The sequence below is a fragment of the Sminthopsis crassicaudata genome, chromosome 2 (assembly GCF_048593235.1).
Source record: "Sminthopsis crassicaudata isolate SCR6 chromosome 2, ASM4859323v1, whole genome shotgun sequence".
Classification (NCBI taxonomy): domain Eukaryota; kingdom Metazoa; phylum Chordata; class Mammalia; order Dasyuromorphia; family Dasyuridae; genus Sminthopsis; species Sminthopsis crassicaudata.
In genome coordinates, this window is record NC_133618.1 from 17,481,802 (window position 1) to 17,553,890 (window position 72,089).

The window sequence follows — 72,089 nt, forward strand, 5'->3', positions numbered from 1 at the left end:
CCAAGCTAAGAACACAATTGTCAAAGAAGAGAAAGCAAGTTAAGTTTTCCTGGAAATAGAAAGAAATTGCTAAGGCTTGTAGGAGTAAGGTCAGGGAAGTCAAAGCAAAAAATAAAACAAAACAAAACAAAAAAAAAAAAAAAAAAAAAAAACTAGGATGTAATTTGCCAGAGACATAAAATGAAATAGAAAAACAGTCCTTAAATATATCAGAAACAAGAGGAGGATGCAGAAAGATAGTTGTCTTTTATTCCACAGGGAGGAGGAATTAGAAAAAGATGACAAGGACAATCATTTAGCAAATCAAGAAATATATAAATTGGGTGGTGTCTATAGGCAAGACCCTGGGAAAAAGACAGGGTATTTTTTTTTGCGTATGTTTTTATTTTTTTTTTTAACTTTGTCTTTGCAAAACTCAGTGATAAAGGAGGAGGAAATGTTGGCTAGGTTCAGTGGACATGGTGTGACCCAAACAGAAGACTGCATTTTTAAAAATTCAGTTCAAGCCATCCTAGATGCCTTTTGCCCAAAGCCCTATGTTGGCTATTAGGAATAAAGAAATTAAAAACAAAACAAAACAAAACAAAACAAAAACAAACAAACAAAAAAAATCATCAACAACAACAAAAAAAACAAAACAAAAGAAAAAAAACAAAACAAAAGAAAAAAAACACACTGAAATGTTTATTTGGAGGTATGTATAACTTCTCTGAGTCTTAGTTTCCTCATTTTAAATGTGTATTATTATATGTTCTTTCTAAAACAGAATCCTCAATACTAAATTCCTATGATCTCATAGAAGAACTAAAAAAAAAGTACCCAAATGTGTTCAAGATGGCAGCCTTGTAGAATATATGTGTTTCTTTAGAATCAGCTGAAGTAGCTCCCATCAATTGTTAAAATTAACTTTAGTTTGAAATAACTTTGAATTATTTTGGAAATACTTAATATTTAATTACTTCTATGAATTTTGTTTCACATCAGTAGTTGATGTAATTGATAGAGTGCTAGACTTTGTAACAGGAATTCTTGAGTTTTCCATTATGAATTCAAACATTTTCTAGCTGCATAATTAAAGGTAAGTCACTTATCCTCTGTATTTGTCAGTTTCTCCATTTGTAAAATCAGCTAAGGAAAGCACCTACTAACAGTGTCATGGCATAAAATGAGATATTTAGAACTAATTAGTAAACCTTAATGCATTATGAAAATGCTGGATATTAGGATCTGACTCCATAGAATGAAAGAGTGAGCTTGATTTTTAAGTCCTACTTCTGTCCTTTCATCATTACCTATTAAATGATAATGTGTACATCAACCTGATAATTTATATAAATTTTCCTAGAAAGCATACTGCCATTATCCATAATATTCAAATTTCTTAACTTACTGTGACCAATAGTTCCACATCTGGGGAAAAATAGAATTCAATTTAATCTATCCTAAATGCTTTTTGATCAAAGACCTGTGCTGGGTACTAGGTATGCAGAAAAAAAAAAAAAAAAAAAAAAAACCTTCCCTGGAGGTATTTATAACTTCTTTGAGCCTCAGTTTCTTCATTTTTAAATATGAGAAGTGTTATTATATTTCTCTCTAAAATTCTCTATATTCTCTCTAATATTCTCTAATATATATACATATATTCTAATATATTCTAATTCTATTATTCTAATATATTAGAATAACAAATTCTAATATCTTTAAATTAAAAAAAAAATAGAGTCCTATGATCTTATGGAAGGGCTAAAAGAAGTATCCAAATGTATTCAAGATGGCAACCTTGTGGAATATATTTCTTCCTTTAGAATCAATTGAGTTAGCTTTTTTTTTTTTTTTTTTTTTTTTTTTTTTAAAGTTAGATGTGGTGCTGGCTGGTGGAAGACCTTTGTTTCCTTTGGGTTGATTATCAGGTCAAAATCAGTACATATGGAATAGAATCTCTGGCCTCAGAGACTGTATTGAATGACAAATCATCAGCAGAGAAAATAATTAACATCAACTCCCCTTTCTCTTTGATCATGGCCTTTTCAGATTAAATCATTAACCATTAGTGTTGAGATAAATTATTATATATATATATATATATATATATATATATATATATATATATATATATATATGTGTGTGTGTGTGTGTGTGTGTGTATATATAATATATTAAATTGATAACCAACAATTTAATAGTTGGTTATTAAATTAGGATTAAAGTTTTTCCTTTCTATTTCCTCCTTAAGGATCCAACTAGTTGCAGACCAATCAACCAATCTGTGAAGGAAAAGGCTGAAAGATGAGATTGGCTTAATCCTCAGAATATATGCTCAGTAATCTTGCATGGACCCCAGCCAAGTAAGGACCTAACTTTTGGATGTAGTGTAAACAAATTCCAATTCCAACACAAAAGCATAGTATTCATGTCATTGTATTCATTTGTTAGAGGTCAGAGGAACCCAGTTTATGAAGGGGGAATCCACTGTAGTGATCTGGATAGAAATGGATTCCTTGGTCCAGATTGCTGGAGGCTGCTTGAATCTCTTGATAAAACCATATTCTCGAAAGATATTTAAATATTCATCATATCCTCGTGACTTTGACTTTGGTTACCAAGAGAGATAATTGACCATGAATTTATTGATTATTTTCTAGTCTAATTAAAAATTGATTATTATACATAAACTTTGGGTCTTTTTGTTCATCACAGTGTAGAAATTGATTTGAAGGCTGTTTTTGTCATCATTGGAGGTGTGCAACATAATTATGGAAAACATCTTTCTAAAGAAGATGGGAACAAACATACAATCCTGTTTTAATCAGCTGGTAACCAGGGATAACATGAGAGCATTGTTCTTCATCCAGAACCTGTGCAAGCATGCTGTCATGAAGCTGACATATAATGCTATTACATGTCTCTGATCAAATCATCTTGGTCTTCCAGATATACTCCCGAATGACAGTATCAAAAACCTTGATCAGGTCCACAAATGTTGGATCTAGATTTTTTTTATCCTGATATTTCCCCTGCAGTTGTCAGGCTGCCAATACCATCTAGATTTTTTAGAGGCATTTCTAAAGCCACATTGACCCTTGGACAGGTGATTATCTTTCAGAAAATTAATCAGTCAATTAATGAGGACTCTGGCAAGGATTCTCCCAGAGCTAGCTCAGCATTTGGGAGGCTCTAAAAGAAAGTATGGAAGGGAAAACGTATCAGGTTGGCTTCCAAATTGAAGGTCTGATGAGACACTGGGCTGACTTCATTGTCAGGCTTGTGCAATCCAACATATAGCAGCACCATGCCAGAATGTTGAACTGCTTTCACTTGAATTCCTGAAGATCTTGAAAAATCACCTTGCAAGATAAACTCCTGGACCCCGAGGTCCTCTCTAGAACTGATCTGCCAAACATTCAGACTCTATTACAGACAGCAAAACCACAATGAGCTAGTCTGAATGCTCAATACATAATAACATAAATACACAATAAGACTATTTTATGGAGAATTCAAAATAAATGCTTACATGATGGTCAGTAGAAGCAGTACATGGACACTCAAAACCTCTTGAAGAACTTTAATTTGTTTATTTTAAACATGGTAAAAATATATGCTCAATCTAATAGATGCATAAGTATTTATACGATTATCTTGCTGCAAAAGAAAAATCAAATCAAAAAGAAAAACAAATGCAAGCAAACAACAACAAAAAGAATGACGATGCTATGTTGTGTTACACTCTCTGTTCCCATGGTTCTCTCTCTCTGTTCTCTCCATCACAAGATCATTGGAACTAGTCTGAATCATCTTATTGTTGAAGAGAGCCATGTCCATTAGAATTGATCATCTTGTAGTTTTCTTGTTGCCATGTACAATGATCTCCTGGTTCTGCTCGCTTAATTCAGCATTAGTTCATGCCAATCTCTCCAGACCTCTCTGAAATCATCCTGCTGATTGTTTGAAGAATTTTAATATTAACTGTGAGACATGAGAGATGCTGACACAGGATCATCCAGCATGGTGTCCCCCCTTCAAAGAAGGTTGTATGCAGAAAGCAGAATAGTAGAAGCCCAAAGTAATTGTGTACTACACAAATTGAGAGCCTCTTCCATGCTACTTTTCTAATGGTCCATTTGTGCCTGATCTGTAGTGGTGCTTTCCAAACTTGTATTGCACTGGTCAGTTACAGTGAAACATACATAGTGATGTGATTGTTCTTTGAAAATGAAGGATATGGGGGATGTAGGGGAAGCAGTGGATAGAGCACCAGCCCTGAAGTCAGAAGGACCTGAGTTCAAATCTAGCCTCAGACACTTAACACTTCCTAGCTGTGTGATCCTGGGCAAATCACTTAACCCCAATTGGCTCAGCAAAACAAAACAAAGAAAATGAAGGACAAACAACAACCTGTTGCATGAAATACTGAGATACTTTTTGACTTATCTGCCCACTTTTAGTATCTTCCCTCTCCGATCTATTTTTAACAATAACAAGAACAACAATATTAATTGTAAAAATCAACACTTCAAAAGTGCTTTTTATATGTTATCTGATTTGACCTTCACAACAGCACTTATTTCTGATGGTATCACTACCTGTTTTTTTACACAGGAAGAACCTGAGCTTAAAAAACAACAATTTGCCCAGGTCAGACAAGTAGTGAGTGTCTGAGGCAAGATTTGAACTCAATTCTTCCTGACTCTAATTTCAAAACAACTCACTGTGCCACGTAATTGCTCACATATTTACCATACTGATATTCCCAAAGGACAGCTATGATCATGTCATTCCCTGACAGAGAATATTGAATGAGTCCTTATTTGTAGCGAGCTGTTGTCTCCAGAAGCTGCCAGATCGCTCTCTGGGAAGAGATCTGCTGTGTCTACTCAAATCTCTCAGACAGATTCTTCTTCCTGTAGTGAACCATTGTCTCCAGGTAGTTGCTGTTAACTCTTGTCCAGAGAAGTGACTTGCCTTCCTGCAGAGAGCCGCGTCAAGCCAGATGTAGTGCAGAGTCTTCTCTTCTTTAACTCTTGTCCTTCTCCAGTCCAATCTGCTCTCTGGGCCCAATGTTGTCTCTTTTATCCTCCCAGAGAATGGGCATGGGATGATGCAAGGGCTTCTGGGAAGAACCACTTCAGCCAATGAGCTTGCTCCTTCTATCAAGTCAACCTGAGTTCTCACCTTGTAATTGTCCAGACAACCTGAAATCTCACCTTGTCACTGTCCAGACAACCTGAGTTCTCACCTAGTAATCCTAACACTTATTCCTTATAGGAATAACTTCTATTTCCTCAGTATAGCACATAAAATCCCCCATAATGCAACTTTCTCTTAATTGAACCATCTTACTTCATATGTCTGCCCTTTCCAGCCCAAATAGACTATTGATGGTTCTATGTAAAAGGCTTTCTATATTCCTGTATTGACTATCCCTCAGACCTAGAAGGTATTCCCTCCTTGTCTCTCCCATGCTGAATACCTTGATACCATAAAAGAAACAATCATGTACCATCTTGGTGCTGCGCTCTATGATCAAAGCAGAATTAAATCAGCTCAGAAGAAACATGAGATGTGTAAAGTTAGAGAATCCACCCCAAATGCTCATTGTGTCAGACATGTGATTGTGAGCTCATATTGATCTGATCAGCCATAGGTGCATGCATTGTTACTCTACTCAACCATAATGATGTGGACAACAACTGATCTCGTTGAGTCTTTTGGGAACACTTTAATTCTTAGTATTCTCTTTCACATGACATTATATATTAAATATGTTTTTGAATTACATTCCACAAGTAAAACATACATTCTTTGAGATAAAGGATTGCCATTTTTAATCTTCACATTCCTAGTTCCCAACCTAGTTCTGGGCAAATAGTATGGCAACAAAGGTTTGTTGAATTCAGTAAAATGGGTAACATTAAATAAATTATTTAAACTCATAAGCCTCAGTTTACCCATATACAAATTATAGTTAATAATATGAACATTCTTTTTTTTTGCATTTAATCAGTATATATAAAGTGTTTTATAATATGTAAAGACATCATAGATTACTCCCGCTCGTGTAATTTTACTGTCAAATAGTGTGGGCTCTCTCATGAATTTTCTAAGATCACAAGCTTCCTTGATAATTGAAACCAGAGAGATATCTCTATTCAATGACACTCTGGTTATCAATGTCAATTGAGGCATAAAAGAGAAAGAATGAATTATTAAAGAGATTGTTGTCGACCACCTGGAAAAGGGAACAGTGATTGCAAAGAGCCAGCGTGCCTTCATCTAGAATAGGCCATGCCAGAGTAACTTTATTTCCTTTTTCTGACAGATTTGCTAAACTAGAAGATGAGGGGGAATGATGTAGGTTATGCTTCAATTGGATTTTAGCGACGCTTTTGCTGAAGTATCTCCTAGCATTCTTAAAGAGAAGATGAAAAAAATATCTATTGGATGAAAATCCAATCACATACACTCAGGTCTTGTTGGATGGGAGGAATCAAATCAATTAATCTTTATTAAGTACTCCCTATGTAACAGGCATTCTATATGTTTAAAAGAAACAGAAAGAATGGCTATCTCTGCCATCAAGGAGTTTATATTGGAATGATAATATATAATCAGCTTTTTAGTGGAAACAGCCAGCATAAACGGACAATGAATTGGAGCAATAATTTAATAGGAATAAGTGAAGGAGTGAAATTATTTTCAGGAAGCTACAAAAATGTCTTAAATATTTCAAGAACTCACCAATGCAAAGACTGACTTCTTGAAATTCAATGTTCTCCCCATTAGTGCTATGTGATTGTGAATATTATATCATTTGTTCTAAGGAAATAAAGTTGTAGGTGCTCAAAAGGTAATTGTAATCTATGTATATGTGGTGAGAGTAAATAAATAAATAAATAATAAATAAGTAAGGGGTATAAATAACACCCCTACTCAAGAGAAATATGTATTTTGTAGAACTCTGCAAGTTGAGCTTATAAACATTTGAAGATGGTTCATACATTTGAAGATGGAAGACTAGAACTTAGAGAGGAAGGTTGGATTTGAAGAATGCATTTCACATTTAATAGATGGATAGAGAAAGAGAGATAATTGCTGGAAAATGAGAAAAATGTAGATGAGAGAAAGAGAGAGAGACAAAGACACAGAAAAAGAGATAGAGAAGTGGGGAAGAGGGGGGAAAGGAGGGAGAAAGCAAAGGGAGAGGGAGAGCGAGAGAAATTGTTAAATTATAAAACACTATATGCCAAGAACTGTCATAAGCCTCAGGGGTTAAAGATATAAAAAAGAAAGGTAGTTCCTACTCTCCAAAGCTTGATATTGCAATAGAGAAAGACACCGCATAAAGGGAGTATTGGGAAGCAAGGAGAAAAAAATACTGACATGAGTTGGAATTGAGGAGGAGGCTACAGAAACTTGTGTGAAAACATAAGCATTGGTAAGAAAATATTTTTTAGATTCATTTATCAGAGAAAGAAAACCAAAAGACTAAAGTTTCATGTAATGATGTTTTTGTAGTTAGAGTCTTAAAATGACAACTTGATAAATGCCTTTATTTTGAGCTAATTGTAAAGCTGTGGATAGAGCACTCAGTCTAAAGTCAAGAAGGCCTGAGTTCAAAGTCGGCCTCCTACAGTCATGAGCTGTCCAACCCTGGCCAAAATGCTTCACCTCTGTCTGCCTCAGTTACTTAACTGTAAAAGGGAGCTCAGCAGCTGGATGGCACAATGAATTGTTCTGGGTCTGAAGTCAGGGATGGATACTCATCTTCCTGAATTCAAATTTGGCCTCAAATATTTACTAGTTGATGGACATTGAACAAGTTCCTCAAGTCTTTTTCCTGAGTTTCCTCATCTATAAAATAAGTTGGAAAAGGAAATCAGGCAAACTGCTTTAGTATCTTTGCCAAGAAATGCCAAATTAGCTCACAGAGAGTTGGATATATCTAAAAAACCATACCACTACTCATACCACTGTCATCACCTTGACCATCATCACAAAAAACAACAACTAAAGATAATAATAGCATTGGCCTTCCAGGTTTTTTTTTTTTTTCCCAAATTGAAGAAGAAAATATTTGTACAATTATTTTGAACAATGACTAGCATAGGTACTATATGAATGCTTTCCCCCCTTTTTCCCCACTTCTTTCCTTTTATTTGCATAACTATGTAAGTTAAATGCTCTAGAAGGGGAATATGAAGTTTATGGTGTGCAGACATATAGGGTAATTGAAGCTAGGGTTTAGTATCCCCACCATCCCATCTCTATGACATATTCTTCCAGGATAAATCAGGATTAGAAAGAAAAAAGAGTGCTACAAAATTAAATATCTATATCTAAATCTATGTATCTATGTATGTATGTATGTATGTATCTATCTATCTATCTATCTATCTATTTACCTTTACTGATACTTGGAATGAAACAATTGATTCAAATAACCTGTATATCATTATTATTATTTATATATAATTTATATATATATATACATTTTATATATTTATATAATTTTATATATAATAATGTATAATATTTTAATATTCAAATAACATGTATATTATTATTACTTATATATAATTTATATATATACTTTTTATATATTTTATATAATTTTGTATTTATAATATAATATGATATATAATTTTATATATAATAATGTATAATATTATTAATATTCAAATAAAATGTATATTCAAATAACATGTTTTATTAAGACAATGATATTCAGTTAGATAAATTATACAAACCATTTGGTATATATCCTGTGCAGGAGTTGGAAATGGGTGATCCAAATAGATTTTAAAATGAACAGAAATATAAGAAAGGGAACTGACTTGCTTTTGGGAAAATTCATCTCCTTCCCAAATAAATCAAATAGACAAACAACTCTTTGAAACAAATGTCTATTTCTCTTTGGACCTGATAAAAGTTCTCTACCAGCCAGCATCACATTATCCATATTTGAGACAATTAAAGATTTGTGTGTCTCAGCAAAGAGAAATTTGTTACAGTAAATAGAGATATTTTGAAAGTAGCAGATGAGTTCACTTACTTTGGCAATATAGTTTCCAGAGAAGAATACATTGATGTTAAGGCTGAAGCACACATTACCAGAGATTGCTCAGGGCTTAGGAGGCGCTGAAGAAAGTATGGGAGTGAAGAGGTATTAGGCTATGTACCAAACTGAAGATCTGCAAAGCTATTGTGCTGATCTCATTGTTATAGTTCTATGGAACCCGGGCATTCTACCAGCACCATGATAGCAAACTGAATCCTTTCCATTTGAATTGTCCTAAAAATTTTCTGATGATCACCTGGCAGGAGAAGGCACTTGAGTCTGAGGTTATTTTTTAGCTGAACTGCCATGCATTCAAATTCCACTCCAGATAGCACAGCTCTAGTGGGTTGGCCACATTGTTTGAATGCCAAACGTATTTTTGTTTAAAAGACTATGTTACAGAGAACTGGAACAAGGCAAATGATTGCATAGAAGTCAGAAGAAGAAATTACAAGGACACTTTGGGAATGATTGTGAGATATGAGGACTGCCCAGTATGGCTTGACTGCATCAAAGGAGTTTCTGTGCTCTATGAACAAATCAGAATAGCAGCAGCTCAAAAGACATGTGAAATTTGGAAATTCAGAGACGTTGTCCTTTATTATGTGTTGTTTGGATTATTTGTCCTGGAACTGTGGCAGAAGTTTGCAGAATCACATTTTTCTGATCAGCCATTGTTGGACACACTGTTCCTGCCAGGAATCTTTTCTTGGTCATCTTTAACTATAAAAAACAACAACCAGCTGTACCTAGATGTAGATATAGATATAGATAGATATGGATATATCCATATATAAAGAATTATATAGAGATTTAAGTATATTTATATCTATATTTCTATAGATAGTTAAAATGTGTAGGTGAGAGAGAGTGTCAGAAAGAGAGAGACTAAAAGACAAAGACAGAAGAGAGAAAGATGAACCAAGAGTGATAGACAAAGAGAGGAAGACAGAGACAGAGAGAGAGAGGAGAGAAAGAGAGAAGAAGAAGAAGAAGAAGAAGAAGAAGAAGAAGAAGAAGAAGAAGAAGAAGAAGAAGAAGAAGAAGAAGAAGAAGAAGAAGAAAAGAAGAAGCAGAAGCAGAAGAAGAAGAAGAAAAGAAGAAGAAGAAGAAGAAGAAGAAGAAGAAGAAGAAGAAGAAGAAGAAAAGAAGCAGAAGCAGAAGAAGAAGAAGAAGAAAAGAAGAAGAAGAAGAAGAAGAAAAGAAGAAGCAGAAGCAGAAGAAGAAGAGGAAGAGGAAGCAGAAGAAGAAGAAGAAGAAGAAGAAGAAGAAGAAGAAGAAGAAGAAGAAGAAGAAGAAGAAGAAAAGAAGAAGCAGAAGCAGAAGAAGAAGAAGAAAAGAAGAAGCAGAAGCAGAAGAAGAAGAGGAAGAGGAAGCAGAAGAAGAAGAAGAAGAAGAAGAAGAAGAAGAAGAAGAAGAAGAAGCAGAAGAAGCAGAAGAAGAAGAAGAAAAGAAGAAGCAGAAGCAGAAGAAGAAGAAGAAAAGAAGAAGAAGAAGAAAAGAAGCAGAAGAAGAAGAAAAGAAGAAGAAGAAGAAGAAGAAGAAGAAGAAGAAGAAGAAGAAGAAGAAGAAGAAGAAGAAGAAGAAGAAGAGGAGAAGAAGAAGAAGAAGAAGAAGAAGAAGAAGGAGGAGGAGGAGGAGGAGGAGGAGGAGGAGGAGGAGGAGGAGGAGGAGGAGGAGGAGGAGGAGGAGGAGGAGGAGGGGGAGGAGGAGGAGGAAGAGGGGGAGGAGGAGGAGGAAGAAAATGAAGGAGAAAGAGGAAGAGGAGGAGGAGGGAGGAGGAGGAGGAGAACTCATCTATGTAATACCAATAAAAAGAAGAAGGAAGAGGAAGAGGGAGACAGAGAGATTCTGTTGTTTCCATGGCAAGAGACAGGGTGACTTGATGGGCAGCATGTCTTTCCTTAATATGTGCTAGGCAAGATAGCAAAAGAATTCAAGAAGAACCTCAACATGTTACTTGTGCCCTCTATGGAGAATTTACAGAGAGACATGGGCAATATTACTTAAGAGAGACAGGTTTAGGTGGAATCCGACCTGCATCTAGATGGGATTCCCACAACAACAAGATCACAGACTCCCTGAAATATTTCATAGTATTAAGTACGTACTATGTTTAAGGCAATTTAAAGGATGTTAGGTGATATAAAAAGGTAGATAAACATTTTTTTGCTCATGTTGTCAGAGAGCTTATAACATCACAGTCTTTTCTAACAGGGGCTTCAGATTCTTCCTTTAATGTTTCTTGGAAGTAATACTGCTTATCCTATCTGAGGATTTTGAGGGGCTTCCTGCCAGAAGCTGTTGAAATAGATTAGATGACCCAGCCAATCCCCATTGCAACCTGTGCTCTTGTGATATTTGGTTTTACAGGGTCAAAACTTAAAATATTAAATCTGTCAGGTGGATTCAATTGGAAATAGCAAGGAGAAATGATGGATTGCTGGGATTATCCTAAGGTATGCACTTGCAAATTTAGAGTGATAATTATGGATGCTATGGAGTCCTCTGGCAGACAGAATTGCTGAATGGATGGTTTCCATCAATTTTATATCTCAATTGGTCACTGAGAAATTTGCATAAACACTTTTCTTGTTCATATCTGAAAAAAAATGGCCAATAAGAGCAGATTAGGGAGTAGCAGCCCAGGAGTGTTATCCGAGCTTTGTGGTTGTAAACACATCCATCACTAACAGGGGAAATACCACTTCTTTGCAGGCTGCTTCTTCCTTTGTAATAACAGCACTTTTAATTCAACCCAAATTAGGTTATTGTCTTCCTCATCTTAAAAACAACAAAGGAGGCTACAATGCTGGCTTACAACATTGCCATTTCATTCTCAAAGGGCCAGCCAAAATGTCTCTTCCAGATGGAAGAGAAATAGCATCATACTCTACTCAACTCAAAAATTAGATTTTCAGTTTTCTTCGTTTGACAATCTTTTTTTCAGATTTTGGTAGGTCTGAAGGCAGGAACACAAAATCTCAAAAGAAAATCAGGTTTGAAGTTAATAAAATAGTGGACTTTCAGGTAGAACACTACAGAGATGAAATTGTAGACTCATTGAATCCTGAAAAGGGACTAACTTCATGATGTAGTAACCAGGGCCAGACAAAATAATAATTTAGCAACATATAAATTTTAGAGGCAGGACTAGAATCCCAATCATTTCATTCCATGTGTAGTGTCCATTCTTTCACATCACTTCTGTCCTCCCACTATTCCTTTCACTTCAGTTAAATTCTCAGTCTCCATATGATTGTACTTCAAATATGCAGCAACTCATAGCAACAAATAAATGTGCACCTATTTTATGCCAGAGATAGAAATGGATTTGAAAATATTTTGAGTCAGTGGAAGTCATAATAACTAAAGTATCAGAAAAGGCATCATGTATTTAGTATGTGGCAATTAAAGTTGATCCCTGAAGAGAACTGGAGATTTGCAGTCCATGCTTATGGGATAGTTTCTGTAAAAAGCATGTAGAGTGGAGATAAGAAATAATTTAGTGGCAAATAGCAAGGAGGATAATAAGATCATAGGTTTAAAGTTAGAAGCAATCTTAGAGTCCATCTAATGTTCTCCTTAATTTACACTTAAAGAACTAAAGTCAAGATACAATATTTGAGTTGCCCAAATTTTCATGGATAGTAAGTGACACACCAGGTATGTGAATCTAGGTAACTGAATCTGAATGTATCTTTCTTTGATATATATATATATATATATATATATATATATATATATATATATATATATATATATATATATATATATATATATAATAAAAATATATGTGTGTAGTGTATGTGTATATATATGTGTGTATATATGTGTATATATACACACACATGTATATATGTATATACATATATGTGTATACATATATATGTATGTATGTATATGTATATATATAATATACACATATATGTTATATAAATATATACATATATATCTATATAAATACATACATATATAATATAATATATACATCCATGTATATGTGTATATACATATATACATATATTATATAAATATAAATATATATGCATATATATTGTATTATATATACAGATACATATATGTGTGTAAATATATACATATACATGTATGTATATATGTATATAAATATATGTATATATGTATATAAATATATACATATATGTGTATGTATATATATATATGTGTGTGTATATATATATATATATATATATATATATATATATATATATATATATATATATATATATATATATATATATATATACATATATATATATGTATACGTACTAGTGCTTTTCAAGTTGACCAATTTGTCTGAGAATTGAATTGAGCTGAAAATACATGAATGCTAGCAATATGAAATTAGTTTTGTAAATGTAGATAAAAGTCAGACTGAGAAGAGTTGTAAATGTTGGGGACAATAATTGATATTTAATGCTAAAATCCCTAAGGAGCCACTGTATTATGATCAAAGGAATAATATAGTCACAATTGTGCTTTAAGATATCTTTGTCATACTCATGCAAAGACTAGATTGACAGATGAGGAAATTGTTGTTTAGAATAGGAATGATATTAAGTGTCCATGGAATAATTACATCCCTCAAATCTTATTGTAAAAAGTTTCATATGGAGAGAAAATTTGATGATTTCAAAAACTCTGGGGAAAATGCCCAGTCTTAATGAAAAAGATTAAAATGTGTTTTTACATAGACTCAATTAAGCCAACAGGTATCTTCTACAATCTATCCTTTTATATATTACTCTCATAGAACCCTGTCCATTCAGAGGTAGCTGATAGCACATCCACATGAAGAATTCTAAAGGAGAAAAGAGAAAGAAACCAAAAGTAAGAAAGAATGACCTTTTATGATAAGAAGATCCAAGCTCAATTCCTATAGACTTGTGATGGAAAGATCCATCTGTATCCAGAAAGAAGACCACAGGGACTGAATGTTGATCAAAGCATAGTATTTTTGCTTTTGTTATTGTTATTTGCTTGCTTTTTCTCATGTTTTTCTTTTTATATCTTACTTTTCTTGTACAGCATGATAAATGTGGAAATAAGTGTTGAAGAACTGCCCATGTTTAATCTATATTGGATTATTTGCTGTATAGGGGACGAGGAGGAGGATAGATGGGAGGTAAACACGAAACACAAGGTTTTGCAAAGGTGAATATTGAAAACTATTTTTGTATATATTTTAAAAGTAAAAAGCTATTATTATAATTTTTAAAAGATATAGACTCAAGTTTTTCTTCTGCCACATATTATCTGTGTGATGCTAAGCAAATCACCTGATCTTTCTGGGTAACCCTCGAAAATTAATAACTTAAATACATCAAATTATAATGTGAATATGTTATAGCTGGTGACAATATTAGGAATTCCCCATACTTATATAATTAGAGTCCCAGACAAATGTTGAAATTATAGACCAATTCCTTACATTTGGGGTTTTGAAAGAAAAAATCAACTTTCTAAAACATAATCTGCTTTCCGGTGCATGTCTGGTGTGTGTGTGTGTGTGTGTGTGTGTGTGTGTGTGTGTGTGTGTGTGTGTGTGTGTGTAAGAGACAGTTACAGAGAGAGAGAGAGACAGAGGAAGAAAGACAGACAGACAGACAGAGGAGGGAGCTAAGAAGAGAGAGAATATTTTCAGGGGGACTGTATAAGACTTAACAAGAGAAAATGGATCATTCACAAATTGAATCCAAATAATCTAGTGCCTTCTGGACTATTTAGAAAAATATATTCATAATGTTAATTTTGGACATGAAAGTTTCTACACACATGCTTACCATCTGCTCATATTTACTCTGGCCAGTCCTAGAGGAGAACCTGCCATCTAAACCTAAGAGTCTCCAGGGGAAGCAATCTTATCTATCAGTCAAATATCTAAACTTCAGTACAGGTGTTGTGTGTTGGGACAAAGAGAAGCTGGTGCTATTTACATTTTAGAGTTCAATTATCCTATGTGATTCAGAAAGACCTAAGGAAATAAGAGAAGGAAAGAAAGAAAATGGATTTTCAGATATTGGTAATTGTAGAAAATTTTCACCACATGAAATCTACATGAGCTTAACCTAGATTATTTTGTATACTTAGAAAAATAATATCCTGTTTTAAACTGTGTCAGAGAGAAATAGAGGGCAATTAGTATTTTTCATATCATATCATTATCATTATTAGCATTTAAAGAAAAATATGGAAGAAGAAGACTGCGAAAAAGGAAACAATATTTATTGCCGATTACACTTGAGTAAAAGCAAAATTCCTATTTCTTTAGATAATAAATTGTATTGGTGGGAAAACATTATCTTAAAACAAGCAACCATTTTGTTTTGTACTATCTTAAAAAATGTAAAACTTTTGAACTATGAACTATATCCATACCAAGAAGTATACTTGCCATCAAAGCTTACAAAGAGAGGTTGACAGAGAAGGTCCCCATATATTTGATTCCATTATCATATTTCGACTTTATAGCATTGAGCTGCAGGATTGGGGGAAGATAATATAGTTAGAAATATATCATGAAATTCAGCCAGCCCTCTTAGAGTTTTGGTTCTTTTATCTCCAAAACTGGAATGAAGAGTAATCATATTGATTTGAATTTTCCTTTTACTTATATGATTTCACTCTTGTCCATTTCTTACCCTCATTTCACCTCATTTGATTTAGCCCAAGACAATCCAGATCATTGTTCTCATTTTATGGATATGGTACTAATATCAATGGTGTATGTGGGCTACTTATTGGATATCTAATTTTCTTACTACATGACTTGTTTATCTTAACCCCTGCCCTAAGCATTTATTTCTAAGATGATTCTCTTGATTTATACTGTTTTGTGAAAGCAATTACTCTTATGTTATGAGTTATAACCTTTTTTTCTGCCCTATGTACCTCTCGTCATTGTTTTGGGAAGTTCTCAGTTTTAATTCCTCAAAAATACAACACTAATTTTTGAAAGACCCCATTTCCAAGGAGAAATAGGAAGTCCTTAAAATAAATTTTAAATTCCATCAAGACAATTCAATTCACTTTCAAGCTGTTCAATTCCTGGCAAAACATTATTTATCCATTTCAAATCCTAACAGGTAAAACATTATTTATCCATTTCAAATCCTAACAGGTGATAAATGATAAGTGGTAGATGCAAGTGAGAGGTGACATGGTAAAGAGTTGTTATGTATGGAGTCAGCATTAGCTTCTACACAATGAATCCAATAAGAGCAAATAGTAATTTAATGATGATTATGGTCTGTGACAATAAATAGTAATTCATTTTACACTTTGTCTATTTTTTTTTAAACAAAGAAACAAGATAGAATGCAAAAATAGCTTTCTGACTCAAAGGACATAAGTCTACAAGTTAAAGTTTTCTCCATTTCTGGCTATAGTTTTCATTTGTCTATCAGTCAATAAGCACTTATTAAGCTACTACTATGTACTAGTCATTGTGCTAAACTCTTGGGATACAAAAAGAAATAAAAGATAGTCTCCAGCTTTAAAATTTCACAATCTAATGAAGGAAATAGTAAGCATGAAAATATATACAAACAAGTTATACATTTTTGTTCAGTCATTTTAGTTGCATCTGACCCTTTGTGACCACATTTAGGGTTTTCTGGGAAAGACATTTGAGTAATTTGCCATTTTCTTCTCCAGATTATTTTGTAGATTAGCAACTGAGAAGAACAGAGTTAAGTGACTTACCGAGAGTCATACAGTTAGCAAACGTCTGAGGTCAGATTTGTATTCCCATATTCCCGACTCCAGGTCCAGTATTTTATGAACTGTGGCACCTGAATACAGAATAAATAAGAAATAATTAAAAGACATGCACTAGAATTACCAAGATTTGGGAGAGGCTTGGTATAAAAGATGGGGTTTTTGTTGGGAGTTGAAGGAAATTGAGGAGTGGAAATGAGGGGGGAGAGCATTCTAGGAATAAGAGACAATAAGAGAAAATGCCAGAAGTTGAGAAGTGGAGTCTCTTGTTGGAACAGCAAAGGAGTCAGTATTAATATGATCAAAGAGTATGTGACAGAAAGCAAGATATACAAAATCTGAAATGGTTCCCCTGGCTATGCAATAAAGCATTTTGAATACTGACAGAAGGGCTTTTTGGTTCTGGGTGTGATCGATAAAAAACTATAGTTTATTGTGTGGGAAGTAACATGGTTTAGGGGATCGCTAGGTAGTATAAGTGTAAAAGGCTGGGCCTAAAGTTGTAGAAACTCATCTTCCTAAGTTCAAATAGAGCCTCAGATACTTCATAGTTATATGACCCTGGAAAAATCACTTTACCTTATTTTCCTCAATTTTCTCATCTATAAAATGACCTAGAGAAGGAAATAGCAAATCACTTCTGTATCTCTGCCAAGAAAACACAAAATATAGTCCAAAAGAGTTGGATACAACTGGAAATTACTTAGCAATAACAGCAGGATTTAACTTGTACTTTAGGTAAATCACTTTAGCAACTAAATGGAGAGTGGACTGGAATTGTGAGGGACTTGAAGGAGACAGAAATATGAGCAGATTTTTGCAATAGTGAAAACATAAGATGATAAGTCCTTGAACCAAAAAGGATGCTTTATCTGGAAAGAGAAGGCTTATTTGAGAGATAATACAAATGTAAAATCTATAATTCTTACAAGAGTGATGGGTATGGTAAATAAGAGACAGCTCGGAGTCCAAGAAGCCATCTAATCTGCAAGCCTGGAGGACTGGGAGAATGATGATGCTCTTGAGAGCAATATAAAAGCCTTTTTCTGAGGGGTAGGGAGTGAGTTCAGTTTTAAGAATATTGAGTTTCAGATGTTTGATGTACATCCAATTCAAGATATCTGAAAGGAAGTTGGAGATATGATTTTAGAGGTAGGTAGAATTGTGTATCAGCAAAATAGAGATGGTAAACTGAGAGGTCACCAAGTGAAATAGGATAGAGGAAGCAGAAAAGAAGGGCTAGGATGTAGCCCTTTGGGAAACCTACAATTAGGAACTGCAAAGGATTTGGAAAAGAAGACTGAGAGATAGCAATTGGCTATGTAGAAGGAAAACAAGGAAAGAGTGGTGTCCCAAATACTAAATAGAAGAAAATACCAAACACAAGAGGATGGTTAATAGTGTCCATGACTTGCAGAGAGGCCAATAAGAAAGAGGATTGCAAAAATGCCTTTGGATTTAGCAATTAGTAAATCAATGGTAACTTTAAGAAGTGAAGGTTTGGTGAGAAGACAGTGCCAGAAGCCAGATTGTAGCTGAGTTAAAGAAGTGAGAGATATTAATAAGACAAATGCATATTAAAAACAAATCTGAGGTACCATTGCCCATCTATCAAACTCACAAACATGACAGGAAAGGAAAAAGACAAATGCTAGAAGTGCTGGAGGTGAGAAGAGGACACTGATGAGATGTTACTAGAGTTTTCAATTGGTTTAACTTTTCTGGAGAATAATTTGGAATTATGACCAAAGGGCTTTAAAATTGTGCATGTTCTTTGATGCAGTATTACCACTACTAAGTCTGTATCCAAAAGAAAAAAAATCTATAAATGCAATATATATCTATAGATAAATATAAATATTGATAGATACAGATTGATGGATAGTGAGACAGAGAGACAGAGAGGCAGAGAGACAGAGAGAGAGAGAGAGAAGCAGAAAGAGAGAGAGAGAGAGAGAGAGAGAGAGAGAGAGAGAGAGAGAGAGAGAGAGAGAGAGAGAGAAAGAGAGAGAGGCAGAGAGAGAAACAGAAAGAGAGAGAAAGAGAGAGAGAAACATAGAGAGAGAGAGAGAGACAGAGAGAGAAACAGAAAGAGAGAGAGAAAGAGAAAGAGAGAGAGAAAGAGAAAGAGAGAGAGAGAGAATGTAAATTATAAATGATTTTTAAAATATTTTTGCTATAAAGGACCAGAGAATCAGGATAATATTAAGAGATAAGAGAAGACTCAAGAGATTGCTTTTTGAGGATGAGAGAGACAAAGTTATGATTGAAAGTAATGAAGAAGAAGCCAGTAGATGAGGGTGGGGAGGTGTGATGAACATAAGAAAATGAGGATGACAGCAATGAATCTGTTGTATGAAACAGGATGAATTGTATTCCTTATGTGAATAGAGGGGTTTACACTGACAAAAAATAAGATTCATATCTTCATGTGAGATGGTTGAAACAGAGTGGCAAAAGACCTCTGAAGGATATTAAGATGAGGAAGAAGGGGGGCAAAAGTGTTCATGGTTATGGAACTTATTTTTTCATCTGTAAAATATTAGATGTGCTTCTAAGCTGAGAGGGATGGAGGAAAGGGGAGCCATGGAAAGTTTGAAAAAGTATGAAAAACTTTTGAAGAGTTGTTGTTAAGAATGGCATAGTGCCAAGAACTTAACACAGTCTAGAAGACACTAAATAAATTTTTACTGAGTCGATAAGGGAGTGCTATTGGCCCCGTTGAAGTTGTTTACCCTAATTTTATAGATGTAGTCAAAAAAGTTTTGAGATTTTCTCCACTTTAATTTAGTTGCCTTTTTCTGGGAGTGAAGGAGGAAGATGGGGAATCATCAAAGTTTGAGGCTTGGCAGAGTATAATTGGCATTATGATAAGGGAATAGAGCAGTGATTCAAAAGAATGAGACAGCATAGAACTGAATTAATTTTCTAAAAGGTTCAGCTGCAGGAACAGAGTAGAGTGTAGCTAGTGCAGGGGTACTGACCTGGGAAAGAATTGAGGTGTGAAGTAATTAAAGTTTATGGTATAAACAAGGAGTAGAATTTGGTAAATTAAACCAGAGGGAGAAGTGGAAAGCCAATGGATTTTGTTCAGACATAAAGAATTTGGAATATGGATATTGGAGTAGCTAACTTATGAATGATGGCAAAATCAAGGATTTGTTAATCTTTGTATGTTAATAAAGTGGGTGGAGAAGTGGATTATGGGACCTAGTAGATTGAGAAGCTAAAGGAGTAGAGTGTTTGAGAAAGAGAGAATATAAACACACAAATGCTATACATATATAGATGATTATCTACATCCAGAGAAAGAACTGATAAATAAAAGTACACATAGAATAATTTTACACACACACACACACACACACACACACACACACACACCATATATGTATGTATGTATGTATGTATGTATGTATCTACTTCTAATGGTAGTCATTTCTGGGGCTGGGAGGGAGAAAAAAAGGGAAATCAGATTTATATGATAATTTTATTGTATATTTGAAATTAATAGCAAATTATACATAGTAGATTTGCAGTTTCATGAGCAACTATCTTTTTAAAAATTATACTGTTATGGAAATGCTTGTTTTATTTCATAAAAACTAAATAAAATGTTTAAAAATTACCAATCAATCAAAAAATGATGCTCTGACTTGTTTTCTGGTTTCACTAGTTTGTTTTTCTTTTTGTAGACTCCATTAGTATTCCCATCCTTCTCCATGTTTCCATGCAGCAGATGGTTTGAGATCACTGTTGATCTAAAGAATGTAGTTGTTTATTCCACCAAGACTTCTTGTCCCTAACCTCTACTGGTTTACCTTCAGTAATATAGAGAAAGGAAGTCATTTGGAAGTGGGGGGAAAATGCATTAGTGTGCCCTAATCATTCAATGATGCTACCTGAAAATACTTATTTTCTTTTGGGAATAATCATTTTGCCTGTCCCTGCACAGCCCATCATATAATAATCCCTTAAATTTGGACATAATGGAGGGATGAGAGTATTGATAAGGTCAACTCCAGTGCCAAGAGGATAAGAAAGATATGAGCGATTAAGGAACTTATCCTCTGTAGTGTATCTTTACCATGATGTATGTAGATGGTGCAGATCTGATTGGAAAAAGGCTTTCCCAACTTGGTTCCCTTCTAGAGGAAACCAGATCCTTAGGATAACAACAAAAGTGCTCTGTGTGTGTGTGTGTGTGTGTGTGTGTGTGTGTGTGTGTGTGTTTCTGTGTTTCTGTGTGTAATGAAAGACTCATCATGATGTCATAAAGATTTCTTCTTAGAAACTTAATTTTTTTTTTTTTTTGTCAGAACATTTGGGTTTAAGCCCCTCTTTTTACTGTTAATTCTTTTTTAAAATTTTTATTTATAATTTTTTGACAGTATATATGCATGAGTAATTTTTTATAACATTATCCCTTGTATTCATTTTTCCAAATTATCCCCTCCCTCCCTCTACTCCCTCCCCTTGATGACAGGCAATCCCATACATTTTACATATGTTACAATATAGCCTAGATACAATATATGTGTGTAAATACCATTTTCTTGTTGCACATTAAGTATTAGATTCCGAAGGTGTAAGTAACCTGGGTAGATAGACAGTCGTGCTAACAGAAACTTAATTTTTTAACCTTTTAAGAACACTCTAAACCAGTGGTCCTCAAACTTTTTAAATAGGGGGCCAGTTCACTATCCCTCAGACTGTTGGAGGGCCAGACTATAGTAAAAACAAAAGCTCACACTCTTTCTCCGTCCCTCAGCCCATTTGCCATAACCTGGTGGGCCACATAAACATCCTCAGTGGGCCGCATCTGGCCTGGGCCTTAGTTTGAGAACTCCTGCTCTAAACCATAGACTGAGGCTAGAAATATGGAGAACTCTGGGGAAATGGAGAGGGGCTTATGCTATTTTTATGGGCAACTATGAAAACTTTTTAACATGTTTTCTAAATGTGTTTCTTGATTTCCATAACTGCATATGTTTTAAATGTGTATCTAGGGCAGAAGAAAGTGGAAAGGGGAGAAAAATATCCAATATCCTAGATATATAGTCCTTGAATGAAATCTGAGCAGTTTTTCCCCCTGACACAGATGTGTAATGCACTCAGATTTTTTGCAGCATAACTCCAAGTGGCATATAATGAGTTAAAAAGAGGAAGATTCCTTGTAGATGTCCCAAGGGAGGAATTATTTGGCTTGTACCCATACCATTAGGGTGCTGAGCCATGGAACCCATTATTTACTCTGCTAATATTCAATGGATTTTCTTTCAATATAGCTGACCTGTCAACTATATAACTTAAAAGGGTTATATTTTGTTTACTTTCCACCTCTTACAACTAACCTGAGCCCATTTCAACATCATGCTCTATATGTTAGATTGTTCAAAGCCTGAGGATAGAAAGGGAGGGTAAGTGTTATTTCTGGGTTCATAAAACGACTTTGAAAATGCTAAACATTTCCGCTGTTCCAATGAGTTAGGATTCCATCCCAGTTCCAACAGTGATCCCCCCCACTTCTGGCTTTTCCCTATCTTGGTCTGCAGACTCTCTATCCCATACATGCTAAGCGATATGAGGTGTGGTCAGCAATTTTTTCCCATTTCCTTGGTAATGACCTGAATGCAAAGATCCGTACAATGAAGCTGTGGTTATCTGGAAACTAAAATGCAGACATTCGGGCTAAGCCGATGATGGAGTTCTGTAAATTCCCAGCCAAGCTTTCATTGGGTGGCTGACAGCTGGAGATAATGCATGGCCCTGCTGCTGCTGCAGAATTACAGGCCCTCTGCTCTATCTCATCTTGATTCCATCCTCCTCCCCAGGCTTGAACAGGCCTCCTACTACTGTCATTTTTTTTTTCTTTATAGGTCATCAGATGAAAAGGTTTTTAACCTCACAAAAAATTGTATTCCCTTTCATTTAAAACCTTTCACTGGCTTCTTTGTCTGTATGAGAGTGAACTCAGAAGGTATCAGGTTGGGGATCCAACTATTGCTAAACTTGCATGCATGAAACTTGTCATCACAAGTGAGCCTATACCTGAAGACGATTCACCAGTTTGGACAATTATTCAATGGGACACATGAGTCAGAATCGACTGGTTTTGGATCCAGTTTCAAATACTTCTTAGCTGTGGGACTTTAGGCAAGAAAATCAGTTTACATCTCAGTTTGTTTTCTCATCCGTAAAATGGAGTGGTGCTCCATGACATTTTACATTTCCTTCCATTTCTAGAATTGGGATGCCATTATTTGATTTTTCAGTTCATTCTATCAGAGCCTAAAAATCTCAAGGGGATGACTTCTCCAAGGACTCCAAACCATGGAAGGCACAAAAGTGACTATATATCTTTTCTTCTTCTTGCTCTGTTGCTTAGATTGTGTCTGAAGGCACAAAGAACAAGGAATTTGGATAATCGACAGCACTAGTATTGAGATGAAAAATGCTTGTTGCCAACTGCTTTACTGAGAGCAGAAACATCATTGCTGCACTTTCCTGATACAGACACCATACCTTTCTATTTCTTCCCCCATTAGTCAGCTGCATTGCATGGTTTTATCATGGTGCCATCTTTCCAAGACTGAAAAACAGCCAGGTTTGTAAACTTTCATACTCATGATAACTTGGAAGCTAAGTGACACAGTGGATAAGCACTGAGCTTGCCTAAATTCAAATCTGACCAAGATAATTTTTATCATGATCCTGGATAAGTCATTTAAACTCTGCCACAGTTCAGCTATATAATATAGATAATTATAACAGCAGCTTCTTTACATCTTAAGGTTATTTTAAGGACAAATGAAATATTTATAAAGTGCTTATCATGAGACCGGACACAGTGTAGGTTTTAGGTAAATATTAGTTATTGTAGTTATTATTATGACCGTATTTTCTTCCCTTACTAGGATATACTCTTAATTCCATAAGAACATAAAAAAAAGTCAATTCAAAGACAAGTGAGCAATGACTTCCTTAATTCTTTACAGCAGTCCTCACATTACATGAATGCACACACATACAAACATGTGTACACACTGACAAAGTAAAAGGCAGAGTTGAGATTATAAATACAGAGTCAAAATCGAGGCCAGAAAATCTGTTTTCAAGATTTCTCTGAAGTCTCCCAGCTGTATAACAATTAATTTCTGTCCCCACAGGTAACTAGAAGATTGTAACGTATAGATAGGTTACTAATCTATAGCAGTAAAAGAAGTTTCCATATCATAGGTCTCTTATAAAGTCATAGGTTTCGATCAAAACAAAGCAACATGATACAGTATTGCAATAAAACCCTTTCTGTAATGATCTTTGGCCCATTTCCTGAAATGCAAATGTGATGCTTGGCAAATATACAAGATACAACTTCATCTGTGAAACATGAACACCCCTGAGCACCACTATGGTTCCTGATACCATATTGCTTAGTGCATGTTAGTTACATCGGTGCTATGTAATTAACACTCCTCCATACCATCGTTTCATCCCAGATCATGTTTTTGTTGGTCCAATTAAGTAAAGGGAATCAATTTACTATGCCTGAACATCATTAGCTCATCGATTTAAGGAAAGTCATAGAAAGCTAGAAAGCCAAAAATGCCCCAAAGTCCAGGTCGAAAGGAGATAAAAAACATTTTGGCACAAGGAATACAATGTGGGAGTTACAAAGCATTGAATTCAACAGTAATTGTGTGAAAATAGGTTAGGTAAGTCACTACATATTAATACTGAAACCAAGAAAATAGCAATTAGTAGAAAGGATTGTTTTGAGGATAATGTGAAATAGCCCTTAGGAAGCAACTTGAAAATCTTAAATCACAGTGTGAAGGTAATTATTTTCATCATTGTTAGGGAAAAGTTGGCACATGAGAATCTGGACTGTAGAGGGAACAATTATTGCAGAATGTACTGTTTCCTCTATTCCCTTGGTTCCCTAACTTACTCTGGTCCAAGGTTATGGCTGCTGTTATTTCTATTATATCTACCTATGCTTTCATTGCATAGGCTTCTGTTGTGACCTTCACAGAAAAGCATAACTGCCCATAGAATGCAAATAATTTTAGGATAGAATGGTATCTTATGTCTGATACACTTCTTAGTGATTTCTGGCTTATTGATCCAACAATTTGCAAAGTCTTTCCTCTTCTTTGCGATTGACATTTGAAGTAGAATTTGAAAGATGGGAAAAGATGGGGAAAATGATGTTGCTTAAGGCTAGGTAGCAGTGTAAAATCCATAGCCACAAATGGGAGAGCATGATGTATGGGGGAGGAGAATTGCTTGGCTTAATTTCTTTTGGAAACACCTAGTGTGTCAAATAATATTTATTGAGTGTATTATCTGCTAAAATTGGCCATCATTTGTAAATTATAGCATGTCTTTAAAAATCCTATTGTGTAATGTTGTTTATTATTCTTATCTATGATTGTATCTCACCCTATTAATTTACAACCTCCAAAAAGTTTTTAAACTTCTCATTGTCCCCATAATCATCTAATAAAACTACATATACATATATGCACATACATACACATGCACACACATATATATATATATAAACATACTGTGTACATACAATGATGTACACAAGATGTATACACACACATTGTAAATATATGTGGTATATATATATATAAAATTCTCCTACTGACTCTTTGTCTAAAATGTTATCCAGGCTTATACACACACACACACACACACACACACACACACACACACACTCAAACATTGTGAATATATGTGTATATATATATATATATATATATATATATATATATGTGTGTGTGTGTGTGTGTGTGTGTGTGTGTGTGTGTGTGTGTGTGTGTGTGTGTGTGTGTGTATAAGCCTGGATAACATATATATATATATATATATATATATATATATATATATGTGTGTGTGTGTGTGTGTGTGTGTGTGTGTAAGCCTGGATAACATTTTAGACAAAGAGTCAGTAGGAGAATACTAGATTAGGAACATAACAGTAAAACCAGGAATGGTTCTGTTAGGTTCTTACTAGAGTGCTAATGAGATAATGAGATATTAGGTTTTTACTAAGTGCTAAGTTGGTACTTGACAATTCTCTAGTTCCGGTCTTTCCTGGGGAAGAGCTTGCATGCTTAAGAGGAACAAGCTCCTTGGTTGAAGTAATTCTTCCCAGAAGCCCTTGCATTATCCCACACCCATTCTCTGGGAGGATAAAGAGGGCAGTACTCCAGAGATAGTCAGTCTCTGCTCTACACCAGGCTTGACTCGGCTCTCTGCAGGAAGGGAAGTCACTTCTCTGGATGAGAGTTAATGGCAACTGTCTGGAGACAACGGTTCTCTACAGGAAGAAGAATCTGTCCTAGAGATTTGAGTTGACACAGCAGATCTCCTCCCAGAGAGCAATCGGCAGCTTCTGGAGATGACAGCACATTACAAGTTTCCATCCACTCACAGTACTTAAATATTTGTTGGATTAATTCATTGAATAAATAAAAGGATATCATTTTTTCTTTCCAATTCCAGAGAGCTTGGCTATATTAAAAACAATCTTCGCTGTACACCAAGATCTACATGGCTTTACATCGGGTTCGTCCCGGTCATTTGGAAGTACAATTTTGCAGATAAAAAATTCTCTATCAATAATATTAGGAAGAGAATTGAGAGACATATAAATTTAGGTAACTAAGGTGTGGAGAAATATACCCCATGTCTAAGTTGGTCTCTAGGTTATATTTAACAGGCAGGTTGAAATGTGCAATCCAGTTCCTGCAATCTAGTGAGAATTAATAGATTAATTGTCAGAAAGGAAGCAAGAGCAGCTAAGTAAATCGGTCGATTGTCCTTTGTTCTTGAAAAGAACCAAAATGTTATCATCACTGTGTTTAAGTCAAATTACAGTGAGTGTGCCCAACTGTGGCTGCTCAGACAATCCAATCTCAGAATGCTCTGCTGCAGATCTGGCTCAAATAGTCCTTGTAAACATTCGGGGTGGACTCTAACTTTGCACAAATCATGTTTCTCCTGAGGTAATTCAATTTTGCTTTGCTCATAGAGCACAGCACCTTTTCTAATGAGAGTGTGCCATGCTGGATGATCCCGGGCCAGGGTCTTCCATATCATAAGTAGCACAGAGGATAGAATACCAACCTGAAGTCAGGAAGACCTGAATTCAAATTCAAATTCAGCCTTGACCTTTACTAGCTGTGTGACCCTAGCAAGTCACTCAATCTTGTTTTCCTCAGTTTCCTCATCTGTAACAGAGAAAAAAAAAAAGGGATCATGGAGAGTCAGACATGACTAAAAATGACTAAACATCATCAGCATTTTATAGGGGAGAAAGGACATGGTCAGTGATATTGTGATCAGTTCTATTTTCCTCAGTTTCCTCATCTGTAACAGAGGAAACATTTGCAAACCATTCCAGTGTCTTTTCCAAGAAAACTGCAAAAGGGATCATGGAGAGTCTGACATGACTAAAAAAAATGGCAAAATATAATCAGCATTTTTTAGCGGAGGAAGGGCATAGTTGGATTGTGACAGAGATTTTCTAAAATAGAGAGAATATGTGTGTGTGTTTGTGTGTGCAAGCTCACACATGTTGCATGTGTATAGGGAAGCTGAAGGACCAAGTTGTGTAGTGGATATAGTGTGGGATTTGGCATCAGAAAGACTCCTATTAAATCCTCCCTCAGACATTTAATAGCAAAGTGCCTTTGGCCAAGAAATGCACACTCTGCAGGTCTCGGTGTTATCAAATGTAAAATGAAATGACTGCATGTGACTTCTACCAACTCTAAATCTATGATCCCATGACATATGTTAAAACCTTTAATTGGCACTGGACCAGGTGTTACAGGGGATACTGGCATCTAGGTGGCTCAGCAGATAGACTGTCTGGAAGCAGCATTTCCTGAGCTTAAAACTGACCTCAGACCCTCACCAGCTGGGCAAGTCATCCTATTTACCTCAGTTTTCTCTTCTATTAAAATGAACTGGAGAAAGAACTAGCGAATCACTCCAGTATTTTTACCTAGAAAAGCCCTAATGGGGTCATAAAGAGTTGGACATGACTGAAATGACTGGTCAAGTACCACAAATCTAGAATAAGTAGCTTAACTTCTCTCTGTCTCATTTTCTTCCTCTGTAAAGTACCATGGCCTCTGAGTCTCATTCCAGCCTTAAATCTAGGCTATTAAGTGACTTTCTACAAACATTGTCTTTGGTTTTCCCCCTTTATTTCTTCCTCTGCCCCTAGAGGGCTTGTTAACTTCTATGTGGGCTTCACTTTTCAACGGTTATTGCTGATTAGAAATTCAACAGATACTAATACTTTTTATAACTACTAACATGCTCCATTAATTATTATTAGTGTACAGTGATGCTGTGACTTGAGATTACATATTATTTACTCATTTATTTACCTCTGGTATTAAACTCAGCCCACACAATTAGCTCATGGATTCACATGAATTCAGGGTGGAATAATTGGCATGGGTGAAAGTTGAATGGATTGGGGAAAAGGGTCCCTGTGCCCCAACAACTGGGACAACACTTGGGATGGTCCATTTCTTTTTTAGACTTCTATAAAACAAGAGGCAGGGACAGAAGTGTCAAGTGTTTGAATATAACTTTGGAGTACATAGGTTCAAAAGCTAGTTCTGTGACTTTTATCTGTGTTTCTTCATCTGTAAAGTAGGTGACTAAACTGGATGATCTTTAAGATCTTATCTTACATAAAATCATGCCATATGATTCATTCCTTTCTAAGCCACTCTCATAAAAATGAACTTGCAGTTCAGTCTTGTCTGATTCCTCAAGCTTTCATTGGAGGTTTTCTGAGGTGTTTTTGAGGAGAAGAAATTGAGGCTCTAAGCCGAGATGGATCGGCTCTTTTTCTCGTGGTTTGATTACCTCTCTCTCCTTCCCCAAAGTAACCAAGGGCAGGTCCAGATAGTGAATGAATTCGCTACTCAATGCTGTATTAAAACAAAGTCTTTATTGACAGTAAAGGGATAGACAGGCCTTTGGCCTCCAGAAAGGCCAAACTGCCTGGCAAGGGCCGGGATGCCAGAACAAGTTGGCGTTCACAAAGCAAGGATAATCCGAGTGTGAGGTTTACATTTTTAGAACTTCATTTTATACATAACCAGAGTCAAAAAACAACATTTGCACAGAGATGTTATCCAAGAGGTTCCGGAGATATTTGTAAATAAGACAGGAATTTCTCTTAATCATTTGTGTCTCAAGTTAGCTCCTTTAACCTCTCCCAAGACAAGAATTTCCTGCTGGTTATTTGTATCTTGGGCTATCTCTTTTTGACTTTATCATTTTGACATTTCCTTCTCCAGACTATTTAACAAATAAAACTGAAGCAGATTTAAGTCCCTTGCCTAGGGTCACATGGCTAGTGTCTGAGGTTGGATTTGGTCTCACGTCCTCCTCTAACCACTGGACAACCTAGCTGTCCCCACTATGTGCTCAATTGTTAGGTTCTTATTAAATGCTAATGAGATCATGAGATATTAGGTTCTTACTAAGTGCTAAGTCGGTACTTAACAATTCTCTAGTTCTGGTCTTTACTAGGAGTTTAACCCCTTGGAACTCCTGGAGAGAAGCTTGCATGCTTAGGAGGAGCAAGTTCATTGGTTGAAGTAAGTTTTCCCAGAAACTCTTGTGTTATCCCACGCCCATTCTCTGGGAGGATAAAAGAGGGCAACACTTAAGAGATACAGAGTCTTGTCTGGGCCAGACTTGAGGTGGCTCTCTGGAGGAAGAAGAAGTCACTACTCTGGACCAGAGTTGGCAGCAATTGTCTGGAGACAAAGGTTCTCTATAGGAAGAAGAATCTGTCCAAGAGATTTGAGTTGACACAGCAGATCTCCTCCCAGAGTGCAACTGGCAGTCTCTGGAGACAACAGAACTTTACACTCAGTAGATAATAGACATTTAATAATTATATGTGAGATTGTGCTAATGACTTTCTTGTTTGCAGGCTCTTCTAAGAGAGTTGCATTTATAAGGCTAACCTAGCTCTGACATTTTTGTTCTGTTTTACATATTTGTTATGTATTCAGAATGTAGAGACTTAAAAAGGTGGTTGTTATCTGATATAAATGTCATTATATTAATTCTTTAAAAAACATTTTTATAATTTTCTCTATAGTAAACATTCCCATCCCTGATCCCCTTATGTAAAATCTGCTTCTTCTGGATTGGAACCCAATCAGAAATCACTCAGAACAAATTTTGACTATAAGAAGGAAGAGTTTATTGTTATCTTGAGGGTTTTATAGTTCTCCCTATGAAAGTGTCTACTGGATTTTCAGTGGGAGTAATTACTTTGTTGGAGGGTTTATAAGGAAATTATTTTAAAAGAATATACTTTGTCAAAAGTTATTTAAATTAATTTAAACTTAAATCTTAAACAAATTGAATTAGATTAAATTTCAGTATCCATCGGTGAGGGCCTACTGTTTCCCCAATCATTTCCACAGTTAGAAATGAACTAGATGATGCTCTTCTATATGCTTCTCCTCAAAAAAATTCTAAAAGTTATCTAAAGTATTGAAATTATAGTGTTGCAAAAAAAAAAAAAAAACAACTTCACAGTAATATACTAAATATAGTAATATTATTACTAAATTATTAAAATATTAATATTACTAAATAGCAATATTAATATTACTAAATACAGTAATATAGTAAATGATTATTTTAAAATCTTACCAAATATCTTGTCCCTTGAGTGAGAGTTGTGTTTACATGGATGAAAATAGACCAAAGTAACCTTTCATTAAATTGCATTCAATAAGAATGGATTAAGCACCTACTATGGGCAGAGGCAACAGGCAATGGCAGATGGAGAGCTATGAATTGAATTAGAAAGAATTTGGTTTAATTTCTGTCTCTGGGCAACCAGAGAAAATTTGCTTAAACTCTTAATATCTTCTGAGAAACCTCTAGGACTACAAGATGAAGAATAGTTATCCTACTGCAGAGTTTCCCTTATTTTTGTTTACTGTGACTTTGGAAAAGGCGTTTAAACTCCATTCCCTCAACTATCTCCTGGACGCTGAAGTATAAAGATTCTGAAAAACTTAGTATCTCTACCAAATTTAAATCCGATTTGTGTACAAGTCTAGAAATCCTCCCAAGATGTCATGGTTCCTTCTAAGATGAAGTATGAACAATAGCATTAAAGGAAGATCAGTAGTCTTAGATGACATCTGATGTCTTTGTCTGCTCAAGGTTTAAAAGCCTCTTATTTCCTTTACCAGAAATGTCCCACCTGTCGCCGTGGAACCCTAGATCTGGACAACAACAGCAAAAACATGTCGGCATAAAGACACACACTGAAGAATCAAAAATAAAAATGAAACCATTCCTTCCTTCAGAGAGATTGCATTCTACTGAAAAAAAAAATATGGTCAGTGCACAGATTATCAAACTCCAGATAATTTAAGGGAAAGGATATTCTTCTTCAAATGATTTGAAATTTACTTAACTCCTTTTTGAAGAATACATATATTTGTATATATACATACACACATATATTTATATACATAGAAGTATATATACATATATTAATACATTTTGATAATATGTATATATATATATAATAATATAAATGTATATGTATATATATACATATATATGTATATAATATAAATGTATATGTATATATATGTGTATATATATATAATATAAATGTATATGTATATATGTATGTGTATATATATATATATATATATATACACACATAGAGATATATAAACACACACACACACACACACACACACACACACACATACACACAAAGACACCACCCACAACAGAATTGACTTGTAAGAGAATTGAATTCTTTTTTAATGCTATTTTATTTTTCCAATTACATGGAAAAATAATTTTTAACATTCACTTTTGCAAAATAGTGTATTCCAATTTTTCTGCCTTTTCTCCCCCCCCATCCCCTCCCAGAGACAGAAAGCCCTCCCATATAGGTTAAACATGTGCAAGATAATTCAAGTCTAAGAACATTTATTAAACACCAGCTATATGCCAGGTGTTATATTAGGGGCTAGGATCAAAATGAAAGGTCATAATGAAATAGAATCTGTCTCCAAGGAGTTTACATTGTACCATAGGAAAACCTGTTTGCAAATAAAGGCAATGGGATAGAAAGGGAGAAATATCATGAGCAATTTGTCTAATTTTGAAAGCCAAAAATATACAGAGTGAATTCTAGACATGGGAATGGCCAAGAATTTAATGGCTAAAGCTCTAGACCTGGTGTCTAGAAAATCTGAGTTTAAATCCTGCCTCAGAAACTTACTAGATGGGTGACCTTAATAAAATCACTTAATTTTTTGTTTAATTCCATTTTCCTAATTATAAAATGCATTACTTCACTAATAGCTTCTATTTAATTAAAAATAATGAGATTTAAGTAACAATAGCATCTACCTCCTAGGATAGTTTAGTGGCTGGATCAAATGAGATAATACTTATAAGGTACTTTGCAAACTTTTAAGTTCTATAGTAATTCTTGCTATTATGTTGCTTGTTGTTGTTGTTGTTGTACTTGTCATGTGGGCCTTACTATAGGTATTCCCTATATAGTATTTACCCATCCAAAATAATTATTAAATCAGTAAAATTATGATATTTATTCTTGTGTCCCTTGTGTTAAATGAGGTTATTAATAATCATCATCATCACCATCATCAAAACACTTTAAAATGCCATAGTATTATGGCACATAATTTTTTGACATTCTAAAGCAGTGGTCCTCAAACTTTTTAAACAGGGGGCCAATTCACTGTCCCTCAGACTGTTGGAGGGCCAAACTATAGTAAAAACAAAAGCTCCCACTCTGTCTCCGCCCCTCAGCCCATTTGCCATAACCAGGTGGGCCACATAAATGTCCTCAGGGGCTGCATCTGGCCAGAGGGCCTTAGTTTGAGAACCCCTGTCCTAAAGCAATAAAACTCTAATTCCTTTGGGATTTCAATTCATTTATTCATGAAAGCCTTCATCTGTCTATCCATTCATTCAATCATAGCATATTGAGCACCTTAAATATTCACATAATTGTTCCACAAGCCTGGGCAGATCTAAAGTTTACATATTTTATGGCACATCTCCTGATAAGATCTATCTACTTACTGGCAAAACAGTGTGCTGTTAAACATCTTCCTTTCCCAGTGGGCTTTGCTACTTAATTAATATTTTTATGACTCTGGGCAAGTTAAGGAATCTCCCCCTGAATCTTTGTAAACCCATCTGCAAAAATGACAATATTGAAGTATGTGATCATCAGTGTCCCTTCCAGTAGTAAATCCAGATTTGTATCATGTTTTTTTAGGATCTATTGGGAAATGAATATAAGGCTTGAAAGAGCACAATATACTTTGATGAGATTATTTTATGTGCAATGGCATTATGGCATTATCCATTTTGTGTTGGTTGATCATATGGGCAATCACATCATCACCAAGATAGAAATTATTGGACAATGGTAGAGCTAGAAATGATTTGGGGCTTATGTAAAATAAACTATAGCTGAATCAGTTGTATCTATAAAAGTGCTCATTCTACCTTTATTAAAAACCCTTTATTTGGAGGAAACTTTCTACCTCTCCCGATAGCACAAATTAATTCTGCATAAAAATTGCCAACATTTGTAGATCACTTGCTGTGTGCCAGGCCCTATGCCAAGCACTTAGCAATATTAATCTAATTTTTAAGGATTTTGTGTGTGTTTTTTTTCTTAAATCAAGCCTACACAGTTTTCCTTTTCTCAGTTCCCTAATCTCTGAATTCAACACAGCCATCATATTCCCTGCCTTTTCTTTTCTCCAGAACAAACTTCTTAATTTCCATTAAGTAATCCTCACATGAGGCCTCTCACTAATCACTTCGGCCTTTCCTGGACTTATCTTCCATTATGCTATTTGTCTAAATATTGTGAACTTCTGAAATTCAGCTATACCAAATTAAATCCATATCCAAAAATGGTCTAACCAAGGCAGAAAATAGAATTAATAGCTCCCTAATTCTGGACATAAAGCTTCCCTCAGTTCATCCTTTCTTGGAAGTTCATTTTTGTTTATTTGTGTTCTTTTCAGACACTGTTATCATATTGTTGACTCGTATTCATTTTACAATTCAATAAATTCCATCCCATTACTCTCAAATTATTTTTTCAATCTAATATAGCCCTTATCGTGAAATATATATATATATTCTTGCTATAGAAAGAACAAAGAAATTCATATAACTGAAGCTTAATCTGTATTTTTATTTCATTTTTTAAGAGTTCAGAAACTATATTCTCCCCCAACCAATTATCCTTTTCATCATACTCTTTACCACTGCTCTCTCTCTCTCCTTTCCTCTTGCCCCCCAATGGACACATTTTTCAGCATAGAAAATACATGAATACCATCAGATTTATATTTTTGATTAAAGAAAAATTTAACTAAAATGTTACAGGTCAATCTTTTCCCCTAGTAAGCTTGGAAACTAAAGATCAGGAAGCAATTTAAGTAAAGTGGACAAGAATGTCTGAGCATGTTTCATCAATATTTTGGTCTTCCTGAGGACTTTCAGAGAATTAACTACTTTGTAAACCAAAGTGGAAAAATTGAAAAATACCTCTTTGTCCCCCAGTTTTGCTCTTTAGGAAATCAGAAGATCTAATACCATGAGGGAAACTAAGACATTATTATTAAAGATGGTTAAGAGGTATTCACTGTCCTTTCTGTGATGAAAGGCCTGAGATCCTATGAGATCTGCCTGAAGTGAATTATAGGAAGGAGCCACGTGCCCTTCAGTCTTAAATCCATGACCTAAAGTAGCTTAATGATCACAATTTCTCAGCCTTGCATGAGGCTTGTAAAAATTTTAAAGCACTTTGAAGTACACAGTTTCATTAAAATCTCACTATGGTGGTGCAGTAGATAAATCCTCAAGCAGGAAGTCAAGAAAATGCATCTTGCTACTAGCTGTGTGAAGCTGGGCAAGTCAAGTAACCCTCTTTGCCTCAGTTTCCCTCTCTGTAAAATGAGCTAGAGAAGGAAATAGCAAATCACATCAGTAACTTTACATAGAAAACCCCAAATGGGATCATGAAGAGTTGGGCAGGACTAAAATGACTGAACAACCAGAGGAGCAAAAACTATGCCTGGATGACATAGACAGGACATATACACGTACATACATGTGTTTGTATGTATCCACATGCCATATACATATAGTTGCATATATATCTTATGCAAGATATGTGATGGAAAAGACTTAAACATCTGTCTTGCTTTCCCCAAGTAATGTGTTTTAAGCCAATCTGGTTAGGGAAAATTACAGAAGTTATTGTTTATCTGTTGGCAGAAATATTGAAAGCTGTCATCCTAGAGTCCAATGATTTCATTTATAAAAGGTTTGACAATATCCAATAGGGGACTGCTCTTAAATTCACCATATCAGAAACCTCATTTACAGCCACTCTCTGCAGGAAGGATGGTGGAACTATCAACAAGACCGAAGTAAAAATCAATTTCAGCATATTTTAATAACCTTGAAGGTGTTTTAGAGACCGATTGGAGGAAAAGCAGATGCTATTCTTTTAAATGGAGCTATAACCCAGGATTATAGGACCAATGTTCTCTTTTAAGATTATAGTAATCAGAGGAGTATGACTTTTTATAGAAATCTTTTAAAATCCTCATCGAAATTAGATGTTCCACTATATGTAGCTAAAAAAATGGATCAAAATTTCATACAACTCTCAATTGCTTCCTAGACAACTATAATTATTAATTTAAGAAAAAAATGAGTCTTTTGTAGTATTATCTGTGATTTCAGCAGTTGACTAAGCATGTAGAGAGGCAGCAATATAGACTGAGGAGCACTACGTTGAGACCCAGAGGGCCTGGGTTCAAATCCAACTGTCACTATCTGTGTCCCTTAGCCAATTCACACTCAAAATGATAGGTCAGAGGAGATGATCCTTGTAGTTCCAAGTAGATAATTCTAATATATATATATATATATATATATATATATATATATATATATATATATATATATATATATATATATATATATATATATATATATATATATATATATATATATATATATATATATATATATATACATATATATATATATATATATATATATATATATATATATATATATATATGTATATATATATGTGTATATATATATATATATATATACACACACGCACATATATATGTGTATATATGTATATATGTGTGTATATGTACATATATATGTATATATATGTGTGTGTATATGTACATATATATGTGCATATATATATATATATAATTTTTCAATGATGATCTCAGTTCTGCTAGTTGATACTATGTGATCTTTATTAAATCATATAAAGTACCTTAATTACCTTCCCTCACAAATGAAGGGGGGGAGGTACAGCAGATTATCTCTCCACCATAAATCCATGATTCATTTTTCATGCATGCTAGGGACAAACTGGTAAAAACTTGTATGCCAAGTCATTGTCAAGAGGTTTTGAGGAAGAACTAAGTCTGTTATGTGTTCCTCCCATTTATGAGAGGTTGTGGAAAGCAGTAGTACACGATCATAGAATAGATACTGTCATTTGTCAGAGAGGCATCCCTCTGATACTTAATAGTTGGGTAGCCTTGGACAAATTACTTAACCCATGTGATCCTCAGCAGAATTAAAAGAGCAATACTTGGAGAATATCCATCAAAAGACTATTTTGAAGGTCAATATCATAATATGTGGACTGTGATCTGCAAAATTTAAGGTACCAAAACTTGGAGCCATACATTAAATATTCATTAAAGAATGGAAATATCTAAATAGGCAACACATTCAGGTTGCCCCTAAAATTTGAAGCATTTATAATAATCAGATGTTAGACATTGATTTTTTTTTAAATTGAACATTATTTTATCATTTTACCTTCTGGTTCATGATAGCAGGGCAGTTTTCTTTCATAATTTCCTGAAAAATGCTGTTTAGGTTTTTTGGTCTCTCTCTCTCTCTCTCTCTCTCTCTCTCTCTCTCTCTCTCTCTCTCTCTCTCTCTCTCTCTCAACATAAATTTCAGACAGTTCATTAATTATTAACTCATCTTTCCTAGATGAGTTTTCCAGGTCAGTTGTTTTTCCATGGGATATTTTGCATTTTTTTTTACTTTTTGCATTATTTTGAGTTTGTTTGATTGATATTTAATGTCTCATTGAGTCATTACCTTTCACTTGCCCAGTTCTAATTTTTTTTAAATTTATTTTCTTCAGTGAACTTTTCTACTTTCTTTTCCACTTGTTCAATTTTACTTTTAAGGAATTATTGTCATTGGTGGATTTCTGAACCTCTTTTTCCATTTGGTCAATTCTACTTTATATTGACTTGTTGCTTTCAGGGATTTTTTGGGTACATTTTTCCAATTTTTAGTGTTTTCTTTTCCATGTTTTTGATTCTTTTTAATGATTCTCTTGCATAGCTCTTATTTCTTTTCTCAATCTTTTTTTTTTTACTTTTTTTATTTGATTTTTACAATTCTTTTAAAGTTCTACCAGCTTGATTTGGGGGAGGGGTTCGGAATAAATTCACATTCCTTTTTAAAGTTTTGTATATAAATATTTTGTCATTATCCTCTTTTGAGGTTGTGCTTTGATATTTCCTATTACTATAATAGTTTTCAATAGTCAGGGCTTTTGTTTTTTGTTTTGCACATGTTTCAGGGTTTTTTTTTGTTTGTTTGTTTTGTTTTGTTTTTTGTTTTGTTTTGTTTTTTTGACTTAATTTAAAGTTGAGCTATATCTCCTGAAATATGAGACACTGTTCTAAAAGCTTCTTGCATATAAGGGCCACTTTTCTGCCCTCTGGCTTTCTGTGCCAAGGCCTCTGGGCCTGGTGCCTCACTTATTGTGTCAGAGTTTCTGTCCACTGCTGCATATACCTCATAGATGCTCTTGTGTTCTGGGGCCTTAGTTGCTGATATAGGCCAGTTCTAAGGGACTTCCACCTATTCTGAGCAATGCTTTACTTTTACCCAAGTGAGACAGATCTTTTCTGCAGTCCTTCTAAGTTATCTTGGGCTGGGAAATTGTCTCACCCATTATTTTGTTGCTCCAAAATTTATGTTGATGTGTGATATTAAATTGTTTGATAGGGAATTGGTGAGAACACTGTTTGTCTTTTCTCTTCCATTTTGCCTCTACCTCCAGTAAGGTTAATGGTCTGTCTTTGACAATAATAGGGAAGTTAAGAATGGGAAAACACAAGTATAGTTTTTGACAAGGGATTTCCATGAGACATCTCCTTAGAGTCCTTCAGTAGCCTTTTAGAGAGATAGTTGGAGTTTAGGAAAGAGATCAGAGACGGTTAAGAAGATTGGCAAATCATCAGGAGATCCATGGTAATTGAATCCACAGGAGCTGATGATATCAAAATGAAGTGAAGGAGAAGACAGTAAAGAAAAAAGATCAAGGGGATGCTCATGGTTAGCAGGTATGACCTGGACCTTGATTCAGCAAAGAGACTGAGAAAGGAAAGAGAATTGTTTAAAAAGATACGTGGAAACGTATAATTGAGTTTTGTGACAGAAAGTAAGAGAGAAGGGACTATCCAGGAGAAAAGTGTTAGACAATATTATAGTGGCAGAAAACTCAAAATGGATTAAGAATAAGGAAAAGCCTCTAGATTTGGCAATTAAGAGATCAGGCTAAACCTTAGAGATCATATTCTTCATTGCCTTATTATTTTGGAAGCCAGATTGTAGAGTTGAGAATAGAATTGCTTATCAGAGTTGGCACTAGCCATGTTCACTTTTCTCCTTAAGGACAGTGCCTTTTCTGTGCTAATTATCTCCAATTTATATTGTATATGTTTTATCTGCACTTACTTGTTTGCATGTTGTTTCTAGACTGGATTCGGAACTCTTTCCTTCCTTCTTTTCTTCCTCTCTCTCTCTCTCTCTCTCTCTCTCTCTCTCTCTCTCTCTCTCTCTCTCTCTCTCTCCCTTCCTTCCTTCCTTCCTTCTCTTCCTTCTCTTCCTTCTCTTCCTTCTTTCTTTCTTTCTTTCTTTCTTTCTTTCTTTCTTTCTTTCTTTCTTTCTTTCTTTCTTTCTTTCTTTCTTTCTTTCTTTCTTTCTTTCTTTCTTTCTTTCTTTCTTTCTTTCTTCCTTCCTTCCTTCCTTCCTTCCTTCCTTCCTTCCTTCCTTCCTTCCTTCCTTCCTTCCTTCCTTCCTTCCTTCCTTCCTTCCTTTTTTCTTTCTTCTCTTCTTGTTCTTGTTAATGATCTTGTCCTTTTCGTCCTTCTAGTTCTTATTCTTTTTCTTCTTGTTGCTGTTGCTTTTCTTCTTCTTCTACTTGTTCTTCTTGTTCTAGTTGTTCTTCTTGTTCTTGTTCTTGTTGTTCTTCTTGTAATTCTTCTTCTTCTGTCTTCTTTTTGTATTCCTAGCACTTAGTATAATTATATATATATATATATATATATATGTATATATATATGTATATATGTATATATATACATATATATATGTATGTATGTGTATATACATACATATATATACATATATATGTATATATATACATACATATATATATGTATTATAACTTAGTATAATGACCAGCACATAGTAGAGACTTCACAAATGTTTATTAACTATTCACTCATTACCCCCTCCCACAATATCATGTTGATTAGACCTTTATAACATTTGTCATATTTATTCCTTTTGTGGTTTCTACCTTACTTTAAAAAGTCCCACTAGCTCTAACCTAGGCAATTGAAATTACCTTCTCACAGGTGTTCCTTTTTTCCAAAGTTTTTCTATCCTAATCTTTCATCTTCACCGCTGACAAAATATACTTTGTATATTTTGTACAAATCTTGTTGTTTATCAAGAACTTCAGTATTTTTTCAATATTTTTAGAATAAAATAGTCAGCTAATCTTGGAAACTTTTTCCACACCCAAGAGCTATAAAACTGTGTCTACCCTTTGACTTATCAATGTCACTACTGGGTCTGTATCCCAAAGAAATGACCCACATGTGCAAAAATGTTTGTAGCTCTTTTGATGGCAATAAAGAATTAGAAAATCATCATATCAATTCAGGAATGGATGAATGAGTTGTGGGATATGAAAATAATGAATTACTTTTGTTCTATAAAAATGATAAACAAGCTGATTTTAGAAAGCCCTGGAAAGTTTTATATAAACTGGCAAGAGTGAAACAAGCAGAACCAGGAATATATTGTACTTGATAATAGCAAAATTTTGGGATGATCAGTTGTGAAAGACTTGGTTCTTCTTAGTGGTTCAGTGATGCAGATAATCCCAATAGATATTGGATAGAAAATGCCATCTGCATCCTGAAAAATTATTTTTCAAAAATTTATGTTTTTGCCTTTTATGTTCAGCACAATGGCCATTTGCTTTTGACATTCTCCCTTCCCCATCCCTCTAATTTAAAACTCCCTTATAAAAAATCTACTTGAACGATGCCCAGTGACTCTGTTATTATAGTCTTCCCTGCAATTCTTCAAGAAGTTAAAATCAATAACTTAAAGCATTTCCATATTGAGTTGACTATTGTGTGGTGTTTTGAATTTCTCTCCCTTTCCTTCTCCCAATCCCTATCTCCCGCCCCTCTCTCTTTCTCTCTCTCCTTCCCTCTCTCTTTCTGTGTGTGGGTGTTTCCTCTTAATAGGTCTTTATTTCTTACTTTGATCTTTCATTCTCAGCAATGAGACATTTAAACTAGACGTCCACATCATGTCTTTTACTGACTATATTGATGAGCCCTCACCTAGTTGGCATGAAGCATGGTTACATTAAGATACAATGGGTAGGAGCAGCTAGGTGGCGCAGTGGATAGAGCACCATCCCTGAATTCAGAAGGACCTGAGTTCAAATCTGGTCTCAGACACTTAACACTTCCTAGCTATGTGACCCTGGGCAAGTCACTTAACCCTAGCCTCAGAAAATTAAAAAAAAAAAAAAAAAAAAAAAAGACACAATGGGTGGCAGGCAGATAAAACTTTAAAGTGTCCACAGACATAGCTTGTAGTTGCCTGAAGAAACTTCTAAGGAAGAACACACTTCAAAAGCTAGTTCTTTCTTTCATTCCTTAGTTTCTATATCATAAGGTATATTGACTTTATTTTTTATTTTAAAATTTCAAAACCATTTTATTTTTTCTCATTATCCATGTAAATTAACTTTTCAAATACATTTTTTTATGAATCATGTTGGGAGAGAAAAATCGGAACAAAAGGGAAAAAGCATGGGAGAGAAAAAAGAGCTGAAATAAAAAAATGAACATAGCATGTGTTGCTTTACATTCAAGCTCCATAGTTTTCTTTCTGGATGCAAATGATGTTTCCTATTGGGATTGTCTTGAATCACTGAATCACTGAGAAGAACCAAATCATTCATAGTTGCTCATCCCACAATCTTGCTGTTACTGTATACAATGTATTCCTGGATCTGCTTGGTTCACTGTGTATCAGTTCAAGTAAACCTTTTTAGGCCTTTCTAAAACTCAGCTAGTTCATTATTTTTATACAACAGTAATAATCCATTATTTTCATATTCTACAATTTATTCAGCCATCCCCTAATTGATGGGCATCTACTCATTTTCTAATTCTTTGTTACCATCAAAAGAGCTACAAACATTTTTGCACTTGTAAGTCATTTTCCCTCCTTATGATTACCATGGGATACGGAAGTACTAGTGGAGCTGCTGGTTCTTAGAGTATACACAGTTTTGCAGCCCTTTGGGCAAGATCAATCCTTTCAACATATTTTTTCACAAAGTCTAAAAGGGAATTAGATCATTAAAAGCAGGAGAAATGTTGCTTTGTTAAGGGATTCACTGAATTTTGCATTGTCTTGACTTGAATGACCTTGGCTTGGCTTCCCAGGGATGTTTTCAGAGCTTAGATGACAAAAACTTTACTTCTGATTTCTTTGCCTTCCCCACAGAACTTTGAACTGGGCCAGGTATTAGTCACTCAAGAATAATACATCTTTTATTTATAAAAAGGCAGGCTGTGGCAGCTGAGGGACAGGGAAAGTCGGTGCTGGGTACTGAGATCATCAGGGTTTTAGGAGGGTCTCATTTAGGCTCTATAAAATGCATCTTTGTCACCTACCATGAAATATCTTCACTTTCTGAATCATAAAGTTTTATTGAGAGAAGAGCTAATTAATGCTAATATACTACTTGTGTCTCAAATCTAAGGTACTCTGAAAAAGCAACTGTGGTCCAGATAATATTGAGAGCAAGCTGAAACGTATATGTTCATGATGTGAAAAACTTCCTGATATCAAAGGGTTTTTTTGGCATTTGTGTTGTTTATGTTAGATATTTTATTTTAAAGCAAAATAGTGGAACAATTTTACCACAGGACTTAAGAAATTTGTGTTTAAATCCCAGATCTGCCACTCATGACCTATAATTGAGCTGTGTAATCTCTGTGCAAATTTTCTCAACTTTTTTGAGACTTGATTTACTCATCCATTAAATGAGTAGTTGGGAGAGAAGATCACTAAGGTTCCTTTATAGTCAATAAGTGATCTTATGAGCCATGCCAAATACAAATGTGAATATCTCTTAGAGGATCTCATTTATGCTAACACAAATTTTCATAGTACACTAATCACCCAAATCCTAAAGGTTCAAATGAAAATCATGTACCAAGGAATTGACATGAAGTAAAAGAAATAATAATAGGGATATAAAATATAATCTAAGCAGAGAAGAAAACAAATTATATTAGAAATATGTCTTGAGAGCAGATTTAGGAGTCACAATGATGCTTTTGCTAATTCTATGGAATTAGATATTGATTAATATTTAATTAATTGATAATATCTTATAATCTTATTAATCAAATGAAGAACCTTAAGAAGGAAAATAATTTGCCAAAGATTCAAAACTTTCTATAAAGCTTTTAGTCAATGAGCTATGTCCAAGCAGATAGTGATCTTATATTCAGAATATCAATATTTGATGGGAAAATCTTTATATGGCATCACTAGTAGGGTTCACAAAAATACTTTTAGTTAATGACCCAATGGACATTACCTATCATGTAAAACTAAGGAATTGGCTTTTAATAATTATTTTAAAGCACTTACAAACACACAAAAATCCATGATTGAAGGATATTAATTATACTTGGAGAAACAGGTTCAAGATTTTCTAAAGTTGCATTTTGATAATATATATATATGTATATATATATATATATATATATATATATATATATATATATATATATATATATATATATATATATATATATATATATATATATATATGTGTGTGTGTGTGTGACAACAATGGATAATGTGAATTATTGTGGATGTTTTTGTTCCAAGAGTTAATTAACCCATTTGAAATGTTGTTTGTTAAATGTTCTTCTTCCCTTGAGACTGTTTTAGTTAAATTAAATATATTAAGTGGCCGCTAGGTGGCGCAGCGGATAGAGCACCAGCCTTGACATCAGGAGGACCCAAGTTCAAATCTGGTCTCAGACACTTAACACTTCCTAGCTATGTGACCCTGGGCAAGTCACTTAACCCCAGCCTCAAAAAAAAAAAAAAAAAAAATATTAAAAATGAAAATGAAGAATTCAATGAGAATGCCTTGACCCAGTACAGATATGTATGGAAAATACAGATATGTGTGGAAATACCATCTATTTTCCTATCTGGGGATCCAAACTACCAGTGTGATAGAAATTGAGGGAATGTCCTAGATGGCTTCTAACTGGAACACAGAGACAAAATATGTATATTCAGAAATAAGTCTACATATTGAGGTGAAATTTTGAAAATAATATATTGTATATACATACATATATACACATAACTTCTTATAACTACTGAACTTATATTGTGCATATATACATAAATACAAATGATTTCTTATCATAACTATGTAATAAAATATGGTCTCATTGAATATCAAATTTCAAAAGGCCATAGCTCTAAAGCTAGAAAAGAAATCAGAGTTTATCCAGTTCAGTCCACTCATTTTACAGTTGAAGAAACTGAGGTTTGATATAATTAAGTGACTTATCCAGTGTCATAAAGACAGTAAAAACAGAGACAGTATTTGAACTCCAACTCCAGAGATATTTTGTGTATGTGAGTATATACATGTGCATATACATATTTGTATATAGATGACAATTCCATGTATATATAGAAATACAAACAGTATATTGTGCATATACTTAAATTTTTATTTTCTTTTTATTAAGGTTTGTAATTCCACTGTCAGTGTTGATAGCAATCTATCTGCATGTGCCCATCCTTTATTTCTCATTATTATATCCTCACATAAATACATAAATTATACATAAAGGTCCAGCCTATTTTGTCACCATTTGACATTACAGAGATTCTGAGAGATTATTCAGGTTGTCCACAAGTTATTCATTCTTCTCATCATATTCCTGACCTTTATTTTTTTTCTCTAATCATATATCTTGTTCTTTTAAGCCCCTTTTTTATTGTATCAGTGATATGTCATTTTTATTCACATATATGATGCACTTTCTCATTGCCCTTTAGATGATCCTCAACTAGACTTCTTGAAAAACTACCGTATTTTATGATTCTCAGCCACAGAATAATAATTGAAGAACATATATGTTAAACAGATTGGCCTTTGTTTCTGGGAAAATTTTAGGATTAGTAAAAGCACAGTTTGATTTCATTGTCAAGAAAAATATCTGACATTCTTTCCAATAAATATTAGATTTTTTATAGTTTTTTATCCATTTTTGGTGATTATCCAGAGATAATAGGTTCATTGGTCATTCATCTAATTCCATTCATAGTCTGAACAATAGATTTTTAAAATTTATTTGTTTTTCCTTTCCTTGGTGGAAACTCATTTGGGTGATTATAAATATCATTTAAGAGTTCTGCAATTTTGAAAATCTTGATAAAAAATCCCTAAAATATCATCCACATTGCAAGTTGAGTGGATGTCCATTAATTATAGTATGAATCTATATGTTCTGAGTAAGTTATGATATATGAATGTCATGGAATATTATTGTTTTTTTTTAACAAATGAGCAGGCTGATTTCAGCAAAGCCTAGAAAGACATGTTGAGTGAAATGAGCAAAGCCAAGAATACACTGTACATTTTAACAATAAGATTATGTGATGATCAACTCCGATGGACTTGGTTCTTCTCAACAATGTTGATAATGTTCAAGACAATTCCAATAGACTTGAAATGGAAAATTCCATTTGTATCCAGAGAGAGGACTGTGGAAACTGAATATGAATAAAAGCATGTTATTTTCACCTTTTTATGTTTGTTCATTTTTTTTTTATTATTTTTTTCTTTTCGGTCTGATTTTTCTTGTATAACGTTTTAAATATGGAAATATGTTTTAAAGGATTGTATGTCAAATCCCATGCTGTCTTGGGGAAGGAGCAGGTAAGAGAGGGGAAGACAAAAATTTAGAATACAAAATCTGGTAAAAATAAATATTAGGGGCAGTTATGTGACACAATGGATAGAGCACCAACCCTGAAGTCAGGAAGATCTGAGTTCAAATCTTGTCTCAGACACTTAATGCTTCCTTTCTGTGTGACCCTGGGCAAGTCACTTAACCCCAATTGACTCAATAAAAAAAAAAAAAAATTCTTAAAATGTTAAAATTTTCTTTTTTAGTGTATTTAGAAAAATGAGCTAATATATAAAAATATCAACCACAAAGCCCCTCACTGAGTTTTTGTGTTTGTTTGTTTGTTTTCCAAATGTAAGTTAAAGAGTTTAAAGTTAGAAGTCATTACATCTTAGTGTTCATTTTGTGTATTCTCTTGTTGTAGGGAAGTGAAATCAACTGGCAAATTCATATATGCAATCCTTTGACCTAGAAAGACCACTACTAAGTCTTGTTATCTAAAAGAGATCATGCAAGGGGCTGAAAATCTGAATTGATGCACTGAGGTTGGACAACTGAGCACTTAAAGCTAATTATCAATTGGACAATACTCTGTTAGCATATGTTTGGAAAATGGCCCTTCCCACTATTCTGTGCTGGTTCAATCTTTTGGTGTAAACAGAAAATTGTAGGAAGGATTGGGGTTGGATAAAGACCAAGGACTTTTGCTTATCCTGACTCAGGCTGATTCTAGGTATTCAGGGTGCTAACTCGATCCTCACAAGACCATAAAAAGAAAAAAAAAAAAAGGATCATGCAAAAATATTTACAGCAGCTTTGTGTGTTTGTGTGTGTATATATGTGTGTATATATATGTATAGTGTGTGTGTGTGTGTGTGTGTGTGTGTGTGTGTGTGTGTGTGTGGTGGCAAAGAATTGGAAATCCAGGAATGTTCATTAATTGGGGAATAGCTGAACAAGTTGTGGTACATAAATGTAATGGAATATTATTGTGTTAGAATAAATGATGAGTAGGTGGATTTCAGAAATAACTGGGAAGACTTGTATGAACTGATACAAAATGAAGTAAGCAGAACCAGGAGAACATTGTACACAGTAACAGAACAATTGTGCAGTGATCAACAATAAAGACTTATCTCTTCTAACCAATGCAATGATTCAGGTCAAATCCAAAGGACTCATGGTAGAAAATGCTATCCATATTCATAGAAAGAATGGATGGACACAGAATACATATCAAATTATGGTATTTTAACTTTATCTTGTTCATGGTTTTATTTCTCTTCTGATCTGTTTTCTTTTACAACCATGATTAATATGGAAAAATGTTTTACATTACTTCAAATATCTCCTGTTTAATTTTTTATCATTTTAAGGAGAGGAAAGGGAGGGAAGAAGGAGGGAGAAAATTTAGAACTCACTGTAAAAAAAAAAATGAATGTTAAAAATTATCCTTACATAATTTGGAAAAATAAAATACTATTTAAAAATAATTCATATATTCAAATTATATAAGGGGATGAATTTCATCATCTCTCTGCGCACTCTCTTTGTCTAGTTAGTTTGGGGATTTTAGTTCAGTGTTTTCACAATATTCATCTGTTTTAGAAACTTAGAAGAAATATGCAAACACAAACATGGCCAGTGGCATATGGCATAGCAGCCAAAACTGAAAATGAGATTTTCAACTATTTTAACAAGAGTATGACTTCTAAAAATAATGAAAGGTTCAATCACTATTTTACGCCCTAGTCAGATAGTTCTGGTAATTTCAGTTTAAGAAAGATATCAATAAACTGAATTATTCAGAGGAGACAAAAATAGTGAAGGGGAGAGAGAGCTTTGGGTCCATGTCATAGGTTGACTTGTTGAACAAACCATAGAGGTATAGGTTATGATGAAATAATGAAAGGACGATTTGGGACACACAAGATCTTCATGAAAGTTATTGATAATGAGCTCACATGGAAGAAGGATTAGACTTGGCTATTTGTCTCCAGAAGGCAGAGCCAGGAGCAGAGGGTGAAAGCTGCAAATGGTGTTAATAAGCAAACAAATTTTATTAACAGAGAAATACAGCAATGGAATAGGCTGCCAGGACACCTTGAGAGGTCCTAACATGGAAGGTCTTTTAAACAAAGGCTGTTTGACTATTTGCCAAGTATATCAGAGTAGGCCTTCCTTTTCAGCATGAGCCTAAGCAGTCACTAAGGTAGATCCCAACTCTAGAATTCTTCGATTCTGGCAGTCCTCATTGAGTAAACTCATTCTTTCAATGACTACCATTGGTATTAAAAGCAGTGGGGACAAATGGAGAAGATTCTATCTCAATGAATAAACCAAATGTTAAGTTTATATTAAGCACACATCCTCCATCAGCCAGCATCACATCATCCATATGTGCAACTATCAGTTATAATAAATGGAGAGTTTTTGAATGCTGTGGATAAGTTCATTTATCTTGGTAGTATATTTTCTGGGGATTTACACATTAATAACGAGGTTGACACATTGCCAGAGCTAGCTCAGCATTTGGGGAGTCTTCAAAGAAAAGTCTGGGAGAGAAATTTTAGACTGACTACCAAACTGAAGGTCTACAAAGATCTCATTGTTGCGTACCTGTGAAACCTGGCCAGTAAACTGAATTGTTTATATTTGAATTGCTCTAGGAAGATTCTGAAGATCACTTGGCACGATAAGATAGCAGACACTAAGTTCCTTTATCAAACTAAACTACCAAGCATTCAAACTCTATTGCAGAATGCAATAACTTTGGGCTGGCCATATTGTTCAAATATCAAATGTACCCTTGCCAAAAAGACTATTTTGTTGAGAACTCACACAGAGCAAACACTCAAAAGCTTTTGGAAAAAGCAATACGAGGACATCCTCAATGACTTTAGAATTAATTGTATGACATGGAAGAATCTGTCACAGGACTACCCAAGATGGTGCACCCTAATTAAGAGAAAGTGCTGCGCTCTATAAGCAAAGCAGAATTGAATAAGTCCAGAAGAAACATGAGATGTATAAAATTAGAGTGTCCAGGCCAAATATTCATATGGACTACTGGTGTCTGACTTATGGCTGAGCATTTGGAGCCCATATTGGTCTGATCAGTCACAGTCAAACAAACTAACTTTTTTTTTAATTTTTTATTAATTTTATAATTATAACATTTTGACAGTACCTATGCATAGGTAATATATATATATATATATTTTTTTTTTTTTTAACAACATTATCCCTTGTACTCCCTTCTGTTCCAAATTTTCCCCTCCTTCCCTCCACCCCCTCCCCTAGATGGCAGGCATTCCCATGCATATGAAATATCTTATAGGATATCCTAGGTAAAATACATATATATATATATATATATATATACATATATATATATATATATATACATATATATATATATATATGTATATATATATATATATATGTATATATATATGTGTGTGTGTGTGTGTGTGTAGAACCGAATTTTGTTGTTGTGGTTGTAGCAAAGGAAGAATTGTATTAGGAAGGTAAAAATAAGCTGGGGAGAAAAAAAAATGCTCACAGTTTACACTCATTTCCAAGTTTTCCTTTTCTGGGTGTAGTTGATTCTGTCCATCATTTATCAATTGGAATTGGATTAGCTCTTCTCTATGTTGAAGATATCTACGTCCATCAGAATACATCCTCATACAGTATTGTTGTTGAAGTGTATAATGATCTCCCGGTTCTGCTCATTTCACTCAGCATCAGTTGATTTAAGTCTCTCCAGGCCTCTCTGTATTCCTCCTGTTGGTCATTTCTTACAGAACAATAATATTCCATAACCTTCATATACCATTTACCCAACCATTCTCCAATTACAAACACACTAACTTGACAACTTGACTCTAACATTGTGATGTCCTCTTCAATAACAGAAAACAACCAGATATGTTAAATAACTACTATGCACTTTAGAAACAATTTGCTAAGTTCTAATCATAAAAAGAAGAAATAAAACAGTCCTGTCATTGGGCACCTGACATTCTGAACTGAATGTGTGTGTGTGTGTATGTGTGTGTGTGTGTGTGTGTATACAGAATAAATGCAAAATGAATACAAGGTAATTATGGAAGAAAGGAGCTCTGATAGCTGAGGGGATCAGAAAAGACTTCATTTAAAAGGTGAATTATAAGCAGTCTCTGAATGTAAACCAGTGATTAAGGGGAAAAGAATCAGAAAAGACATTCCTGAGATGGAGGATAATATTTTAATGATCCTCTACAACAAATTTATGTTTATTCTTTGAACATTCACCTATAATTTATTGGAAGATGCATGAAATGGTTTGCATAAAAGCATTTTTGTGAATTACACAATCAAAATAATTTTCTTGATTCAGAGCAATATCTCCATATCTTAATTTAAAAGAATCTTGACAAAGAACCCAATTTCTATAATAAAATTGATTTTTTGTAGCTCTACAATATTTCCAAGCAACTATTCTTAGAAATACTATTCAAAGGTCTAAAGACAACATCTATTCCTATTAAAACACTGGACAGAAATAAAGCCAGCTTTTCTTAAAATAATAAGCAGTATCTACCTAAAACCTACAGCAAGCATTATTTGTAGTGGAAAGAAGCATGACACATTCCCAACAAAAACACAGGTGAAACAAGGATGCCCATTATCACTGTTATTATTCAATATTGTACCAGAAATGTTAGCTTTAGCAATAAGAAAAAAAAATAAAGAAATTAAAATAGGCAATGAAGAACCCAAACTATCACTCTTTGCAGATGATATGATGATGTTCTTAGAGAATTCTAGAAAATGATCCAAATTCATAATGGAAACAATTCACAGCTTTAGCAAAGTTAAAGGATATAAAATAAATCCACACAAATCATCAGCATTTCTACATATTATTGACAAAGCCTGTAATGTTCTTTTTCTCTAAATTATAATCATCCTCTGGGAGCAGCTCTCTTGAGGAGCTTCTGGAGGCAGCCTTCATTTCAGTTCAGTTCAATAATCCCAATGCAGCCAGGAGTTCAAGTCCAGATCCTTTATTTTGTCTTTCGAAGTCCTGAATCTTTTCCTAGGCCCGGTTAGCTTTCTTAGAGGCCTTCCTCTCTCCTTGGTTCCCCGAGAGCTCTTTCTGAATCTCTCCAGCCAGCTTCAGCCTCTTGGCCTCCCAATGTCTCCATCCAGCACAATGGTAGAAGTTAGAATGAATCTTGACTCCTCCTTGCTTGTGGGTTTCTGACTTGTGAATCTCCCAGAAGTCAATCCCAGTTGTAAATCTTCCAAAATCCATGAGCAGGCTTTTCCTTTAGACTTGTGTATCTCCTAGACTTGTGAATCTCCCCACTGAATCCTGGCTCTCAATCTCCTGTCAGTGGGCTTATCCTTTTATATGCTCTCTAAAGGTGTGAAGTCTAATTGTGAACCAATGAGCAAACTCTTTTAAAGGTATGAACTCCTTTAAAGGTGTGAACTAAGTACATTACCTTGTCTCAAGTTCTGGACCATAACATCTTGTAGGATCAGATCAACCATGTTAAATTAGATAATTATTGTCTCTTATCCATTCCAGTGACTTAGCACCTTGTAAAAATCCTAACAAAAGCTCATCAGCAAGAGATAGAAAGTGAAATTCCATTTAAAAATACTGTAGACACAATAAAATACTAGGTTGATGTTTACCTTGCAAGACATACCCAAGAACTATATGAACATAATTACAAAACACTTCTCACACAAATAAAATAAGATATATACAATTGGAAAAATCTAGATTGTTCATAGGTAGGCTGAGCTAATATAATAATAATGACAATTGTGCTTATTTTTTTTTCTATTTGTTCAGTGCCATACCAAACTGTCAAAACATGATTTTATAAAATTAGAAAAAAATAATGACAAAAATCATCTGGAAGAACAAAAGGTCAAGAAAATAAGATTAAAGGTGAAATATAAAGTTGGGAAAAAATATTTACCACCTGTATTTCTGACAAAAGGTCTCATTTCTAAAATAAAGAACTGTTTTAAATTTATAAGAATAAAAGTCAGATCCCAATTGGTATGTTCGTAGTTTATAAAGACAATTTTCAAATGATGAAATTAAAGCCATTTATAGTTATATGGGAGAAAATGCTCTAAGTCACAACTGATTAGAGAAATGCAAATTAAAACAACCTTCTGATAAAGGTTCTGATTCAAAGGTTAGAGGTATGATAAAAAGCTTCTGCATCCAGAAGAAGAACTTAGGAGACATATGTTTGGAATTCACGGATGGGTTTGGTGTCTCTCAGTTATCCTCCACCTGATTTAGAGCATCAGCAAAATTCACTCGGATGTGGCCCTGGCACATGCTACACCTCCTAGGAGTCACAGGTGAGAGTTATAGGAATTAATAAACACTTAAGATAGAAAGAAGCCCTCAAGAGCAATCTGGAATTATGCCCAAAAAGTTATCAAAACTGTGCATACCCTTTGATCCAGCAGTGCTATTACTGGGCTTATATCCCAAGGAAATACTAAAGAAGGGAAAAGAACCTGTATGTGCCAAAATGTTTGTGGCAGCTCTTTTTGTAGTGGCTAGAAACTGGAAGATGAACAGATGCCCATCAGTTGGAGAATGGTTGGGTAAATTATGGTATATGAGTGTTATGGAATATTATTGTTCTGTAAGAAATGACCAACAGGAGGAATACAGAGAGGCTTGGAGAGACTTACATCAACTGATGCTGAGTGAAACGAGCAGAACTGGGAGATCATTATACACTTCAACAATGATGCTGTATGAGGATGTATTATGATGGAAGTGGAAATCTTCAACATAGAGAAGAGCTAATCCAATTCCAATAGATCAATGATGGACAGAATCAGCTACATCCAGAAAAGGAACACTGGGAAATGAGTGGAAACTGTGAGCATTTTTTGTTTTGCAACAACAACAACATCAAAATTCGGTTCTGCACATATATATTGTACCTAGGATATACTAGAACATATTTCATATGTTTGGGAATGCCTGCCATCTAGGAGAGGGGGTAGAGGGAAGGACGGGAAAAATTCGGAACAGAAGGGAGTACAAAGAATAATGTTGTAAAAAAATTACCTATGCATATGTATTGTCAAAAATGTTATAATTATAAAATTAATTTTAAAAAATCAAAAAAAAAATAAGCCCTCACATCAGAGGTACTACTTTGATCCCTAATCACTGACCAATGAGTAGAGACAAGAGAGTGCAGAAGGAAATCAGAGCTCAAATTTACCCCAGCCAAGTGAATGAAGGGATAAAATTGATGAGGATTCTTGAAGAATATACGAGAATTTGTATGTGTATATAGGAGGACAATCTAGATAAAGAAAGTCCATGAGGTCCCATCTCAAGAAAATAAAGTGAAAGAACCTTGATTGTAAGGCGAAGAGCACGACTGTCAAGTATTTACATAGAAGTAATATGAAAGAAAAATTTGAGTTTTTTGACTGGACCTAAAGGGTCAAAGACAAAAGGATGAAAGATACCAAGAGGCAAATATAGACTTAACATTGGGAGGATTTTAAGTTTATCATCGGAAAGTCTAGATATTCAGATTTGAAAATCAAGTGTGGGAAGATAATTAAACCAGTGGGAGTTAATGAAGTGGAAAAGAGAAGAAAGGCAAGGTCAAAGTCATAGAGAAGAAGCATGGCTATTGATTGTAAGTGGAAGACATGGTCAAGAATGGTCAAGAAAGAATTAAATCATGAAAAGATGAGAAGAGGGGCTACGAAGTAGCAACAGATGTTCAGCAGTTACATATCTAATGAGATATCAAAGAATAAAGACTGAGAAAAAGAACATTAAATTTGTCAAAAAAGAAATCATTTACTCTAACAAATATATGAGAATAGATACCTTCTACATCCAGAGGAAAAGAAAAACTGATAAATAAAATTAGATTTGGATGGATAAAAGCATCCATGTTCTAAGAGCTCTCACAACCCTAACATTCCATGTTTTGAGTTTTCAGGACTGTCTACCAATTTGAATATTACATATTCTATTTTATAATTTCTCTTACAGTTCTGATACCTTCAATTTTATGAGTTGACGAATATATGATCTACCTCTATTCACACTGTGAACTCTCATTTGTTGATTAGATTCTGTAAAGTCTTTTTATATGACACTAATTAGTCAATATAAATTTAGACAAAGAGAAAAGGAAATGATTGAAATACCCTTGCATTGTTCCAAAACATGGAATGGACTCATAATGAGAGAATTATTTTTTTTGCTTTGATTTGATTTTCTCTACTTGCCAAAAATAATAAAGGAAAAAAAAAATCTTCGGTGTTGCAGAGGAATTTGGAAGTGTCCATGAACTCCTATGAGATTGTATGTAAAATGTTGTAGGAATCCCCTTTATAGTACGTCATGGAAGTGATTCTTTGTCTCTGTTTGAAGTTCTTTGACAGTGGGAAACACAATCTCTTCTGAGGCAGCCCATTCCCCCTTTGGATAACTCTGTGTATTAAGCTTTGCCTCCTTATGTTTGCTCTGAAAATTATTTGAGATCCCCTAATATATTCCCTAAGCCCAAGGAGATTACATCCAATCAGGGAAAACAAGATGTACGTAATAGTAAATATCTAATAGCTATTACTTATGTAATATCGGAAGTAAAGATTAGACCTAAAAATAAGTCAAGATCTAGTTTTTATCAACAGAGAGATGATAATTGCAATTATGACAATTGATGAAAACACCAAAATATATAACAGAGAGAGAGAAAAGATCCCCCATAGAGCCCTGGGGTGTATTGTCCAGGCTAGCTTTCTGGGGGACCTCAGAACCAGCTTTGATCTTAGTGCAGGAGGCATGAGAGCCACCATGAGGCTGGTTAAAGATAGAATGCCTATCTTCTAGTCCTTGTTAGCCCTTATATAGCTTACTGTAATTACGTCATTATAGCACACTGAGTATGTGTGAACTCAAGAACCATTACATCACCATGCTCAGTACTAAGTATATTTGTGAACTAGAGAACCATGATCTCATCACTTCCACTGAGTTAACACCTTGTTTCAAGTATACTTCTCCATGCTCTGCCCTCTAACACTAGGGTACAAGGCAGATGGTGAGAATGACATATATGGTCATCTAGATAGGAAGACAGGTAGGAGGAAGACTCAGACAGGACTAGTGTATCCAGGACAATAGGGTGGTTAATAGCTTTAAATGCTACAGAGAGATGAAATAAGGAGAAAGGACATTGGCTTCTCCAATAAAAAGCTCATTGGTAACTTGGAAGGTAGCAGTTTTAGATGAGTGATTAGTAGAGATTCCAGATTTGTGGGTGTTTAGGATCTTGAATTTAAAATAATGAACCCTTGATAAGTGCAAGATGGGAATATAAAGAATTCCATTCTTTGTTAGGTTCTTACTAAGTGCTAATGAGAATGAGATGATAGGTTCTTACTAATTGCTAAGTCGTACTTAACAATTCTCTAGTTCCGGCCTTTAGGGGAGTTTTACCTCTGTGAACTCCTGAGGAGAAGCTTACATGTTTAGGAGGAGCAAGTTCATTGGTTGACGTATTTCTTCCCAGAAGCCCTTGCGTTATCCTACACTCTGGGAGGATAAAAGAGGATAAAAAGAGAGTCTTGTCTGGGCCTGGTGAGGTGGTTCTCTGGAGGAAGAAGGAGTCTCTACTCGAGGTCAGAGTTGGAGGCAGTTGAAACAGCAGATCTTCATCCAGAGAGGGATCGGCAGTCTCTGGAGACAACAGAACATTAGGTTCTTGACCTGGAATCTTGAGAGAACTGAGCTGAAATCCATGGCACATCTAATACTAGTTAATTATAGGCCATGGAAAAGTCATTTAACTTCTCCAAAAGTTAGCTTTCCCATCTGCGATATGACCTAAAAGTAATTTCCGTTTTTACATTATATGACTTTTGAGAGGATAAAATAAGAGAATGTACATAATGTTTTGTTTGTAAGTGACAAGTTGAGGGACGGCCCTCCCCCCATAGAGGACTCTAGAATAGATATTGATAGAGTTAGAGGGGAATATGACCTCATCTACCATGTCTCCCTACTTTCTGATTTTACAGATGAAAAGTTCAATGACTTAATGTTGCACAAATTGAAGAGATCTTTCTAGATTTTGGCAACAGTTTCTCTAATTTCAAATACTCTTTTATCTACTATATGGAAACCATCTCTTGGTTCACTCTCCAAATTTATCCAAAACTGGACAATCCTGTGAGTGCTGTCCACTAACTCCTATTGGCCTATGTCCTGCTCCACTTTTCTTTATTTTCCAGAATCCTGCCTCCCAAACTGCGTTTGAATCAAGTGCATTTTACTTCTACCTATTTATCTCTGTCCAGACAGTGAACATTCATTGATTCCACAATCCAGCTGAAAAGTCATTTCCTTTATCAGTTAAGAACACTTTGTGATTGAATCAATCAATTAGAACTTGATGTGAACAAGGCCTTAAAATCTCCTGAGATCAATCAAAGACATTTCAATTAGATGCAACAGAAAGTCTGCTCTGATTTGGGGAAAGGAATTGGCCATGCCAGAGAAACTTGTATCAATGCAGGAACCAATTTTGAACCAGGGAATAGTTTTGTAGTGGCTGACCCATGGCAAAAAGGCAACTTGTGAAGAGAGAAAGAGCAGATGGGATTGAGCTATGGCAGAGAAGGAGAAATCAAGGAAAGATCTCAGGTTTACCAACATCTTGGAGCAGACGTCACTGACCGCCAACTGGGCAGTCCATCACTTCTACACTGAAAAAAGTTCCAAGGAAAAGCCTGACCTTTCTTCACACCTTTCTGGTGTCTCTCTATCTGCTTCTTTCTATTACTCATTTCATCTTTTATAAGCACAGTGCTAAGGATTAAGGAGGTAAAGAAAGACAAAGGACAGGGTCTGCTCTAGAAATCAGCTCACAATCAAATGATGGAGACCATTTGAAACAGTTATGTACAAAAATAGAGAGGATACAAAAAAAGAACCAGCAAAGAGAAGGCCCTAAAATAAAAGTAGAGCTGGCAATGGTTTGCTGTGCAAGATTTACCGGCATCTTTCTAGTCACCTTATTTTTTTTCCATAATACAAAGGAATCAGGGAATTAGAAAGAGACAAATGTAAATGAAGACGGAGCCAAATGCTTCTCTGGCAAAACATTTTAAAATTTTCCTCACTAGGGGATCAGAGCAATTGTGATCATACTTTTAATTTTCATTGAATATAAACTCCCTAAAGCAGCAGTGGAAAAGAACCACATGGGCCTGACAAGCCATTATATTTTCCCCAGACTTAAAACAAGTAAATTATAGTAACAAGATGTTACATATACATGTTCTCTCTTCTATTACAAGGTGAGATGCTTGGAGGCAGACATTGTTTTTGTCTATCTTTGCCCAACACTAAGCACTGTGTCTGGTACATAGTAATAACTTGATATAGGCTTGTTCAATGATTGATTGAAAGAATTATTATTTAGGCTTATTTAAATGAAGGAGCTTTGAGAGTAGATAAATGGCACAATGGATAGAGTCCTGGGCTTGGCATCAAGAAGAAATTAGATAAATACTCAAGTGTTCATTAGTCATATTGCTCCAAGCAAGTCACTTTATTTTCCTCAGTTTCCTCAGATGCAATATGCTAGAGAAGGAAATGGGCTACCACTCTGGCATCTCTGACAAAAATAAATAAATAAATAAATAAATAAATAAATAAATAAATAAATAAATAAATAAATAAATAAATAAATAAATGAGTGAATGGATGAATGAATGAATAAATAAATAAATAAATAAATGAGTAAATAAATAGATAAGTAAATAAATAAATAAATAAACAACCAGATAAATAAATAAATAAATAAATGAATAAATAAATAATTGAATGAATAAATCCCTGAAAGAAGTGACAAAGAGTCAGACATGACTTAAAGAATAACACATAATAAAATCGGTTCATTATTGGCCCAACACCCATTTCTGAAAGCATAAAAGCAATGTCTCTCCTGGTATAGTTCTCAATGACACTTGAACACTTGACAAGGAAAATAATAATAATAGAAAGGCTGCTGGGCAATACACTACAGAAGGATATTCTTCTTATAAATCTGATATCTGGGAGAAAGGATAGAGAAGAAAACTTGTATTCTCTTGTACATTGTGATTGATGAGGAAATCATGGTGAGGGAAAAAAAATCTCCATAAAAGGGGAAATTAGTATATTTTCTTGGAGGTCATAGTGAAGATTAATTTAGTTTTTAAATACAAAAACAAGTACTTTCTTTGTGGTAGATTTGGGGTGTTTGGAATATTTCTGATCTTATTTGATTTTTGATTTGTTTATTTTGATACTAGGGTTTTCATAGATCTGGATTTTTCAGTCTGGCATCAAAGCTTTGACCAGTTCTGTTTCCCTTACCTGGGCTGGTTCATCTATTTATAGAGAACCTGATGCTTTTCTCTTCTGTACTTGGCTTCTTGAGGAGCTCATGATATTGGTGATGGACTTGCTTCAGGTAGCTGATTGACCTTTGCCCTATTGCAGCTCATTATTCCAGAGTACTAGTGTCACCATTGTAGTTATTATTGTATCTTACCACCTCAGGGAACAAGTTCTTGAGTTTGGTCCATTCAAAAGATCAATGAAAAATGTGAATTTATTTTGGCAGAGTTTAAAAAAAAAGTCCTCCACTAGAATCCCAAATTTATTGGGATATTGAGAAATCATATTGTGTTTATCAGTTTGCAAGGAAAGGTCACTGCTGAGAGTGCCAGAGAATGCTAATTCAATTTGGATTTAATAAATAGCTGTAATCAAATTGGGAGGAGGAAACAAAGTCTTGTCTAAAATACTTATTAAAAGTAATTTGTTATTTTTCCTCCTAATGAATTGGAATAATTGAAATAATAGCCACTCTCACAAAAGGACTTTTAAAAATTAAACTTCTTTCAGAAGAGATGGTCCATTATAGGATGTGCCTTAATTAGAAATGTAGTAATCTTTACAGATACTCACCTGAATAGAAAAGAGCAAGAGGCACAGATGGTGTTTGGGAAAAAATACTGCAATAATACAGATTTGTGGATTCATGATTTTATTGGTCTGAGTATGACTTGCTCTTTTGTGGAATTCAACTTTTTCTTTTGTTGTCGGGGTCACTTAGTGATAATTCCTTGTATTTGGGAAGTTAAAGCTGATGGATTGCTTGAGCTCAGGAGTTCTGAGCTGCAGCAGGGCAAAAGTTGATAGGTGCATCTAGACCAAGCCCAATAGCAATATAAGAAGGCCTTCAGGAGAAGGAGAAGGGAGACGGCTACATGATGGGTCTTCCTAATTTTACCAAGCCTATTTTTCACATAAAAGACACACAGACTTTAATCAGTCTATAACATTTGAGAAGGAGGCAGAGGATACTTGTGTTATTATATAGATCTTGTCTTTCCAATTTTCTAAATTTATTGTAATAGGAAGTAATATATGTGAGCAGTCATCAGTATGCTTGATTGTTGCAATCTTCCACCAAAGAAACCTGGGAAGTTGCTTCCAAAAAATGATTGCATACAGTCAAAGAACCTTGGAGAGATTTGGAAAATGCAGAGCTACTCTCTTAACCATAATATATGGAGGGTCTCTGATCTATTGCAGAGATTGATATATTCCAAAGGCACTTGTTAGCCAGAGTTACCCCCTTTTGGAATGAGTCATTTCTATCTGGCTTCATTCTAATAAAAGACCAAATTTTGATGTAAAGGGAAGAACCTCAAGCTGCCCCTATCCAAGCCTGAACTGTGGAACTTGAATACCATCCTTCTTTCTTTGCCTCAATGTATGCTTTATGAAGCAGTTTCGAGATGATCATTAACTTCTGAGGTTAGAAAGGTCAAGAGAAGGAGCCACAAGAAGGTCTTTGAGAAGAGTCCATACAAGGAGATGTTAACCAGTTGATCCAACACTGAGACCTGATGATCCAGAAGTCACCTAAGCAACCCAAGCCAGCCACTCTTGAGATATTCTCATATAGCAGCTCTACCACATTTGGATATGATCTTGATGTGAACAATGATATATTGGAATTGTATTAGGTGTGAGCTTATTCTTCCCAGGGACCATGTGGCAGATGAGGAAACTGACACTACTAGATTAATAATTAATTTATTATTAACTATCATTTATTATATTAACTAATTAATTAATTAACTGATTAATATATTATATTCACTAATTAATTAACTAATTAATATATTATATTAACTAATTATTTAGTTAATAGTTAACTAATTATTAACTATTAACTAATATTTATATATTGCTTTAAGCTTTACAAAGGAGCACAAATCTGATTTCCCTCATGTAATCTTCAATAGAATGCCATGAGATAGGCACTATTGTTATCCTCATTTTACAGATGAGGAAACTGAGGCAGGGAGAGATTAAGAGATTAGCCAGTGGTCCTCAAACTTTTTAAATAGGGGGCCAGTTCCCTGTCCCTCAGACTGTTGGAGGGCCGGACTATAGTAAAAACAAAAGCTCACACTCCGTCTCCGCCCCTAAGCCCATTTGCTATAACAGGGCAGGGCCCCAGAAATGTCCTCAGCGGGCCGCATCTGGCCCACGGGCTGTAGTTTGAGAACCCCTGGATTAGAGAAAGGTTATACAGCTAATAAACTATATATTCTAACCCATACCTTCCTGACCCCAAACCTGATATTCTATCTACTGCACTATCCTGCCACTTTCAAGCTTTTCCTCCTTTGTTGTTTATAAACAAATAAGTAAGTAAGTAAATAAATAAATAATTGTTTTTATGTCTGGGAGACTAATTTTATAAAATTTTGACGTTTCCACTGATTTTTGCAGGTAGAATGTCTGGGCAAATCTTGGTATAACATTTATCTTTAAGTTTTCACTCTCTTTGTCCCATCTTTATCCTCTCTTCCCAATCAAAATCTCAAGGTATGGAGTAGGGGGTATCCCCAGGAGATGTGGGCACATTCAGATATTAGCATCTGATTAAGTTCTGTTTTCCGGTTCCTAGAGCTAGAATAGGATCATGATTTTCTAGCTTCAAGAATTCCTGAAGATAATTTTCTTCTTTTAAAAAGTATATATTTTAATATTCTTTTCTCTTTAGACTAAGTTTCAAATTCCCTAACTACCTCTCCCCTATTTCCCCCCCGCACTGAGAAGGCAAGTAAAGTGTTGTCAATTATACACTTGATGCAAAACCTGTTTCTACATTAGCCATGTCATACAAAATTAGTCTTTCAAAGTTGGTTAGATTAGTGTTACTGTGCACAATCATCTCCTGGTCCTTCTCGCTTTACTTGACACCAATCCATATAGATCTTGACATATTTTTGTTGTTGTTTGTTTGTTTGTTTGTTTTTCTGAAACCACACTCCATCATCATTTCTTATAACACAATTATATTCCATTACAATCACACACCACAATTATCTAGCCATTTCCCAATTGATGGACATCACCTTTAATTTCAATTCTTTACCACAACAAAAAGAACTGCTATAAATATTTATGTAAATTGAGGTCCTTGTCTCTTTTTTTTTAACCTTATTAGGAAATAAATCTAGTAAGGTGATTGCTCTTGTACATCATTGTAATGTGCTGTTGTCTCCAGAAGCTGCCGATCGCTCTCTGGGAGGAGATGTGCTGTGTCAACTCAAATCTCTCAGACAGATTCTTCCTCCTGTAGAGAGCCGACTTCCCTTCCTGCAGAGCTGCCCTCTTTATCCTCCCAGAGAATGGGCGTGGGATAATGCAAGGGCTTCTGGGAAGAATTACTTCAACCAATGAACTTGCTCCTCCCAAGCATGCAAGCTCTTCCCCAGGAAATACCAGAACTAGAGAATTGTCAAATACCGACTTAGCACTTAGTAAGAACCTAACACATCATGTAATCCAAACTAAAAGAAACTAATTGACTTCTCTATGGTTACACAGACAATGGATATTTTAATATAAAGAACACTGTATTTTGACTCTGATAACTTGGTTCCACATCTTGACCCTTGCCCTTAATTTCCCCTGAGTATTTCCTCTTCTGCAAAATGAAAAGCTTGTAATACTTCCTCTCTGGATTCCTCTATGGAGGCATGCATACATGCAAACATACATATGCACACACATGTGTATATGTGCATTGTGTATATGTGATATATATCTGTGTGTTCATACATGTATCTATACACAATAAATATATATATATATATATATAAAAGTATGTATATATAGTATATATTCTTCAAGAGAATAACATCATCATCAAAAAAGTTCTGGTGTGCTTAGAATGCCTCTGCCTTTCCCCTATTTATATAGTTCTCCTTGCTTCCTTCTCTCCTCCCCCTACTCTCTCTCCTTTTTTTCTTCTTCTTTCTGACCTCAGGCTTGGGTAGTGGTTGCCACACTTGAAGCTGGAAAAATTTCAAGCTCTGCAGGTGATGAATGGCATGTCTATGGGCTTTCTACTGAAGTGTGGGGAGGCTCATTACCCTGTTCGCTGGAGGGTGATGAATCTGTAAGACACAATATCTCTTTAAGACAACAAACAATACTTCCAACATTTGCTAAGTGCCTTCTAAGTTTATTCTGGCACTAGGTTGGTTACAGGAAAAACAAAAGAAAAAAGAGCAGCTTCATGGAAGCTTCCATGCTAATGGAAGTTATGATAGGGATGCAACATATATTGAAGAAGGAGGGATGAACAATGAAAACATCATGGATTCATGAATAATATATTTCTGTTTGTTTTGTATTATGATCTTATTTATCATCCTCTCAATGAATCAAAAATAAGGAAACATTTGAACAGAATATGAATTAATCTGAATAAATTCTTGTAATTTGAACTAATTAGATTTTTGATTAGAACAATAACAAAATCTGCACATTAACCAAATGGGAACAAATATAATACTTATATATATATATATACATATTATATACACATATATGTATATATTATTATTATTATTATTATTATTATTATTATTATTCCCTTTCCAAACATGTTTTATATCAATGGAGTCTTCTTGTTACTTCAGTGGGGTCCTCATCAACAAAAATGATAGAATCATGTATTTGGGCATGAACCTTAGAGGCCATTTAGTCCAGCGTTTTAGCTTTACAACATTAAGGAGCATTGAAGTAGTAGTAGTAGTAGTAGTAGTAGTAGTAGTAGTAGTAGTAGTAGTAGTAGTTGTAGTAGTAGTTGTAGTAGTAGTAGTAGTTGTAGTAGTAGTTGTAGTAGTAGTAGTAGTAGTAGTAGTAGTAATCTTAGAAGCAACAGTAGTTATAGTAGTAGTAGTAGTAATAGAAGTAGCAGCAATAGTAGATGCAGTAGTAGTGGAAGTATCTGCTACTAGTAGTAATATACTGCAACAGTAGTAGTAGTAGCATCAGCAGCAGCATCAAAACCATCAGCAACAGTACTAGTAGTAGTAATAGTAGTAGTAGTAAAAGTAGTGGCAGTAGTAGTAATAGCAGCAAGAGTGGTAGTAATAACAGCAGAAGTGGTAGTATTACTAGTAGTAGCAGCAGCAGTAGTAGCAGTAGTAGTAGTTATAACTAGCATGTATATAACACTTTAAGGTTTTCAAAATGCTTTATACTTGTTATTTGTTCTATTTTGTGACTAAAGTAGAGGAAAAAAGAATAGGAGATGGTGAAGGCATGTTCTAAGGTATTATATAAGATTGAAGAGAAAGGGAACAACAGTTGATGGGGGCATTTTAGACTAGTAGACACTTTAGAAGCAGTAAGACAGAGTAAGAAGTAACTAACTGTATAGAGCACTGGTTAAAAATCCTCAAGTTTCAGAAGACTCTAGTCTTTCAATCCTGGAAATTAGTAATGCCATGTCCAAGGTAATTCAATTCCAATAAATATTTCGTTCCAGAATTTAATCCAGAATCCGTTGCCTTCAGACCCAATCTTTGCCCAAATCTATTTTTTAATTCCTCAGATTCATTATTTTATAGTACAATGATATCTGATTCCATCAATGTTCAAGAAATTATTAAGCCATTTCTCAATACTTAGGTGTAGTTTAATTCTAGTTTTCTTTATAATAAAAAACAGCTATTAATATTTTGATACATTTTTTTTATTTCATGTTAATGATGTACTTGAATTACAGCTACATAGTTATATATACATAAAATAGAATTTAATATCTAAAGTTAAAAAAGAGAAAAGAAAGAAAGATAGGAAATGGGAACCCTGGAAAATAGACTATTTTAATATTTGTAAAATCACATAGTTATGGAGGGAGAAAAAAGTTATGGACTTAAATCTACTCCTTACAGCATAGCATTTGCAATTCAAAATTATGAAAACAAAATAGTACAATTCCTGAAAGATCTTTTTCTCCCTCTTTTCCTTCCATTCTTCCTTCTTCCTTCCTTTCTTCCCCCTTTTCCCTTTCTTCCTTTCTTCTTTTCTTTCATTTTTATTTTTTTCTTTCTCCTGAACCTTCTTCTCTTTTTCCTTTTCTTTTCCTTCTCAACACTTTTCCCTCCATCCCTCCCTCCCTCCCTCCTTCTTTCCTCCTTCCTTCCTTCTTTCCTTCTTCCTTCCTTCCTTTGTTCTTCCTTCCTTCCTTGCTTCCTTCCTTGCTTCCTTCCTTGCTTCCTTCCTTCCTTCCTTCCTCCCTCCTTTACTAATTTTCTTTCTTATAATTTCTCTTTATTATTTTTTACATTATAGTATTTCCATTTATAATGCACACAATACTTCTAACCACAAAGAAACTGATTACAGCAAAAACAACCTACTCAATGCACTTGTCTGTTATCAAATGCTCTGTTCTACATCCATAGTTCCCCCTTTATCTCCAACAAGAATGGAAATGATTTCTCATTTTACCTAATTAAATGATAATCAGTGACTATAATTCTCAGAATTGGGATTCTTTTTTTTTCCTTTTATTTTCCATTCTTATACTTATGGTATCTTTTCTTATAATCTTGTGTTTTGTTTTTGTTTTTTATAAGTATCACTTCATATAAGCTTAGAAAGCTTTAGCAAAAGACCAAAGTGGGAATGTCTGTAAAAGGCTAAACTGAGCAAATGCACTTGGATAATGGAGCATGTGAGACTAATTGCCAATTGGACAATTCTCTGTTAACATGTTTGAAGGATGACTCTCCCCAACTATATGGTGCTGGCTGGATCTAGGGTGTGGACAAAGGAGGGGAAGTGACATGACTGGGTGGAGTAGGAGGAGAAAATTGAGGCATTCTCCTGGCGGTGGAGAGAGAGGAAGGAGGTGTGGAGATTGCTAGATCTAACCCCCTGACCATGATAGCAAAAGACCAAGAATAAAGACTTTTGATTATCCTGACTCAGGCTGATTTCTGGGAAGACAGAGTTCCAGCAAATGCCTCCTTTTATAGTGTTATTAATTTGTCAGGTGCAATCCATGACCAATCAAAGAAGGAAAGATGCTTGAGATAACTCTACAGAGAAGAAAAAAAGAACCATTTTCCAAACTTATCTAACACATCACGGGGAAGATGATGACTCTTATTTAACATTGGAAAAGGCAAATATAATGGAAACAGTCTATCATATGAAAAGATTGGATTTGCGTATATGGCAAGGATGATAGGGGATATATGAAACATACAACTAATGAATAGTATCAATCATAGTGAAAACTATTAACTAATTGCATTGCGCCAGGCACTATGGAAATGTAAAGATACAAATGAAGTTGTCTTTGCCTTCAATTAATTTGCAATCTAGCATACACATACACACATGTACATGTGTATGTGAATCTGTGTATGTTCTAGTCTGGGCTCAGACACTTCAGTTTCCTCATATGAAATTATGTATAATAACAGCACCCACCTCCTAAAATTTTTCTGACAGTAAAATAAAATAATGATTCTAAAGCATTTAGCACAATGCCTTCCACATAGTAAGTACCATATAAATGTTGTTGTTATTATGGTTATTATCTGCTGGAACTCTGTCTTCCCAGAAATCAGCCTGAATCAGGATCACTAAACGTCTTTATTCTTCATCTTTTAAGGTCAAGGTCAGGGGCTTAGACCTAGCAACCTCACATGCACCTTCCTCCTTCAAAAGCCTGGAGAGCCTGACTCAGCTTCTGAGTCTCAATTCCTCTTCCTCCTCCCACACATGTCGCTTCCCCCTCTTTGTCCCACCAATCAAGTCAGCACAGAACAGCTGGGGAGGGTCAACCTTCCAACAAGTTAATAGGGAACTGTCCAATTGGAAATTAGTCTCACGTGCTTCATTATCCAAGTGCATTGCTCAGTTCTAGCCCTTTACAAATATCATCATTATTAATACATAAAATAAATGCAATATAATTTTCCTGGGAAACAGTTGTACTGGGTGTGTGGTGAGCTAAAAATGGGGTGATAGAGAATAGCTTCATAGAAAAAAAAGCACTTGACCTGAACCTTGAAGGAAACTATTATCTCTTCCAGCAGGTATTAGGAAAGAAATATAATTGGGGCTTGTAGGATGATCAGGATAAAGGCAAGGTGGTGAGAGACGGAGGGTTGTGTAACAATAATGAATCCAGGTGTCATGCTGGATATATAGATCAATACCTGCTTATGATGAACTTTAAAAATCACCAAAAAATGTGTATTTGATCTTATGCTACTAAGAAAGGCTAACTGGGAGGATGAAAATTCTGTAGTCTAAGAGAATGTTCCAGCTAAATCACAATCAAGACTGAAAGCAAACGTGCAATGTCTCTTTGTGCAGTGACAAGTAAGAAGGGGTCCAAATACAAATTAACGTGATTACTTCAACTCTGCATAACTGGGAATTGATCTGAACATCATTAAGGTATGGTTCCATATATTTATTTGTTCACAGGCTTTCCTGAAGTGATGTTCAAATAATAGACCTTAACTGAAGGACTTGGCTTGACTAATAGTATCAAATAACTCAAAAGGTAAAGAAAAGGAGTGTGGCCAAAATAAATTGTTCATGATGATAGAATAAACATTTCTCTTCAGAGATAATTGTAGTAGGAAGACTGGAAATAGCCCAGTCGTGGAATAGGCAAGGGAGACAGATAGATAGCCCAAGTATTGCTTTGGTACTTTAAAAATATACAAAGGAAAAGAGAAAGTTTATTTGGCTTTTTTCATTTTTAATATGCCATAATCAAGACTTTTTTCTTTTTAATATGTCATATCACAAACATTTCTAAGATACCACAGAGTCCTATGGGGATGAAGCAGCAGGTGCAGATATATAGTAGGAGCGTAGTCATGATATTGGCCTGATTATTGAGACAGTAGGGGAATTTCACATTGCATTTAAAACCCTACAAAATTTACAAAGACTTCTGGAAAATTGATTCTGCTCACCAATGGGACATGAAATGTGCTCACACTTATAAACAGCACAAAATCCAGGAAAGAAGAAAGATGAACCCTGTGTAAAACCAGGTAGGCGAATGAAGGCCAGCTTACTGAAGTGGGAGCCAAATACATGGTTTCATTTGTTTGTATTCTGGAATGCCTACAAAAAAGGGGAACACAGAAGCTGGTGTAGCTTTTGCTGTCAACACTAATCTAGTAAATAAGTTTTTTATGTGTTGTAAAAGGGGAAAATGACAGGCTCATGACAATCTGAGTGTCACTTGCAGGAAAATGACATGCTACAGTCAATGTCTGATGAACACTGATGAGATAAAAGAAAGCTTTTATAAAGATTTGGAGATTGTCAATGTGCCAAAAGAGGACAAGCTTATAATCCTGGGTGACTTCAATGCTAACAGAGGCTAAGACTACCAGATTTGGGAGGGCGTTCTTGGGAGAAATAAAGTTGGAAATAGCAACAGAGAGGGTCATTTACTATTTTATTATATATTATATTATATTATATTATATTATATTATATTATATTATATTATATTATATTATATTTAATATTATATTATATTATATTATATTATATTATATTATATTATATTATATTATATTATATTATATTATATTATATTATATTATATTATATTATATTAAATATTATATTATATTATATTATATTATATTATATTATATTATATTATATTATATTATATTATATTATATTATATTATATTATATTATATTATATTATATTATATTATATTATAATTTATTTACTAAGTTTTGTGCATCTCATGACCTTCTCATCACCAACACTGTCTTCCATTTACCTAAATAAAATAAGACTTTATGGCTATACCCTGACATTAAACATTGATATTTAAAAGACTATGTGATTATAAGGAAAAGAGACGGAGAGTATGTGAAAGTAATGAAGGCAATGTGTGGGACACAGTGCTAGATTGATCTTCAAATTTTTCTCTCCAAACTAAATATTCATATTCGACAAAAGTGTCAACCCCAAGGTGCAAAGACCTCCAGAAGATTTAATGTGAACAGACTATAGCACTTCTCTGAAGGAGAATAGTTTATTGCTAACTTGGAGGGTAAGTTGACAACAATAGAGCAGGAAAGGAGTGGGCAACCTTTAGAGATCCAGCGTACAGCCCTGCATTTGCTTGTCTGAGACAGAATTCTTGCACACATCAAGACTGGTTTGACAAAAGTGATAAGGAAATTCAGAAGCTGCTAAATGAAAATCAAGAACTCCAGAAGGTGTACCAGCAGAATAGTTCATCCATCTTTAAGAAGGTGGGATTCAATTCCATCATATCCAATCTAGAGATTCAGGATTCTTGGATCAGTAAGAAGGTAGATGAAATAGCATGTTCATAATAACAAACCAAAGTGCATTTATGATGCACTGAAGGCATATGGTTCAACTCAGTGCTGATGGAGCCACATTGATTACTGATAAGGACATGATCCTAGAGATAAGGACTGAACACTTTCATAAGGTTCTCAACAGACCATCATCAATCAATGATGAGACCATTACCTGTTTGCTTCAGGTTGAAATCAATTCCTCTATAGCTGAAGTTTCAACTGAAGAAATAGTTTTAAATTCTATTATGTTCCTTTCATGTGCCAAAATACCTGGTGCTGATTCTATGCCAGCTGAGATTTCCAAGGTAGGGGTTCATTGCTTATATAAAAGCTGACAAAAATTTTTCAGATTATATGGCAAGAAGAGATTATGCCCCAGAAGTCCAAGGATGCCTCTGTTGTTCGTCTCTAAGGTTTGACATGAACATTAAATAAAATAAGAAATTTAAAGAATTTTGCAAACCTTACAATGCGATATAAAATGTTGACATATCAAGAAAAGTTCTAATTGAAGGTAGTGACACAGAAATAATTCTTTCAGGAAATATCAAATCAGTTGTTCTTTGGCAAAACCTAATTGTAAATAAAGAAAAATATATTTCAAAATTACCTTATGTTTGCCTGGGGAAAAGCATGCCACCCTTTTTGATTGGAGAGTCAATTTAATTGAGAAATGTTTTCCCCCTCTCAATATTAAATAAAAGTAAGATTAGTACTAATGTTTATAGATTTGAAAAAGAATAAGAGCTAAATGTTTCAAAGATAAGAATCCAAAGTCCCTTCCATTATCAGAACATAAGTTTTGGGAAGCTGTTGCTATGAATTTAATTTACAAATGGAAATTTCAATTATTCAACTTAAAGTCTAAGGAAATCTAAAGCCATTATTTCCATATTCCCCCTGCTTCTCAGATCTCCAACAAAATTAGAAAATAAATTAAGAAGAAAATGCAATACCCGCAAGGAAAACAAATTTCACACAAGTTTGTCAGGAGGCATTTCATTTTGCTTCTTTTGTGAGTGTGTGTACCTAAAACAAATGCCGTTGGTAATCACACAATTAAATTAGTCAACACTTCTGTTTCCTTGATTCATTAGCTTAATGACTTTTTGCACCCTTTGCAGAAAACATAGAATTAATAAGATTTTGAGTTACAAAAAGCTTCCTTGTAATTTATTTGCCAGTTCATTAAATAGAAATATTTTTAAAAATTAATTACAGTCACCAATTCATAGCTATAGATCCAGTTCAGATTTGGATTTAGGGGGAAAGACGTATCTTTTTGGTAAATTTTCCTATTTGAGTTATTATTACCAACAAGAATATTCATTGGAATATTCCCAAACTATTCATGGGAGGCATTTAAAAAGGTTGATTTGAAAAGCATTTAGATTCAAGGGAAAGATTTTGATGAAGGGAAGATGTTTTTACTTGAAGTCATATGAAGGTAATGGTTAATGTACATAATCTGTGGCAAGTTGTATATTAAGCATTTTTACATCAATTAATCATCTCCAATGTTATCCTGAAATTAAAATATTTTCTACTAAAACTATCAATCTGTACAATCCATACAGAATAGGTTTCTACTAGGTAGAGATATCACAGATTTGGACCTAACTACCATATAATATAACCCATATCTGTGGAGAAATCTATAGGACAATCCCGCAAGATTTTACCTAATCTTTACTAGAAGTGGGGAAAAGGAGACAGATTCAAGTAATTCTTACCTGGCATATATTAGTCACTTCATATATTTTGTAAACCATTTTCCTGACATCAAGTCGGAATTAATCATTTCAAATGTTCCACTATTCCTCCTGGTTCTGCTCAATGAAGGCAAACAAAACATGGCTAGCTTCTCATTCACAAAGATAGCATCCCTTTGCCCATTTCTACCCCCAGTCTTTTTTTTTTTTCTGTATCCTAAATATCTTTAATTCCTTTGACTTTTTCTCATATCACCCATGTCCATCTCTGGGATGTGCTTCCTAATATAAGAAGGTTTTGGTCAAATGGTTCTCCATTCCAGAGTATGACTAGTTTGTTCTGTCTGCCACCAGTTTAGTAGAAAGAGGCCGGGGTACCTGGTTTCCCAAATAGACGGGGGGATGTAGTAGAACGGCCCTATTTCCTGGTTGGTCCCATAAGGAACATTAGTGAAATGATAGAAATGTACTAACCATATTGGGAAGAGAAGGATTATTGATCCTTGTCCTTAGCATAGTTCTTGTTTCCATGATTCAATCTTTGATTGACTTTTTCATGATATCATTATGAAATCTTTATTTCAATATATAGCTTTTTGTTTATAAGCTTATTTGAATTATAACCTAAGATTTCCAAAGGACGTTTAATATTTTGGCTGATTGATGTTTGCTTATAATTTGTGTGCTAGGCATCTAATTTTGGGAAAGATATTGCTAAACTGGGGTATGTTCAGAGAAAGGTAATCAGGATAATGAAGAGTTTCAAATCTATGACATCAGTTAAAGAGGCTGTGGAAATTTAATTTACAATGTTGGAAGAATATAAAGTGTTTAAGAGGTTTTTGAGGTAGACAAAGGATGAAATTATTTTCTTTTGTTTGCTCATTACAAACAATGGATGATGGATCAAAATTATTACATGCAAAAATGTATAAAGTGAGATTTTTGATCTTTTAGTTTCCTGATCTTACTTACATTGGGGGAAAGAAATATGATGTCAACTTCAAGAAGAGCATAAGGTGTTGACTTTCCCTGTTGAGGGAGTCTGAAAGGAGTATGTCTATGAGGTTTTTGAAAAATTAGAAGACCTAGCGTCAGAAATTCAGGAAACAATATTCTCTGCCTACATTTGCCAGAGGTCAGTCGGTAAGAAGCAAAGCACTGATTGACTCTTTTGTGTCAGCAGAGATTTAAGCCAACTAAGAAGGAAGTAGAGCAATCCATAACCAAGTACACTGAATTTTGAAATAAATTTAGTGGGATGCATACTATTAAATTAATCGCTTACATTTGAGTCCATTCTTCTCAGAGAATATAGGAAATTGAGTATATCCATATGTTGGGGGAAATATTCTGTAACAGTTGCTTTTCTCTATCTTTAGATTTTTTATACCTTTTTTTAAAAATCTAATTGAGGTTGTTTAGTTAAATGACATGAACACTAATCACTGAGAGTTAACATTAAGAAGCATACACTAAAATGGAAGCTAGAAATGATAGCATTAAAGACACTTTAGTTTTGCTTTTAGAACCTCAAGGGGGAGTGGTAAGTAGACCTTCTAGACAACATGAGTTCAGAGTGTCATTGACTGAAAGTAGGGGAACCATAATTGAAATTGGACATTTAAAATTTATTGGGGTAGAATCAAAAAGACTGTTATCATTTTCTTAGCCTCTGAATCTATTTCTCTTAAAGTCGCATTAATTTCCTTGACTGCCTTTGTCACCTTATTAGCTCATATATTTATCATTCACTAAAATTACAAGTTTATTTTTTAATTTCAGGCAAAAAACAATTTAAGCAAATCAACATCTATTTTGGACTTAACAATGTTGATTTGTTGAACCAAACATACAACTTTAAATTTAATCCCTATTCAATTTCATATTATTAGATTCAATCTTTTCTCACATTGCCCTGGGGATGCTAAAAACAGGAACAGTAACAGGAGACTCTACAATTTTTATTCTCTTCCTTGAATTTATTACCTTAATTTCTAGGCCACTGGATAGTATGATCATAATCATTAGCTTCTGAGTATCAGCTAGATTTATAAACAAGGTGTATTTCATTTTCCCCTTTTTATTTATATTTAACACACATTTCATTTTATTTGATAATGTTTACACTAGTTTAAAATAACATTCATCATCCTAAAAGATCAAACTTTAGTAAAAAAAAAGTTCCTAATGAAAAAAAGTATTTGTGAATCTTCTGAACTCATTAGACCAATGTGATAATTAACTGTTATAGTTATGAAGTATATTTGCTGAAAAGTAAAATGAAAGATGTGAACACCGGCTACTTCC